At 38.3% G+C, this 72,089-nt stretch overlaps 2 protein-coding genes and 1 pseudogene across 3 annotated transcripts in view; 2 read left to right on the top strand and 1 right to left on the bottom strand.

Annotated features, from left to right (window-relative positions):
- The window catches only part of LOC113359330 (probable inactive receptor kinase At4g23740), a 14,827-nt gene extending 4,563 nt beyond the window's left edge, over nucleotides 1-10,264 (top strand). The window contains exon 2 of the mRNA XM_026602984.1: nucleotides 9,660-10,264. Within this exon, the coding sequence (XP_026458769.1) occupies nucleotides 9,660-10,264 (605 nt within the window). The remainder of the gene's footprint in view (nucleotides 1-9,659) is intronic.
- A 30,384-nt stretch (nucleotides 10,265-40,648) lies between these two features.
- LOC113362451 lies at nucleotides 40,649-40,748 on the bottom strand (annotated as a pseudogene).
- A 12,804-nt stretch (nucleotides 40,749-53,552) lies between these two features.
- Nucleotides 53,553-57,704, top strand: LOC113355934. Of its 2 annotated transcripts, none has more exons than XM_026598921.1 (5): nucleotides 53,553-54,157; nucleotides 56,001-56,048; nucleotides 56,383-56,445; nucleotides 56,568-56,636; nucleotides 57,180-57,704. In XM_026598921.1, exons 1-5 carry the CDS (start codon nucleotides 53,675-53,677, stop codon nucleotides 57,468-57,470), a joined length of 954 nt encoding a protein of 317 aa, XP_026454706.1. In that variant the 5' UTR covers nucleotides 53,553-53,674; the 3' UTR covers nucleotides 57,471-57,704. The 2 variants fall into 2 exon arrangements, with proteins under 2 accessions (XP_026454706.1, XP_026454705.1); XM_026598920.1 differs by having other exon boundaries at nucleotides 57,174-57,704.
- The last annotated feature ends 14,385 nt before the right edge of the window (nucleotides 57,705-72,089 follow it).

The raw sequence follows: 72,089 nt of genomic DNA, 5'->3' as shown, positions 1-72,089 counted from the left end.
CGCAGCAGCGTGCGCTGGAGGTAAATTTTCGTACATACTTCTACGTGACGATCAGACGCTTCGGTGAAATAATGTTTTGTCATCTTGATGTGTAGATGATGAGGAGCGAGCATTGTAACCACGTGCTGTATCAGTTCTTCAAAGCGAAATCTCTGAAGCTCGAGGCTAAGCTTCGTCACCGAGAAAAGGAATTATCTGCGGCTGAGGTGGAAATAGAAGAGCTGAAGAAAAGCCTTAAGGAGAAAGAAAAGCTGGGTGAAGCAGAGGCTGATCTTCGTTCAGAACTTGTTGCAGTGCGCGCTGAGTTAGAGCAAACTCGTAGCCAAGTTTCCACTTTCACAGGTTTGGTGCTTTTCCCTCGCCGTATGTCGTCATTCTTTTATCTCTTAGTTGTTCTGTCTGAGTCTCCCCACCCTATCTCCAGTGGGTGGCGTCCCCGAGCTGATATGGCTTCAAAACGAAAGAGTTCGGCAAAAATCTCGTATTAGAGATTTGGTTGAGAAAATTAAGAGTGAAGCTAAGAAATGGGATGCTCGGGCTGAGGTATGGCGCGCGCGGCATGTTCAGATGGTCGACATGCAAAATCTGTACAACCATGATCGTGCTTTATTTAATGGCACACTGCTGTGGACCCGTGATAATCTGCGGGAAGCCCGTGAGCGCACTTCCTTGTTGGAATCTAGGATTCAGCGGTTGGAAGAAGAATTACAGACGGCTCGATCCATTCCTCTTTCAGGGGTCCAGGATAATATGCTCTGTCTTGCCAGAGAAAGAGATGATGCTCGTGCTGAAGTCTACGCTCTCAGCAATGCTCTTTCCGCGTCTCGTGCCGACGTAGCTCGTCATGCTGAGTCTGAGAGGAATCTCGAAGTGTGCATGTACAGACTCAGCAAAGGGGTCTCAGAGATAAATAAAGAGGTCGACCACCTTCGTCATATGGACTCGATGAAGCAGGTAGAATTAGATGCCTGTCAATTTACTCTCACCAACCTTCAACTAGACTATAAGAAATTATCCGCGGAATATGATCATCTTGATGAAGCGCGAGATGCGGTTGTTAATGAGTATGAAGAGGCTTCGGCTTGTGTCGAAGGTATAATCCCATTTCATCGAGTGTGACCTTGTTTTTTTTCTACGCTAACTCCTTGGTGTTGTGTTTTTCAGAGCTCGAGGGACGCCTTCGCGTCACAAATGAAAAACTTGAAAAGGCTCAATCTTCCTTAGCGCAGCAGGAAGAACAGACCAATCACTTCAAGAATTTAGCAGCAACCCGCGAGGAGGCCGTTGGTGCTGCTTCTAGAGAAGTGAATCGGCTATCTTCGTTATTATCCCAAGCCCAACAGCGGACAACAGTTATTAAACACAAGGCTCGTTGTCAATTGGCTGAGGAGACGAACAAGATGCTGGAGAGGATAGAACTTGGCCTAAGGAATGAACATGGTCTCGTGAAGAACTATCCTCGTCGTCCCGTTCCTTCTGCCTTGCCCAGCTCCTCGGGCCCCTCTTCTGGTGGGAGCGTCCCATCAAGTCTTCAGAATAATCCTGCCGATGGGGCCGCCACTCAGGTAGAGATCGCAGCGTTTTGTAGGATCCGCGGCATCATTATACTTTTTGTAATCATGTAACAAGGATATTTTTTGCTGATGATCCTGTAAAAGGAATATTTTTTGATTGTGTATCCTTGACTTTGGCCTTTCACTTCTTGTAATCACCCTTTATGAAATGAATCCTCTTCTTGATATACCTACAATGTTGTTTTGTTTTTATTTTAAGTATTTGTGAAAAATCAAACAAAAGTTTTTAAGTGTTTTTGAGTGCGATACTGAAGGAAGGTACCTTCGTGATCGTCTTGAGACCTGTCACCCCGCTGGCGAATCCTGGGCCAGAGGATTCCCAGACGGTGGGGGCCGAGGAAACGTTCTAGGATATGGGATTAAAATATTTACGCACCCATTCCGTCGACCCGTTGCCTTAAGATTGGTTGGGTATCTCTTTCTGCTGGGTGCCTTCCCCCTGGTCCTACACTTATGGACACTGATGGGGGAGCCCTGAGAGATTGTAGATTAACTACTTTCCCCAATATTGTAGGTAGATTCCACTGACTTGATAATTTGAAAGCTTGTTTGATTGATAAGTTGAGGTCTGCAATTCCTCTTCCAGAGATAGAAACATGTGGAGCGGTCAGGCTCCCTTCTTCTTCTGGTACACTCCAAGCAGATTCAAATCTGCGTTGCTTCTATGGGAAGTATGGTTTGAGCCATTTAGCATTCCAAGGATGCCGGAGGACCTCGCCTTTTAGATTACGAAGGTAGTAGGAACCGTTACCCGCAATGTCGTGGATCATAAAAGGTCCTCCCCATGTAGGTGCTAACTTTCCCCATTTCTTTTCTTGCTGATACCGTGGGATTGTTCTCAACACATACTGTCCCTCTACAAAATTCTGTAGCTTTACCTTTTTGTTGTACTCCCTTTCTAGTCTTCGTTGATAATTTTCCATCTTTTGCAATGCTACTTCCCTTCTTCCTTCCAAGTCGTCCAACCTTTCTAACATCATATCTGTTGTGAGGTTTTTCTCCCAAGCTTCGGTCTTCGTGGTTGGCATGAGGATTTCCGTAGGTATGACTGCTTCAGCTCCATAAGTTAGAAGAAACGGGGATTCCCCGGTAGCGGATCTTCGTGTTGTCCTGTATGCCCATAAGACATTGTGCAGTTGTTCACACCATCTTCCCTTATGCTCGTCTAATTTTTTTTTTGAGTATAAGGGCGAGGGTCTTGTTGGTAGCTTCCGCTTGTCCGTTGCTTTGAGGGTATATGGGGGTGGACTTGTTCTTTCTTATTTTGAAAGTGTCGAAGAGCATGTCTATATTTTTTCCCTGTAATTGCTTGCCGTTATCAGATACAATTTCAGCAGGTATACCAAATCTGCAAATGATGTTCTGGAATATGAAAGTGAACACATCCGCGTCTCTGATCCTGGCCAAGGCCTTAGCCTCCACCCATTTACTGAAGTAGTCCGTGGCTACTATCAAAAATCGTCTCTTCCCTGATCCTTCGATGAAAGGCCCGACGATGTCTACGCCCCATTTTGCAAATGGCCACGGGCTATCGACAGAGTTTAACATTGTTGCCGGCGCGTGTATCTTTTTGGCGAAACGCTGACATTCTTCACATCGTCGGGACATTCTTGCGGCATCCTGTATCATCGTGGGCCAGTAATATCCTTGCGTTTTGGCTTTGTCGGCTAGTGATCTCATACCGCTATGATTCCCTGCGTCCCCATAATGGATGTCATTTAGAATTCGGTGCCCCTCTTTTCGAGATAAGCAACGTAATAACGGTCCGAGGAAGGATTTCTTGTACAGGACCCCATCCCGAAGATCATATCTTCCTGCTTTGGAGAGTATTTTCCTAGCATGTTTATGGTCCGCGGGTAAACTTTCCTTTTCGAGAAACGCATGGATCACCGTTCTCCAGTCATCTTCGTTGCTGAAGTATTCGTCTTGATTTGCTCTTGACAGGATATCTTCTTCGTCAAAATCATTATGGATGTCTTCTCCTACCTGGTCTTCGATATTTTCTTCCATCACATCTTGATTGGTAGCGAAGGAGAATTGAGATGCAATCGAAGGCTCGTATACCCTTGCTATTTTAATACCTTCGGCATTTTTATCCCTCAGCATGGATGATATATATGCTAGGGCATCCGCGTGCCTGAGGTCCCTTCTGCATAAGTGCCGGAACTTAATGTTCGGGATTTGTGATGCCAATGTTTGGACCAAGGCCATGTAAGCTGAAAGGGTGTCATCGTACACATTATACTCAAGCCCTATTTACCGTATGACAAGCTGCGAATCACTTTTCAGCCTTACATCGGTTACCCCCATCTCTATTATTATACGTAGGGCATGTACGACAGCTTCGTATTCAACAATGTTGTTGGTATGCTCTTTGAATTCCAATCTAAGTGCCTGTATAATCCTTTCTCCAGTTGGGGTGATAATGACAATACCTATTCCTGCTCCTTCCTTATTTTTAGATCCGTCGACAAAGACTTCCCATTGTCTATGACTCGCAGGTTCGAGGATATCCATTGGATCCTTGATTTCTTCCTCGGCTTCTGGTATTCCCTTAATCTCTTCGTCGTTGTCAAGGGGGAGGTCTGCTAAGAAATCTGCCAGCACTTGGGACTTCTGAGAATGTTGAATTTCATGAATGATGTTGAATTGGTCCAGATGGGTGTTCCATTTGGCTATTCGGCCCACTTTTCCCGTGCTTTTGAGGACTGCTTCCAATGGTGCTTTGCATGGTACCCTGACGAGGTGAGTTAGGAAGTAGGTTCTCAGTTTTTGGGTAGCCCATACCAGTGCGAGGATGAGTTGTTCAATCTTAGTATAATTTCTTTCCGCGGAATTGAGTGTCTTGCTGACGTAATAGATAGGATGTTCCACCTTTGTATTGGTTTTGACTAATACCGCGCTGACTGCGTCCTCCGTTGCTGCTATGTACAATGCCAAAACTTCATCAGGGTCTGGCTTCTGCAGGATCGGGATTGAAGCTAGATGTTCTTTGATTTTTTGGAATTCTTCCTCGCATTCGGCGGTCCATTCGAACCTGCTCCCTTTTTTAAGAATATTGAAGAAATGTTTGCATTTGTCCGAAGACCGTGCAATAAATCTGCCCAACGCTGCTATGGACCCATTGAGCTTCTGCACTTCCTTCAGATTCTTTGGGGACGACATCTCTACTATGGCTTGAATCTTCGCTGGGTCTACCTCGATGCCCCTTTTCGTCACCAGATACCCGAGGAACTTCCCCGAGGTGACACCGAAAGTAAATTTATCCGGATTCACTTTCATGTGATGCTGTCTCATTGCTTCGAAGATATTCCTCAGGTCCTGGTGGTGATTTTTACGCAGCTTGCTTTTGACGAGCATGTCGTCCACGTAGACTTCTAGGGTTCCTCCAATCCATGGCTTGAAGATAGCATCGACCATCCTTTGGTATGTTGCCCCTGCGTTTCGGAGCCCGAAAGGCATTCTGGTATAGCAATAAAGGCCATGTGGGGTATAGAACGTTGTGTGTGGCTGATCTTCTTCTGCCAGGGCTACTTGGTTGTAACCAGAATATCCGTCCATGAACGACAGCTCTTCGTACCCTTCAACTGCTTCAACCAGTTGATCTATGCTCGGCAGGGGATAGCTGTCCTTTGGACATGCCTTGTTGAGATTAGTAAAGTCGATGCATATTCTAACCCCTCCATTTTTCTTAGGAACAATGACCATGTTGGAGATCCAGGTAGGGTACTTGACTTCCTTGATAAATCCTGCATCTAGTAGCTTCCGAAGTTCTGTTTCTACCGCCTCATGATATTCTGGAGCCACTTTTCGTATTTTCTGCCTGAACGGGGGCGTGCCCGGTTTGATGCGTAGTTCATGTTGGATTACTTTTGGGTCAATCCCCGGCATATCTCCCAACTTCCAGGCGAACACATCTGCATATTCCTTAAGTAATTTGGTTAAGGAATGTTCTCTTCCTTCGTCCATGATGGTCCCAATTTTGACCATCTTCGGGTCTTCTTCCGTTCCTATGTTGATTTCCTTTACGGGTTCTACTGGTGTGAACACAGGCTTCGGGTTTCCGAGGACTGGGGCGCTCTTTAATTGCTATTTAGCGTGTTTCTGCTCTTCGATGGTTGTTGAGGTACTTGTTTCCGAGCCTTGGACATTACCATCTTTCGTCAAGCCTTTTCCTGTAGTTTCCTTAAGGAATAGGTCTACGGCTTTCTCTTTCGCGGTTTCTTGATTTCTTACTCTTCGGATTTTTCGCTGCTCTTCTTGCTCATTGTTGATATGATCCTGAGTGGCCTGGCACTCTCGCGTAGCGATTCGATCTCCCTTGATCTCCATTATTCCCTCAGGTGTTGGAAATCTGAGGTATTGGTGGTATGTTGCCGCAACTCCTTTGAGCTTGTGTACCCATTGTCGTCCAATAATGGAGTTGTAGGGGGACGGGGTGTCCACCACACTGAATCGGGTATCCAGTTTCATGGGCCCTGCGTTAACCTGTAACACGATGTCTCCCAAGGGCTTCGTGGCTGCTCCATTGAATCCGTAGATGGTGTGATAAGAGGTCATCAACTGTTCATCATGGAGCTTCATCCGTTTGAATGCATCATAGAATAGGACATTTACAGAGCTTCCCACGTCTATGAGGATCTTTTTGAGGTTACATCCAGCTACTGGTAATGTTAGGACCAAGGGATCGTTATGGTCTTCCATATCTTCTTCGATATCCTCGGCATCGAAGATGATATGAGATTCCATCCATTCTTCGTGTTCGTCTACCGCTACCCCATCGACCTTATATAACTCGCAGCGGTCTTCGAATTGCTTCCGTAACCTTTTTCCAATCTGCGCTGTGAGTGAGGATCCTGTGGCTTCGGAACACGAGATGGTGTTGATTGTTCGGTTTTCTTCCGGAAGTTGGACTGGTTTGGTTCGTTTAGATCTGTCCTCGGTAACCTCCTTTCGTATGTAATGTTTGAGCTCTCCCGCATCAATTAATTTTTGGATCATTATTTGAAGGTTCTTGCATTTTTCGGTCTGGTGTCCGTTGAAACAGTGATACTCACAGTAATCTTTAGACTTCTCGGATCTCGGGGGCTGCTTTCCCTTAGACCATGGCCACTCTAAGTTTTCCCTCCCTTTGATCTCTCGTAGGATACGAGCATAGCTAGTGTTGAGTTTCGTGTAAACTTGATCTTCGAATTTTCGGTCGCCTGTTCTTCGTTCATCCCTCCGTTCCTTCCTATCTTCGTGAGGTCTCTCATCTGAGCAACCCCTTTTGGCCCCATTGGTTTGTTCCGCTGAATTGGTGCGGTGAGACCTCTGCGGGTATGCCCTCGGGTTTTCCCGTTGAATTTCTTCAAGTCGAGCGTGCTTCTCGATAATTATTCGGAGATCTCCTTCTGTCTTGGGCACGCTCCCGTGAATTTCAACAAATAGGGGACTCATTCGGTCTAAGCCCCATTTGTAGCAGTTGATGCTTACCACTGGGTCCACGCTCCCTATGGCTTGGAAGATCTTATGCCATCTGTTTGTGTACTCCCTCGTGGTTTCCTTGTAGCCAATTGCTAGTGAAAAGAGCTTATCCATCCCGGTGTTTACAGTCTTGTTGTACATGTATGTTCTTAAGAATTTCTCTGCGAGTTGGTCGTATGAGTGGATGGAGTTTGGTGGGAGATTATCAAACCATGATAACGCCGATCCATTCAAGTTTGAAGGGAAGTATCTACAGAGTACGGCGTCGTTCTGACCCCATCTAGCTAAGACACGGTTGTAGTACCGAACATGTGCAGCAGGGTCGCTGGATCCATCATAGCATTCGAACGTCGGGATAGGGCATTTCAGTGGAATAGGGGTGTTGGCCAAGCGATGCGTTAAGGGCGTGGAGTTAGCTTCTCTCATGACCTCTTCTAACCTTCCCCCACCTTGTTTATTTTTTAATTGCCTGATCTCTGCCATCATCTCATCTCGTAGTTCCTCCATTGCGCGTTGGTGCTCTAAATTCTTCAGCTCATTACCGTCTGACTCTCCATCGTCATAATCCGGGTCGGATACGCTACGTCTCCTTGTCGCGTCTTCATTAGCCGCTAGGACGACTCTACAGTCTTGGTTTGGCTCTGGTGCTTTGGAGCTTGCTTCATCAAGTTGTTGGCTGGTCTTCGTGCTTAGAGCAATCCGCTCCTTTAAATCTTGATTTTCTCTGGCCAACAGAGCTACAACTTCTGCGTAAACCTGCTGGTTCTTCCTCAGTTCCTCAAGCTCAGCCATTAGTCGGTGTGATTGGTTGGACCCCTGATTGGGAGTCCCAGCGCGTGCCGCTACAGCCGTGGTGCCGCCCTCCTCCATGGTCTGTACTAAAGGTGGCAGGGGTTCAGCTTCGGTTGCTGGTGTTTCCAAATTGGAGTGAGCGCCCCTCTGCGGTGCCAGAGCCGCCGGTATGGTTTGATTCTGATTATTTGTTAGCGGCATTCCAAAGGTTAGAAGGTGCGCGGGTTGGAATATTCTGGATTCATCCACCCTTTCTCTTGGTTGATTAAGTTGACTCATGGCGAAGGTATTGCTAGCCTCCGCAGCCTTCGGGACTACCGCAGCCTCCCCGTACTTTATCGTTGCTGCTCTGAGAGCCGCCGCTGCAACTGAATTAGCGTTCATGGGTGAAGTGATTTCTGCCGTATCTTGCCTTCGATTGGTCATTTTAGCTTTATCTCCTTTCTGCTTGCTTCGGGTGATGATCGGGGTTGTCCTGGGTGTTTCTTTTGACAAAGCTTTGGATTTTTCTGCTTCCTGCGTCTTTTCCATCACGTGCCCTTTTGTTGATAATGAAATCTCGCGTAAACTTGCCTTCTTTACTCACAACACGTTCTCTCTGCATAAGTTATTTCAAACAACAGAAACGGGAATATCCGCGTGAAGCGGGTTAGTTGGCGAAATACAATTTTTCAAGAGGAAATTAATACCCGCAGGCTATAAAATACGGGTTAGAGTTTTATTAAAGGGGATCCTTAGTATAAAAACTACGAAAATTTTAAATCCGATGGATTAGAACAATAACCCGCTTAGAACAATAACTCTTATCGAAGACCAAAGGTGGGTTTTTGAACATAATACAATTAACGAATGATCTATACGGTCCGAGCTGATAAAATCAGAGCAATCATATGCCAAATAAAAATGAAATCACAGGACAAGATAAATCTTTTACCGGGACGAAGTCCCTGTTTCTAGCGCCAAATTGTGAGCACACGAACCACGCGGGGGTCTGAACGCTCACAATCAATCATTATCATCTAAAGAGATTATGATGATGGTACCCTGGTGTTGATTCATTGGCTCAAAACCTTCGGGTTTATCATGGCCTCATCCAACAACTCCATGCGTGGCGTTTGTGCATGGGATATAAGTATTAAGGAAAACAAAACATATAAGCAAACATGCACGGAGCTAAATGAATATAAAGTGCTGAAATGTAAATAAGACCAAGGTTTACGTGGTTCAGCACTAAGGCCTACATCCACGGGGTTTGTTGTTTTACTATGTTCTTCACGGTTACACGAATAGTTGAATGACTTTACATGTTTCTCTCCTCTAAGGGATTAACTTACCCTTACTATTTCTCTCTCTCTCTCTCTCCTTCCCTTCCTCATATTTTTTTCCCCCACTCCCTCTTGGTGGAGATTGGGTATTTATAAGGTTAGAACGTGGGACCCATCTCTGAAGACCGTTGGAACCTTATCTTCTTGTGTCCTTGCGTCCATCACGCGGAGGTCTGCGTTTGCCCCTTGATCCCGCAGAGGCATCCTCGCTCGTTCCACAGGTTGGTCGACACGTACACTGCTCAGAGTGTTTAATGTGGGTAGTTGAGGGGTCTGCTCGTGTCAGACAAGTGTCTTCTGCCCCTGTCAGTCCGTGTCAGCTAACTTTCTCTCCACCGTTGATCTTAGCTCCTCTTTTGGGGATGAGATAAAGTAACTCCTCGGGGTTTATTCGGTGTTTCATGACGCATCATGTTTTGATGTTTTGGCCTGCATGCTTTCCACGTACCTTTTTATATACACGTGTCTGATAATGAGATATATGTGTACACAACCCCTCTAGACTGGGAGGCTAGAGTGAAGATAGCAATTGGTGTAGCAAAAGGCATTGCATGTATACACTCACAAAATAACGGAAAACTGGTACACGGGAACATCAAATCCTCAAATATCTTCCTCAATGCAGAAAACTATGGTTGCATTTCGGACCTCGGCCAGTGTTCATGGTTCACACCGATGTTTAAGGTTAATCATGAGGCACATGGACACATAGCCCCAGAAATGGATTTCTACCCAAATCTCAGCAGCCAACCAGCGGATATATATAGCTACGGATGTTTTCTTGCTGAACTAGTTTCTGGAGAACTCGGAAGTCCTACTTTGGTTAATTTACTTAGAAAAAAATACGTAAATACATTGGAAGATCGTCTGGAGAGACAATTTATAGGAAAAAAGGCACAATGGAAAGAAATGTTGCGGATAGCTTCCGATTGCACTTCAAATAGCCCGCAAAAAAGACCAAGAATACACGAGGTATTGATAAGAGTGAAGGGCATAACAGAAAAGTATCCACAGAAAAGGCCGCAGATACAAGATGCACCCATGAGGGTGAAATGCATACGATTTTTTGGAACTAAAGATTATCTAGGAACAGCGAAATCAGCTTAGGAAGTTTGTGTTGAACTAAAGCATCTAGCCACCTTTAGGAGAATCTCCATAATTAATCTTAAATTAGCTAACTACTGCATATATCCTCGACTGGGATTGTTATTCAGATAGAGCAGCCCTTTCTTGTGTTCTTTTTTACTTTTCTTTGTCCTTTCACTATTCTCATCATCTTGGTGGTGTATTTTTTTTCTTTCTTTTTTGCAAGTATTTGTTGGTGGTGCTATTGATGTTCCTTTTTGTTGATGAATATTTGTTGTCTTTTTAAATGTCGTTTTTTACTTAGTGAAATGATATCTGGTTTTGTTATTTGGTGATGAAAGGCCAGTCTACAGGTTCCATAAAACTGACCGGTTTCTTCCTTTTTCATGCAAAAGACGCAACCAGTAGACGCTGGAAACGAACATCGGCTTAAGAAAACAATTTCCAGGAAAGTAGTGTGGGGATATTTCTAGCAGTGAACTAGTCTGTTACTCTATCTAATATATTGGAATCGTATACCCATGGTTTGCGCTTCCTCTGTAATGTTTCACGATTTGTATTCCATGTAGGAATGAAATATCACACATTCATTATTTGCGAAGTAAAGGTCATGCAATATGAGCAAAGATCATCGCACATAGTAAAATGGAGATGACGTATTTGATGATGTCAGCATAATCACGAGTAAAGTGTGAAGATCTGTGCGAAGTGTAGAGTGTGCGAATCTGAGTTAATGTACATCAACGATTGTAACGCACAGTGATTCCGAAAATAAAGGATCTATTAGCTGTATCCACTATGTAAGTATCCTATATAAAGGGAAGAGCTGTCATATGATGGGAGATCTCAGTGAGTGTGTTAGATAAGAAATTAGGAGAGAGAAAGTTTATTTGGAGAGCAAGTAAAACCTTTGTATTATCTTGTATCCAATTTAAGATTTGAATGAGTAAATATATGATTTTCACCATGATTTCTTAATACATTGCTCAGATAGTTATACAAGTGTGGTTGTAGGATTTCCTGCAACTACATCTGGCGCTAGAAACAGGGATTGGTGATAAATCATGTTAGTTAGTTTATAGAATCTTGGAAATTTAGATCTAGAAATTTTGGAGAAAACAAAGATGAAGAGTGGAGAATCTATAGGGAAAGCAAGAACCATGACGATACGAAGAAGAGGAAGGAGTATACAGTGTAATTCTATAACAAAAACGTCAATCTCTGATGCGGATTTCCAAGCAGGAATAACAGGAAGAATACACAAACGAGATTACAACGGAAAGAAGGTGACAACAGTAGAAAAGGAATCCCCATTAAAGGAATGGGAGAAGACGCAGATAACTTTTGCAGCAGATGAAATTCCGGAAGAAAATTTAAAACAGACAGATATGTTAGTGATCACAGTAACAGCTGAGCGAAGCAAGAATGATAAAAATACGAAAGAATCAGAAGAATGGGCGATTAATAGAACGTTGGTGGACACAGGAAGTGCTGTTGATATCTTATTTTATCATGCGTTCAAAGCCATGGGATACAAAGATGTGAAAATGACATATCCAACTTACAATATACATGGATTTAATAAAACAGTGACAAAAGCAAAAGGTGAGATAACAATACGAATACTGTTGGGAGAGATACAAACAAAGATAGCATTATGTGTGGTTGATATAGAATCACCATACAACATGTTATTGGGGAGACCATGGGTGCACGCGATAAAGGCTGTAGCATCAACATTACATCAATGCATTAGGTTCCCAATTCCAAGTGGAATAGGAGAAATTAAAGGAGATGTTACGAGTGCGAAGATCTGCTATCAAGTAGATGTAAAAAATTACGAAGGACGTGCAAAGAAGCGAAAGGATCGCTGGAGAAAAATGAAGGAATTGAAGAATGAAGAAGAATTTCGGATATACATGATTAGAGAGAAGGAAGGAAAAGGAATACCATGCGAGATACCTTAAAAAGGAGAACCAAGAGCGAATTTCACTGCAGCAGAACCAACAAAAGAAATAAATGTCGGAACGGAAGAAGAACCAAAAATATTAAAAATAGAAACCACAATGGATAAAGAAGAAGAAGAAAGAACAATAAATATTTTACGCGAGTATAATGGCATATTCGCATGGAGTATGGAAGAGATGCCAAGAATAGATCCGACTGTCGCATGTCACAAGTTGGATATTAAAAAGAATGCAAAGCCATTTAAGCAAAGAATAAAGAAGATCGCAACAACATATCATCCTCAAATAGAAGCAGAGTTACAAAAAATGTTGGAGGCAGGGATTATAAGACCGGCAAAATATCCAGAATGGATAGCAAACATGGTAGTAGTACCAAAGAAGAATAAGGGGATCAGGATTTGTATAGACTTCAGTGACTTAAACAAAGCGTGCCCGAAAGACAGTTTTCCTTTGCCAGACATCCCGCAGATGGTGGAATCAGCATCAGGAAATGACAGACTCTCGTTGTTGGATGGATATAAAGGTTATAATCAAATTCCTTTGGCCAAAGAAGATCAAGAACATACTTCCTTTTTCTCACCAAGAGGATTATAGTTATACGAAAATGCCATTTGGATTGAAAAATGCGGGTGCGACATATCAGAGAATGGTAGAGAAAGTGCTTTCGAAGTGGATCCATACAACATTGGAAGTCTATGCAGATGATATGCTAATAAAAAGTAAAGAAGCAGAGGATCATGTAGATAACATGAAGGAAATATTCGAACAAATGCGAAAATTCAATATAAAGGTAAACCCAGAAAAATGTGTTTTCGGAGTGTCGTCGGGAAATCTTTTGGGATACATAGTATCGAAGGAAGGAATTGAAGTTGATCCTGAAAAGGTAAAAGCAGTGCAAGATATGCCACCACCTGCGACAGTAAAAGATGTTCAGAAATTAAACGGTTTGATAGCTTCGCTGGGGAGATTTATTTCACGTTCTTCTGATAAGTGCAAACACTTTTTCAATATATTAAAGAAAGGAACAAAATTTGAATGGACAGATGAATGCGATAAAGCTTTACAGCATATAAAAAATTACTTGATGAACCTATACATTATGCAGAGCCAGGAGAGGATCTGTTGCTATATTTGGCATCAACACCGTATGCATTAAGTGATGTTTTGTTACGATCGGACCAAGGAGTAGAAAATCCCATATATTATATAAGCAAAACGTTCAACTCTGTAGAGAAAAACAATTCCAATATTGAAAAACTAACTCTCGCGCTGGTTTATGCATCCTTCAAACTTTGCATATACTTCCAGGCTCATAAGATTAAGGTATTCACGAAGGTACCAATTGATCCTGCAATGAAGAATTCAAAAAGATCAGGGAGAATTGAAAGATGGAATGCTCAAGTGGGGAATTCTGAGATTAGTTATGAGGTTTTATCTTCACCTAAGTCACAGGTTATTGCAGAGATTCTAGCAGAATTTCCATTGGAAGAAGATGAACATGTAGAAGATATGATGGATGTGGATGAAGAACATGGGAATCTTCAAGATCTATTAACATACCATAATTCAGAAATACGGGAAATACTAGTAGACGGGTCGTCTAACGGAGAATGAAATGGAATTGGAATTGTCTTTATTTCACCAACAGGAGCGCGAATGGCTTACTCATTTAGGTTGGAGTTCGCGTTCACAAATAATGAAAGTGAGTATGAGGCAGTTGTACATGCATTAAAGTTAGCTGTCGAAATAGAGATAAAGGATGCGCAAGTAACTAGTGACTCACAGTTGATAATTCGTCAGATAGAAGGTAAATATAGTACAAATGAACCATCTTTGCAAAAATACAAAAAGTTGGTCATGGAGTTAGCAGAGAAAATTCCAAAAATAAGTTGGAGGCACATAGGTAGAAAAGACAACAGATTCGCAGATGCATTGGCTTTCATACCTTCCATGTTAGTGGATCCCATAACGAGAGACATAAAGATACAAACACTCTTTTTACCATCTGTAAAGAAAGGAGAAGAAATAGAAGCAGATGTAATGATAGTAGAAGACAAGGAAGAAGAGAAAATGAACGAAGACAAAGATTGGAGAACTGAACTTCATTTATATCTGGAAAAGGGAGAGGTACCAAGAAAAAGGTTAGAAACACACAAGTTGAAAAGTCGTGGGACAAATTATGAATTAAGGAATGGAATTATGTATAGAAGATCATTTCTTGGGCCTTCGCTTAGATGCCTCACGTGAAAAGAAGGAATGGAAATTCTAAAAGCATTACACTATAGGGATGCTGAGAATGATAGCGGAGGAAGATCACTCGCATACATAGCGAAGATACAAGGATATTATTGGCCATATATGCATGAAGATGCAAAACAAGTATCAAGGAGATGCGAAGAATGTCAACGTCATGGAAAAAAGATACACGCACCCGGAGCAATGTTAAACACGTGAGCGAATGCATGGCCATTTGGAAAATGGGGGATTGATATTATTGGTCCGTTTATACCAGGTACAGCACAAAGAAGATATCTAATCGTCGCAACAGATTATTTCACAAAGTGGGCAGAAGTAAAAGCAGTTCAGCATATTCGTGATAAAGATATATTCACGTTTATTTTTGAGAATATCATATGCAGATTTGGCATACCCGCACAGTTAGCCTCTGATAATGGAAAGCAATTTGAAGGTGAGAATATAGAGATGTTACTTAATGCATTTAAAATCCAAAGTGAGAAGTCTACCCCTCTATATCCGCAGAGTAATGGACAGGTAGAGGCAACTAACAAAACAATCGCAGATATACTGAAGAAGAAGTTGGAATGACATAATAAAGGGTGGTGCGAACAAGTACATAATGTAGTATGGGAAAACAGAACAACGAGGAGAGAAACCACAGGAATGTCGCCTTTCTGTTTGACATATGGGGTAGAAGCAGTGTTACCAGTAGAGGTCATTATCTCTACAACAAAGAAAGAAGCTTGGGAGAAGAATCTAAGTGTGGATTTAATTTTAACAAAACTTGATGATCTGGAAGAAGTTAGGGAGGTCGCTCTACAACATAGGGAAAATTATCAAAGAAGATTAGCTCGAGAATACAACAAACGAGTTAAGATAAGAGATTTCCAGCCAGGAGAATTGGTGCTGCGAGAAATACCAATTTATCAAAAAGGAGGAGATGGGAAACTAGAAAAAAAGTGGGACGGACCATATATAATCAAAAGAATAGTTGGTAATGCAGCTTATGAGTTAAAGGACCCTGAATTAAGAGATGTAGGACGCAAATTAGATCGTCCTTGGAATAGGTTACATTTGAAGAAGTATTATCCATAAATACTTGCAATAAAAATCGCATAGGCGAAAACGATGCGAAGTTACACATACGAGTTCATATTTTTAACATGGATGTAAAATTCAATTCAACGAAAAAGTTTGAAGTCTTCGCACACTTCCAAGAAATTCCTTCATAAGAAAAAGGCAAATGTAAGACCTTGAAGTAAGACATTAATTGAAGGCAATAGAAATAAAAACTCTAATTAGGGAGGCTAGGCATCCGAATGTGGCGTGCAACCTAGTTTGCATAAATGCAAGAGGCAAAAAGTAAGACCTATCGCACGTCATAGTTGGGGAAAACCTGGTAAAGCATGACTCAAGGGAAAGCTAGATCGACCCTGGAACTTGAGTCATGGAGATTTGTGGTGAGAAAAACGAAAATGCCCATCCAGGAAAGGCACCTAAATCGAAATATTGGGGTAATAAGATCTTTCCTAAGGAGTGCAGAAACTCGATCAGGGCGCCGAGGTACACGGTTGAGTCAAGAGTGCCTGGGGCGTCTGGAGCGTACCTTGCCACTCTTGACAAGTCCTGATTATGATGCACTCGGTCCGAAGATACCCCACTTAGGGTGCAGTCTCGTAACCATAAATCCCATCGGTGGAGGGATAAGAGACTGCGAAATCAACTGGTTGTTTTATTATCGGATGAGAGGAGCCAACCTTAACCCGGTAGAGGTAAGCCTCCTTGAAGGAGTAACCAGGGGGAAGATAAGGACGACACCCTCCATTAGGGAGCTGAATTGTGTCAAAATACGTAAATGTCATGAGGCTTTTTACTCACGGGAGTATTAAGGCTTATCATATTTACGCACATAAGAAACCTGAAGAGGTGATAATACAAGAATATGATAAGGCGAGATCAATGGGTCTTTACATTTAGGTGTAATGACCGCCTGCGATCTCGTCGCACAGAAATAAAAGATACATTCAGGAAAAATAAGACCTTTACTTAGGAAGGTAAAATAAGACATCAAGAGAAAAGTTATATATATCCTAATGTTGTTTTGCAGGGATCAAAGACTTCGAAGAAAAAATAATTTCGCACACTTGTTTCTTACAAGAAAGATAATAAGAGGCAAGTATGGGAATTAAAACAAGGTGATATTATCCTTCTTGATCAAGAAACAAGTTCAAAGTATGTCAAAATAAAGAAAGGGAATTCAGATAGTTAAAAGATAAAAAGACTAAACATTGCCAGAAGGTAAATTTTGTTCAACCAGAGACTTTTCGGCATCAATCTTGCTTGGATTCAAATCTTTAAATTCAGCACCAGCCTTATCAACAGAATCCACATTACCAAATTTGTTCTTCTCAAGTTGATCTTCTTCATCCATATCATCTTCATGATATTTTTCATCATCGCTTACAAATTCATAGTCACTATCTGTTTCAGGATATTTATCATCTTCGCTTACAGTAAGTGGAGGGACAGTTACTGGAGAGAAAGAGTTGCTCAGAAGTATCTGGTTAACTAGAGTTTGAGCCTTATCATGAGCATTGCAGAGAACTTCTTTCTCAATATTTCTGGCATTAATTTCCATGAAATTTTGAAGATATGGAATCTTCTTCGCGCCCGGTCCCGCGAAGCAGTGAGAGAAACTTCCAGATTTGTATAAGATATCTCCAGGTTCGCACGATCTTTACGAACTTTAGCTAAGTCATCCCTCAACTTGGAAATAGTAGATTGATTTGACTTTTCGGAGCTTGCAAAAAGTAATATGGGACCATGATTTAGAAGTAAGATTCTTATTAATAAAGTATAAGGTAATAAACAAAGAAGACAGGCAAAATAAGGCAGTCAACCTTAGATGACTACCTTCGCATAGTTTAGAAAAGGCAAGAGTGTTATTCTTCATACTTTCCACAACTCTATCAAAATCATCAACTAAGTCATTGAGACGGGATCGAATCTTGTTTTCATCAGCAGAGAGGGAATTATTCTTTTTTTTAAGGACATTATGAGAATGCTTCAATTGATCATACTGTTTTTATAGCTGGTTCATCTTCACAGTTAAATTTATCTTACTCTGGATGATTTTTTTCGTTCTAGGTATTTAATTCTTTAAATGAAGCCTCGTGTTGTACCTCTAGTGTGTGAAAAGCTTGTTCTTGATCTTCATTTATTTTCTGAAGAATTGAGTACCGACGCGAAAACATGACTTCCTTCTTTAGAAAGGAACGTTTCTCCATCGAAAGAATATGGTTTTCTTCTGAAAGTTTGATATCTTAAATCAGCACTATACAATAATTTAGATAAGTGGGAAATCTGAGCGTTTAATATTTCAATCTCTCGAGTAAGATGACTATTTTCATGAGTTAGATTGTTAATCTGGTCAAGCGAGTACAAATTTGGTTATCTAATTGATTTAATTGGATCTGCAACTTCTCATTATTCGCACGGGTATCTTCAGCAAGAAATTGAAAAGTGAATCTCTCTGCAACTCGCTTCTGGTCTAAATCTTAATAAATACATGAATAAGTTTAAAGAAATGAATAAGCGAAGACATGCACTATAAGATGCAGTAAATAAAGAGAAAAATACCTCTAAGTTTTTGGTTTTCATTGCGAAGACCTTCGGAACCAAGATTGAAACTTGGAGTTCTCCTTTTAGTCTACTGATTTCCTTTTGCAGAAGAGTGTTCTGATGCGAAAGTTCTAACTAGGAGCAGCTAGATTCAAAACGTCCTTCAACTAAAATCATTCTACGATGAGATTTCTTAAGAAGAATTGAGATAAGGATAAGTGATATAGATGATACGATCAAGAAAACATATAGAAGAGGCACTTACCAAGACATCTAAAGCAGTTTGAAAGCTTGGATCAATTTGAGAATGAATCTCATCCCTAGTAGCTTTGTCCGAAGGAAACCCGCATAGCAATTTACTCAAGGCGGAGCAAATGCGAAGTTGGTGAGGATCATTAGTAGACGATTGAGCGGAATTGATGATGCCAAGTAATGTTTGAGAAGCAAACCTTACACTATCCAAAGCTTTCTTATCAAAAGAAAGAGGTTCCAATTAAAAAGAGGAATATGAAGAAGGGGAAGCAGAAATAGAAGGAGAAGGAATAGTGAAGTTCGCAGGGTTAGGAATATTTATAAAAGGTTCAGTGTTTGAGAGCAAATGAGTGTTCGCAAAGGTTGAAATAGTTTGAACAACGTCCGCAGAAATCGCAGAGGCGGGAGTATGGGTATCCTTTATTCCTTGATCATCACCCTTTGGAGTAGGGATATTCTTTGTTCCTTGATCAACAACTTTCTCTTCGGAAGGAAAGATTTCTTCGAGAGTGACGGACAAATTCGCATCAGTAGGATGAGTATTGGCTTGAGTTGTCTTTTCTGCGCGAATAGGAGAGGAGACGTTCGCAACACCAATCTCAGGAATAGCAATATTTGATTTAAGAGCTGTAGGCTTGCGAATTCTCTTAAGCTTTGGTCCTTTTCCACCACCCATCTCACAATCGGAATCCTGCGAGAACAACGAAGATAAGAAATAGAGCAACAATATTGTTTGATAAAAATTAAGATACTTCTTACTCCTTTGTTATGCGAAGTTTTCCTCTTGAGAGACTCTTTGTCTTTGGTATTTGAAGAAGATTTAGGGTTGGGAACAATTACTTTGAAGCCATCTGAGGATGAGTTTTTCCTGCAAACAGTATGGGAATAAAGTTAATCATAAGATCAACAATTATGATCAATAATTGTGATTATCAGAAGAACAATAGATTGATTTTGATAAAATATGCAAACCTTGAGTCGAGATCCATGAAGATGATAATAAAAGAACAGCAGCAGCAACAACAACAACAATGAATCAGAGAAGCAGTAGCAGAAAGATAAAAATCTCGAAGAAGTTGGAAAGAAAAAACGAAACCAGAAAAGAAGAAGAAGCTATTTCTCCAGGCTAAATCAATAAATAGGTAAAAGAGATGACCGATTAGAAACTGAGTATATCGGTAAAAAGGAGAAGAATTGACACGTGCAGGTAAATAGACTGAAATTACGGAAAAATGTCGGTAAAGCAGAATATGAAAAGTTGAACATGTGCGATATTTTAGGATGGAGATTTCTCATACCGTTCACTCTATAAAGAGAACGAAATGAGAAGAGCCAGAATGTAGGAGTGAAATATCGCACATTCATTATTTATGCGAAGTAGCAATATGAGCGAAGATCATCACACATAGTAAAATGGAGATGATGTATTTGATGATGTCAGCATAATCACGAGTAAAGTGTGAAGATCTACGCAAAGTTTAGAGTATGCGAATCTGAGTGAATGTACATGAGCGATTGTAACGCACAATGATTCCGAAAATAAAGGATCTATTAGCTGTCATCCACTATGTAAGTATCCTATATAAAGGAAAGGGCTGTCATGTAATGGGGGATCTCAGTGAGTGTGTTAGATAAGAAATTAGGAGAGAGAAAGTTTATTTGGAGAGCAAGTAAAACCTTTGTATTATCTTGTATCCAATTTAAGATTTGAATGAGTAAATATATGATTTTCATCATGATTTCTTAATACATTGCTCAGATAGTTATACAAGTGTGTATTATCTTGTATCCAATTTAAGATTTGAACGAGTAAATATATGATTTTCACCATGATTTCTTAATACATTGCTCAGATAGTTATACAAGTGTGGTTGTAGGATTTCCTGCAACTACATTCCCAAAAGTCCAGAAATATGATGTGGTGAAAAACTTGGACTTTGTTCAAGCTCCCATTGACATAATAATTTCTTGAAGAGCTTAATATTAGTCTATATCTACGATGAAAAATGCAGATTAACCAATTAAGCTGGAACCCTCAAATCTATCAACATAAGTACTTATTCAAACTACTTAGTGGTGACTGGTGAGTGTGTGAGGTGTTTGTAAAGTCTGAGTGTGTGAAAGCACGAGTGACGAGTGGTCCTATACTCCTATCTTTACTATATAAAGTCCTGTAAGTCTGCATCTCTGTTAATTAGAAAGAAGAATTTATAATGTAGAACTGAAATTCCATTGTGGTATTGATGTTGTTTCCCTGTTGTTTTGCACATATAAAACTTAACAAGATTTTAATAAACAAAAGCAAAATTCAGAGTATATCTTTATTTGTACCTCAGAGCACCCATGGTTGGAAATTGTGCCACTCATTTCTTCTTCAAGAAAAGCAACAGAGTTGAGAAACTTAAGCACTTGACTCCTGCAGTCCTACTAGCACAATGCCAGTTGAAGCAGGTAAATACTGCATTTGAAGAAAAATTAGAGACATTCAAATACAGCTGACTTTATCATTATCATGATCATACCAACCTTCTCCATACAAATGAAAAAAAAAAACATACGAACTGTAATCTTCATGGCAAAGAATAATGAGAAACTTCGTGCAAATATGCAATTGATTGGACCATTTCTAGAACCATCTGACATACAACCTTAGGGTTGACAATAATGACAGGAAGGCTCCCAGCAGCATCAGTCATAACCCAGGGTTGACAATAATGACAGTAGGAGAACTGAGAAACTCGATTAAAGAGCTGATAAAGACATTAACTAGTAATAGTTACTTGTAAGGTTTAAACTATCCCATTAGTAACGATCATCAGAACCCTGTGAAATCTTCCATTAACGAATTCACAGATCATTAAAGGCTTCATCGGCAAGTGTAATTGTCCTTTGAGAATATTTTCATTTACATACTTTGTAATACTGATATTTAAGAGTGTGACATTGACACAGGACAGAATATGAGTCTATCTAAACCTGCACTTTGTGAGGCTCGTAAATCATCATCCTTTTAGAAACAAGAAAGATACAATTCGAGAGTCGCGTCAGCATTGAAATTGTTCAGACGTATAACTACATTAGTTGGATCAAAAATCAGATTGCACGGTTTATAACAAACATCATCCTGCTACAGTGCGATAGGCGGTGCCTTTCTGTTTAAAATTAAAAGGTGCAATCACAATGTCTTAAAATCATTGGTTCGGCATATTTAATTGCAGTTGACCGATCCTACCCATAACGTAAATTCAAATAAAAATGATAGTCAAAGTTTCTTGGTTTACAAGGCGACACATGAACTAAAGGGACATGGAAAGCATTCAAGTATTCAAACATTGGCTAAATTTGGTGTTGGAAAAAATTGGGTTTCACAAAGGATGAATGAATCAGAGAAGAAAGTGTTGCACTCCAAAACTTTCAAGGCTTGTATAAATTTCTTTTAGACAAATATTTCTACCCTCCCAATAACAATTGGCGATTACAACAGGTATGCGAAATATTGCCTTCAGGATACAATGAAAGCCCTGCAACGAAAACTGAATTCAAGGTTTGTACCCCTTGATTCAATCAAGAACACACAAAGAGATTTCTGATTTCTGATGATGCTTTTTGAAACAGAGAAAACAGATTGATTTTTCTTATATGTTAAACGAAACTGGGAGAAGCTATTTATAAAGGGTTTTGCACCTGTTGGGAATAGGTTTTTATTCGCCAACAGGTTTCTATTCACGAAACGTCAGGTTCCTTCATCAACAGACATCAATGATGTCTTTTGGATTCGAAATTTTCGAACAGGCTTTTATCGGCCAAATAAAACCGTCAGTTCAAAAAATTCTTCCGGGGACGTTGCCCCCTTGAAACCCCCACCAGGGGCGGTCTCCCCTGGACCCCCACGACCTGACCTGTCAGGTCGGCCACAGCCTGGGGGGCGATGCCCCCCAGGACCCCCCTTTGGTTAGCGGCGTTGAAAATATTCCAACATTTGGGAAACTTAAAAACGAAACTGCATATTTATGGGAATTGAGATGGACATCTTCACGGGAAGAATTCAGCTTTTGCTACTTCTATCTACCATAACCTTCAATAAATTGGGAACGTTTAACTGGAAAACTATCTTGTTTGCCATAAACAGTTAAATCTTGCTTACCTTTTTCATCCAAAGCGAACTCTCAGGAGCCATTAGAAAAGTAAAGAGGAAAGCAGGAAGAGGGGGATTAAAAAGATAACATCCCAACATAATGAAAAAGATCCCTAAAACATTTGCAATTAGAATGACATGACCTATCAGAAGATGCAGATTAGAATGTAAATGACATAAAGCTCCAAGTGTGAGAATTCAATATTGTACCCTTAAAACTGCACCCTCAAATAGCCGATACACCAGCACAAGCATTGCCTTCTCTATACATGTCAGAAGACATAAAATGGAAGTCCTCTGATGATCGCAGACAATTTCCCTTCTGACATGAACGGACCATCAAACCAGAATTTCTTGTCCAGAGCCATCAAAACTTCTAATCCAGTCAAATTTTCGATCGCGCTATCTTTTAATTAAAAGGTGTGTGAACGCGCTGATCTCTTTGTCAGAGGGTGGTGTAGCCTATATGAGTGTTTTCATGCAAGTCTCAATACTGGTACTTCGGGAGATTTATGCTACTCCGCTGCGAGTGAACATTAATCGTCATGTCTTGCCAATATTGAGAGTTCAGCTGAGAACATAGCATAGGAAAACACTAGGCAGGTGAATGCATTAATGAATAATGCAATAGGTAAAAGTTTGCAGAATATCAGGGGTTATTGCTTGACGCACCATTATGAATAAACTTCATAAATATGTTGAATTGCTCAATATATATGTAAATAAAGAGGTATGGACACTCATTACTTTTAAATGGCCTTTATTCCTCTGCAGGATGACAGCGTATTAAATACAGGATTTTATAATTTTGACCCTGAACTAAAAACCACCATCAACATTAAGTCCCCTGCTTAACATGTAACAGTGACATTGTTGCGGGGTAAGCAATAGATGGTGACGTACAAGATAGGATAGAGACGAGGAGAATAGTATTACCAGGAGAAGTCGACCTATGGCGTTGTGCAGGGCGGCGTTGCCACGGCCCTGGGGCAGTGGGCCCGACGTCCCTTCCCGTGTTCGAAACAAAGAAGGTTTCCTTCTTTCGTTAGAACTCCGCCAAACTTTCATGTATAAAAGGACGCCGATCCCCCCTTTTATTTTGTTCTTTTCGTTTGCTCCAACTCCCGTCCTTTGCATTCATTGCTTCCCTTGCCGCCGCCGTTAGCTGTCTCGTCGTCGCGCGTCCGCTAGCACCAAAGTACGTGTTTCCTCTCCTTTTCGTTCCCAATTCTCTTTTTTTTGTGGATATAAACCCTAGTCGTAGCTTTCATGAATTTAGGAAATTCATCCCCATATGAATGACATCTCTTCATTAGCAATATTGTAGTGAACTTTAAAAGTAGTAGCGATAACAACATTACTAGAATCATGAGCAAAGAATCATAGATGGATGCTGCCAATTGTTTTTTTTTTCTTTTCAAAAACCTAGTTTTATATTTCGACCATGGATGTCATACCCACGATGAAATTTTGTTCCAAGGGTGTAAGTGCCTGTTCGACCAGCCATGTGTGCAACTCGGCCGTGGGCACATATCCCGCGGCTAAAGCAGGATTCGTGCGTGGCTTCTCCTCTCTTCCTTGCTAGTTCGTTATCCACATAATTCCCATCTTTGAGATTCGGCTATTAGTGATTGCATCAAAATTCGACAAGAAGTTATGTGTATGATTCCTTTTATAGCATGAAGTAGTGACTCTTTTCCGTTTTGCTTCATTGTAGTTATTTGAAAGTGAACGTAAGGAATTGTCGTTAAGACGTCACCTGGAAATACTTCTACCGCCAATCCAGGATGTTCCAGCAATGCCAAAGATACGCCAAATATAGAAGATAATCTCTTCGTCATGCCTTATCCGAACGTTAAGACTCATCCTGGTCATAAAATAACCCTCCTCATAGGTTCAGAGAATGAAGAGGCTACTCCGTCAGTTTCTCCGGTGCGTGTTATGAGGTTCTGTCTCCAAAAGAAAGAGTATCCAGCTTCTCCTATTGATTTCAAAATTTGTCACACTCCACTGCTCTCTTATAAAGGATGTATGAGGCATATGCTTAGCAATGAACGCATCAAGAATAACTTGACTAAAGCGCAAGTTATTGAAGCTGTCATGGCGTCTGCAAATGTGCTAATTAGGAAAGATGTTGTGGGTTTAATCACTTTCATTTCTCGATGGTGTCCTTCCACGCACACGACCATATGCATACGGGGGGAGATGCCCATCTCTTTAGAAAGCGTAACCACTTTGTTGAGTCTTCCAGTTGCGGGAAATCTTCACTTTGAGTTTTCCGCTGAAGAAAAGGTGATGTTCGTCGCTCTAGTTAAGAAGGTGGAGGGATATAATCAGAAGGAATGTGGTGAAAAATGTTTTTATACTTGGTGGGTGTCTGAATGATTTTGGATGATGTACTCAGTTTTGCCACGTTTTTATTCATGTGGCTGTCTAGAGACGTTTTTTATGATGGCTCTCGTAAGAAGACTATAAGAGAGAAACTCATCATGTTTGCTATTAAGCTGGCGCAGGGCGTAGTCCTTCCCCTAGGTAGCTTGTTCCTTGGGTCTTTGTATTCTCATCTGGATTCCCTGGCAGCGGACATGTACGCTTCCAACGGATATATGAAGGTGGAGTCACATATTCACATTGCTTTTCTCCAGGCATGCTTATGAGAGCACTTGAAAGGTTATGCTCATGTTCCTGCGGCTTCGTTTTACAGTTTATATGGAGGTTCCAGAATACTCCGTTGGCAGAAGAGGCGTCCAAAGCCTGGGTTGAAGCTCATCGATTTTTTCGACAATGTGCACGCCATAAATTTTCGCCCGTGAGCACCGGTTAATTCTTCTGTGGTTCAGCCAAAAATCTTTGTCTTCGTCCCTGATACGGTGTTGCACACTGAAGAGAGTATGAGTCTTGGAGAGATTATATTTATGTGAAGCTGCATGCCAGGATATGTTCCATCTTTCTTAAATGAATCCCTTATTGTAGTTCCATATAATATCGAAAGGTCCGCTCTTCACATGGTATTTGATCAGGTATTCTATTTTGTCGTCCGCCCATGCCTCCAGTGGAGATTTTGCTGCCTGTTTTTGATACTAACCTCTTTTCCGCAAAGAAGAGACTCCCATTCTTGCTCCCAGATTGGAAACCAGTGGCAACTAGAAAGTATAATGATTTCTGGAAAGAAGAGCTCCTAGCTTTTCAAAAGTTCGCTGAAGAAGTTGTGACAGTCCCTCGTGACATGCCTTCCTCTGAGATCTTGAAACGACATAAGTTGTTGAAGCAGCTTCCCTCGGGTAAACGAACCCGCAGTTCTAGGCAAGGTGAGCGTAGTCCCCGGGTGAAAGAGGCGAGGTCGAAGGGACGCGCAGGTGGTTCTCGAACGACTCCGACTTCTCCAATAATTTTCAACTCTTCCAATATGTAGGTGCGTGATGTGTTTTCAAAGTTGTTGTAGTAATAAGATTCGTTCAAGACTTGTGAAAGCAGATTTTAGACTTAATTTTAAATAAAAATTATAGAAAACTTAAATAAAAGTGATATGAAAAATATGGAGAAGACTGGGGCTATGGATTCCACTAATTACCAATATCAAAGTGATTTATATTCTCTAATTATAATTATGCAAATCCTTCATTCAAATTGATTCTTAATATTGCAAAAGTTGATTTTTTAGAAATAACAATTGTAAATCGAAAGTATGGGACATCAAAACCCTAGGCTAGCATGCTCCATCAATTGAAATAACAATTGTTTAACAAAAACCATTTTATCTATTTATTTATCAAGAAAAATAATCATATAATAATTTCATAAATTAAATAAAATAGAGATTACCACATTTCATTGGCGAAATAGCTTCCTCCGTCGCCCCAGAGGATGGGTTTAGCTCATCATTGTATAAACTTGCTCAAAATATTGATTCATGCTCAAAATTTGTTTACAAAGATGAAATGAAGAGAAACTAATGAAAATCGGGTGTTTGGAATGTTTATAATTGTTGCAAAACACTGTTACAAAGAATGATAAAAAAGAACTGTTGATGTTGTATCTCCGCGACCCTCGTGTGGCTGTCGTTGTCACTGTTGATAAACGAATGCCTCTGGTGGTCTTTTGTTCTTCGTGTTCTTGGTGCAGCAGCAGAAACAGAGTTCTGAAAACTTTTGATTCACACCTCCTGAGCTCTCCTCTCGACCCCAAACTCTCCATCCCCCTTCTATGTGATACCAGAAGCCTATATATACCCACAGAGGCCTTCGAATATCACCCCATTACTCCAAATAATCCTCATAACTCCGGCAGCAAAGAAAATATTCTCGGGAATATTTTCTTCCCTTTTTCTTCGCCTGCACGCGTCTGGATACGTCTTTCTTTCCATCTATACCTTCTTCACGCTCCAGAATATCGATCAACTCTTCCAAGCACGTGCAATACACGTTTAAATTCCTCACAACTCGTGCAAGCTCATGTTTTTCCTCCAACTCCCTGTTTGGATTAAACCAAGTTATCCAGCCAAATTTTATCGAAACAAACACCCATACCAGCTCTGTTAGGACATATCACAACTACCCATGAAGTTTCAACGATTGAATCACACAAAAACTCCTCCAAAATCCGATCGAAAAATCTGCCTGTGAATGGAAATGTTTTCCCGCCATTTTTATTTTTGAAATGTTGAAGATGAAGTGCCCCTATCCTTTTCTGGGGTGCGAATAGCAGATGGGTGTTGAGGAAAAATTTGGGTGTTGAGGATGAATTTGGGCTACGTATAACCTTGGGTGTCCCTTAGCCAAATCTGGGGTCTGTATAACAAATGTCCTCCAGGGGTCCAAATAGCACTTTTGAGCAAATTTTTCCACACAAGTGTATTTCTCCAAAAACACATACACAAACATAAAAACACCATAATAAGTACAAAATCAAGCACTAGTAATAGAGACACTAAGGAAAATTCAGACACAAAAATGTGTCTATCAGTGCGTACGTGCCTTTCCCCGAATATTCCGAATTTTTGTTTTTGAGGAAATCTTACCGACTGTCTTCTTTCTTTGGAATCAGGGTTTTTGGAACGTGAACGCCTTTGCTAGACTCGCTCGTAGCCACGATATGGTATCTCCAAAGGATAAGTCCGGAGATAGCAGATCTGAGGTTGAAGATGAAGAAGACTCAGAATCCGACAGCGATGGAGGAAGCACCTCTAAACGTGGTAGGGAATCCAATTGTCTCAGCGAGCCGGAAGATGAATTGGTATGTCTTCTACACACTTTTCTTTCGAAGATGATTCGCTCTTCCATGAAAATAAACATTAACTAGTGACATTTCAGGGTGAAGCCATAACAAATAATAATCTTAAGGTAGAGGTGGTTGATAGTGCAGAGAAAATTTCTTCCCCTCTTGATGAGAGCGGAGACACGAGGTTCATGGCTGTAGACGTGGTTTTCCCAAAGAAACTCTCGGAAATGCTACGGCATTAGTTGTGCATTCTGTCATTGGAGCCATTTTTAACCCCCCCCCCCCCCCCCCCCCCCTTACATAGACCATGTGCTGGTTGGAGGATTTAACGTGCCGGCTAAGTACGCAGAGTTGTACACCAAAATATGGAAGAAACACAGTCACATTGCTACTTTCAAGAAGATTAAGAGTTGCTTTTCATTGGTTAAGCGTGTTGAAGAATCCCTATCTTCCATTTATGAGATGTGCAGGGTGACTGGACGCACCGTTTCTGAGGAGGTAGTTCAAAGCTGGGAATTCCATCGAGTCGTGCTTGTAAAGTTTGAGTTTAACGCCTCCTGGTTATGTGAAGGGTTTTCTAAATTCCAAGAGCTTCAAGGCGAAATAGATGATGTTCCCTCCATGGACTTCATTACTTAGCAAGAAGCAGAAATCGAGAAATTGTCCCAGGATTTGAAGCTGAAGCAGACTGCTCTCCAAAACATGAAAGACGCCTTTGCCAATAAGGACGAGTTGTTGCTGGACGATTTCCCTTGAATAATTTATGTTTTTCCTTTATTTTTAGGTGTCTTTGAATGACGTGAGGAATTCCTTTCATGGTTTGATTTTGGTTTTGAGTTAGCAAGTGATTGCTTTTTATGAAAATATTTGAATTTGTTTTTTGGATAATTCATGAGTAGTTTTTCTGAAAGGAATTGTGCTTGGGTCGACTACTCAGAAGGAAATTATAATTTTTGAATGCAAGTAATGTAACCTAGAGAAATTGTGCATGTCGCATAAAAATTGCAAACATTGCACGGAAAAGGAAACATGTAGAGGAATATATAAAACAGGGATTGAGAACGACATTAACTTCATTCTCAAAATGGAACGTGTGCGTCGAGTCCCCAGCAACTTTCCAAAAGATCTTTCGCATAAATAATCATTTTAACGAGACTTGGTTGTTGACGAGGTTGTAACGAACGAAATTGGGCTCTCCTAGATAATTGCTTAAAATCCAAGTTGCAAACCCAGTTGTTGTAACACGCCTCTGATAATGAAAAGTCCCCAGTTGTTTCGATCTCTTCCGTGAAACTACACATGTTGACTTGTGGAGAAAAAGGGAAGATTCCTAGTTCATAGAAGCAACTCCCCTGAATTAATTTTCTCCTGGAAAATGTGTTTCAGGCCGTTGCATTCACTGGTAGGGTGATGGATGAACATGTGGTAATGGCAATATCTCGGATCGGTCATTTCCTGATCAGTTGGTGGACGCCATACAGGAGGTAGTTGAATTGCTCCGTCTTGCACCCAAACCTCTAGCAGCTCCAGAACCTTCCTCATTGGAAATGGAAATTGGGGGTACCTTGAGTCTTTTTTTCTTGTGCTAGTAGTTGTTGTCGTGGGAACTCTTGCGAGCTTTGATATGAGGCTCGTGTCAAGACTGGGGTTGATACGCGGGCGTGTGTTATCATGGACGCAGATCTCTTAACTTGGCGGATTTGTTGAGGTGTAACTTCTCTCGAGGGCCCTGCATTGATGGAAACAGTGCCTCGATGCGGCTGAACTGAGTAACTTCCGTTAGTGAAGCTCTTGTCTTCATGGAGGCTTTCGTAAATTTCCCTTTCTTCAAGCGTTTCTCTGATCGGCAAAGTCGGAGCGGTCGTGGCTGTGGATTGTTGAACAACTCTCTGAACTTCTGCAAGGGTCTTGAGGTATAGACTCCCCAGCAGAGATTCATAAGCCGGTTCTCTGTTCCTATTCTGCAGGTATTGCGACACTCCTGGCAAGTCCCTTTCCCTGTGAAACTGTTTCGGCTCTTTGTTGCCGGCTGGATTTTGTATTATGTCTGCACCACTGTTGGTGGAAGCACAGAATTCTGATAAAGATACGATGTCGTCTTTATCGTCGATGGTGTTCTTCGGGAAAATGTTTGCTGACTCCTTCCACAACCGGTTTACTATACTCCTTAAAAGACATAGCGTCTCGTTTTGCCGTTTGGCGATATCAGCCTGGTTTTCGAGGATATCTTCTAATACCCTAGCTACGCCTTCCATGGTGATTGTGCTTCGATCACTTACCTTTTTCAGAGAGTTTGGATGGTGGGGATACATCATAGAGTGGAAATTGAAATTGGTAATTGAAATGAAAGTCGGTTTAACGAATGTGTTCAGACCTAAGATTCACCATTTTAAATTCGAGAAAATTGAGATGAAATTGAAAATTGATCTTGTAACCGAGAGATTAATCTCCCATTGTGGTCGCCAGTTGTTTTGGGGTAAAAATTGATTCTGCTGTTTTTTTGTAAATTTGGGTGTGTTGATGAGAAACGAATTCAAACCCTAAACAAATGCACTGCACGGGAGTACTTTTAGATTTGGGAGATCAATCTGTAAAACTCTGGCCTAACTAAGAAATAGTCGTTCGAGATTCAATTCAGTCACAAGGTGAAGGAGAATGGTTGATCTTATGGAGGGAAGCGAAGAAGGTGTTTGAGATCAGAATGTTGAGTTATGAAGGTATGGCTATTTTATGACTTGTATCAGAAAATGGTTTCTATCAACTTGTGTTGATAACACTTGTGTTCCTTTTTGAATAGGTTGAAAACCTATTTATTCAAGCCATTGAGCGCACCCTGATCTCATAGGAAGTGGAGGAAATTGAGTAGTGGAGAAGTGGAATTGTGCAGAAAGTGGTGATCACCGTGTTTCCGTTATGAGGAACGACTGGTCACACTTTCACCCACTACTCTCATTATTGTTAATCGTCCGTCTTTCCTGACATTTTCTCGTAATGGGCACGTTGCACGCCACACGCTGTAAACTGCCAGACTAATATCCCGGTGAGCATCCCCCAGTTTGTGACATGTTTGATGTCTTGAGTGAATGGGTCAAGTCATGCGACTTGCCGCTAAAATCAGCACATAATGCTTTTAGATTAAATGATAAGTTATTCGTGAAATCAATATTTGTATAGGGTTGCTTATAATCGATGTATATAAAGCATTGCTTTCAAATAAGCAGCTGAAAAATAATCGAGGTGCTAGAAGCATCGTTGTTTTAGAGCTCGATCGAATCAGTCATGAATTGAGCGTCTTAAAAGTAGCATGGCCGGCCATCTTTGGGTGATCGTTTGAGGACCCTATGGGCGAGCTGTCACTTGATTGATCGCTCCCTGTGGAGGAGGGGTGGCCAGTTATCACAATGCTACTTTGTTAGTTTTCCGAAAATAAATCTACACCATCCAAATACGCTTGCGAAGTTGGATGGATGAGATGATCTGCGGCAGTTGTTTATTTTCATTAATGTAATTTTAGGGTTTGGAAACCGTGCGGCCATCCCTGTTTTGTCTGATTGATTGAAAGCGTTGGGTGCTGATTCGAACAGGCTGATTTGCCATGTTTAAAGACGAGCCGATGGTGTGCACGCTGACATCTCTTGGGCCGTTTAAAGTTAGACCTAAGCAAATCAAATCGGCTGGCGAAGATGGGTGGTCATGATCGATTTGCGACAGTAACATACTGCCGCAAGCATCAATTAGGGTTTTGAAGCAGCCGCGTCCGCCCTAGTTCGATCGAATGGTTTGATGCGTTATTTACTGTCTATGAGCAAGTCGATCGACTTGGGAAGAAAGTTGAGCCACCGATGAACACATTGGAACCTCTTTGATCGTTCGAGATGCGATCTACGCCGTCCAACTAGGCCGGCTAAGTTGGACGGATGCGATGGATTTTGAGATCGTTTTTCCCGGTCTTAGCTCGTTTTGCCAACAACGCGATCACCCACATTAGGGTCGAGTGTTCGAAGCGTTGCGGATGTACTAGATGAGATTTTCTCGGTCGGGATACTGGTGGGCCCGCCGGTGGTCATCGTGATGATTGCCTAATTCTGTTAGGAGTAGGCTAGGCTTGTTGAATTGCGTGGCCAAATTGTGTGGCCGTGATCGTTTCTTAAGACCGATATGGACAATCTAGATTCCCTTTAAGGAATTTAAACGCATTCGATCGCGCTATCTTTTAATTAAAAGGTGTGCGAACGCGCTGATCTCTTTGTTAGATGGTGGTGTAGCCTATATGAATGTTTTCATGCAAGTCTCAATACTGGCACTTCGGGAGATTTATGCTACTCCGCTGCGAGTGAACATTAATTGTCATGTCATTCCAATATTGAGAGTTCAGATGAGAACATAGCATAGGAAAACACTAGGAAGGTGAATGCATTAATGAATAATACAATAGGTTAAAGTTTGCAGAATATCAGGGGTTATTGCTTCACGCACCATTCTAAATAAACTTCATAAATATGTTGAATTTCTCAATACATATTTAAGTAAAGAGGTCTGGACACTCATTACTTTTAAATGACCTTTATTCCTCTGCAGGATGACATCGCATTAAATACAGGATTTTATAATTTTGACCCTGAACTAAAAACCACTGTCAACACCACCATTAACTAATATTGAGAACTGACCACCTGTAACACACGAATGTATCCAAGAAATCCACTTATCACTAAAGCCATTTTTTCTCAAAATAGAGAAGAGTGAAAGGCAATTGACATTGTCAAAAGATTTTTCCATATCTATCTTACATAAAATGCCAGGTTTCTTTTGTCTCAGTCTAGTATTAATGCATTTATTGGCAATAAGAATACCAGATTTTTCTAATATCTGTTTATTCTTGATGAAATCTCCTTGTGCATTAAAAATCAAACTTGGCATTACCACCTTTAATCTTTCAGTGAGTAACTTAGAAATCATCTTATAGAAACTGCTTATGAGGCTTAAAGGTCTGAAGTCTTTTGGAGTTGCAGAATCCTCCTCTTTTGGTATTAATTTCAAGAAAGACATATTTAGTCTCCAATCCTGTGAAATATTTTGTATTTTTATCACACTCATGAAAACCTTTAACTTTAGCCTTCTGATGCGCCATTGTACCCTATTAATCTTTACCTCATTGAGCTTCACTAATAAATCAGCTCTTTCATCTTTATGAGTGCTAGATAAAGCAGCGGTTTCTTCAGCTTTAAAAGTTTAAATTTTATGTGTCAACTCAGTTTCTTGTCTTTTGACATGACCAAAAACTTCCTTACTCTAGGCTTTAATAAAGAATTTAAGATTCTGCAGTTTCCTATAAAGAACATAACCAGGAGTACCTCCAAAATATAGAGAGTTCCACCATATATCTACTTAACTATCATTCACTACCAGTTGGCTTCTAAGCGGGATCTCCCCACTTGAGGAGGACTGTGTAGTCGCAAAACAAAAGGCATCTTAACAAAATCTGGATGCTTCAACCAGTGGTTCTAAATTTTAAAGCTAACATGTTAACAAATACTTGGAGACAATGCCAGTAACAGAGCATTATGGTCAGAAAAAGTTCGAACCAATGCAGTTTGGATTGCATTCGAAAATTTAGAATCAAAAGCAGTACAAACCAAAACTTTATCCAATCTGCAGGAAGTGGGTAGTCATGCTTATTACTCCAAGTAAACGTGCTATAGTTTCAAGTCAAATCAATTATTTCCTGAAATGCGATGAAATCATTGAGAAAAAACGTATTTCATAAATCTCCCCTGGCTTGTTTCTTTTAGCATCGCTTCTTACAGCATTGAAAATTTCCATCAAGCACCAAGCTTCAGAAGACCAATTTCTTACTTGCGGCAAGTCATTCTAGAAGATATCTCTCATGGTAAAATCACAAGGAGAATAGACATTAGTGATAATAAATTTGAAATCATAGCTTCTGAAACGAAAAAGAAGAGAGATGGCGTTGACTCCCAATCTCTTATCCAGTAGCTCCAAATTTGTATTGTCCCAAATTGAAATAAGACCTCCACTATTATCATTGATACCCTGAGAAAGAATACACTCACTGAAAAAACGGGGGTCTAACAACCACACCCAATATTTCACTTAGCAATCTGTATGGACTAACTCCAATATACTTTCAAGAGAATCAACTAGACAGTCAGACTCAATCTTAAGAAAAGTATATCAAAGAGTTATATCAATATTTCTCAATTCAATCCGCAATCAAACAAATAGGAATTTGCGAACCCAATTGAATATAAGAAATAACTTGGACGGTATCAAAAACCAATATCCAAGTGTCAATCAATTTAATCAACAACCAAAGGTTGGATTCACAATTGATTGAATTTACGCACAACATGTGATATTTCAATTATATAAAAAAATATAATGCGGAAAAGAAATAACAAAGAAACCAGAAGTTTTGTTAACGAGGAAACCGCAAATGCAGAAAAACCCCGGGAACTAGTCCAGATTTGAACACCACACTGTATTAAGACGCTACAGACACTAACCTACTCCAGTTAACTTCAGACTAGAATGTAGTTGAGACCTAACCACTGTCACACTGATCAAGGTACAATGGCGTTCCTTACACCTCTTGAACCACGTCGGATTCTGCGCACTTGATTCCCTTAGCTGATCTCACCCACAACTAAGAGTTGCTACGACCCAAATTCGAAGACTTAATAAACCAATCTCTCTCACATAGAAAAGTCTATTGAATAGATAAATTTGTCTCCTACAGATAAACCTATGAGTTTTGTTCCGTCTTTTGATAAATCAAGGTGAATAGGAACCAATTGATATACCAGACTTATATTCCCGAAGAACAGGCTAGAAATATCAATCACCTCACAATAATCTTAATCGTATGGTAGCGAAATAAGATATTGTGGAATCACAAATGATGAGACGAAGATGTTTGTGGCTGCTTTTTATCTTGCCTATCGGAGATTAAATCTCGAGCAAATCTCAGAGAAGATAGTACCCAATGACGATACAAAACAACAAGATCAGAACACGCAACTACATAGAAAATAGTTGGGTTTGGCTTCACAATCCCAATGAAGTCTTCAAGTCGTTATGTTAGAGCACTGCTCGGTTGAACCCACTAGCGTTGGCATGTCAAGTTAGTTGTCAATTTTAGTTGCCAAAATGCATTCTTGATTTAGCATACTAAAGATAGTTTCGGACTAGATTAGGTCTAAGAAGTTGAATCGAAGCTATCCTTAAAGGATGAAGATTGAAGATTGAAGACTACAAGAAGAATCAACAAGTACTTCGTCAACAAAGGTATGTAATTGATTTCATTTGGATTCTTGTTCAATTCTACCTTTCTAATCTATCAAGATATATGCTCACTCTATGGAACAATTCCGATGACGGTAAATGTACATATGTATATATACTTGAGGTTATTTGATTCATGAACTTGGAGACAATAACCTTTATTCTTGTAAAGAATCTCATGTTATAGTGAATGAGCTTATGAATCCAACGAGCCAAGAATCACTCAATTCCTAGTTATAACGATGAAGTTATGAGTGATTTATTAAAGTTCGTTAGTAGGAAACAATCCATGGGCTGTTTGTAGTAGTTCATGGACTTGGGCCCAATTCGTGACTAAAAGCTATTTTTGTTCAAGTTGGTGATGTTTCCTTGTCTAGGCAAGATGGATATTATTCTAAACATATTTGATTACCATATTAAAGTGTTTGAGATAACTTTTAATTCATGCCTAAGTTAGAATGTGATTTATTCGCATAAATAAATATTTGCTATTTAATTATTTAATTAATTATTTATGCGTAATATTTGTAACTTAGGAAGACTCCCATAATTAGGAGAGTCTTGAAAAAGGAAAATAGTCAAAAACCTAGCTTTGTTTTCAAGCAAACTTTTCACTATAAATAAAGGGTTCGTGAGTTTACACAGTTTTCATCCCCTTTGGAAAATTGGCGTAAGCTTTGCAGGTTGTTTCCTTGTCTTCTGTTCTTCATGAACAAGAGTGAAATAAAATTATTTGTATTGGGGATCACAAAGCCAAGTTGGATTTAATCTTCGTGATTGATCATACAACTTGTAGTCTAGGTTTTTCACCTCTTGTCTATTCTTAGGTTTTCTCTTCTGATATAAAACCATTCAAGAGTTATTGATCATAATCCCTAAGTTTTGATAGATTTCAGTTTTCGATCGTATACCAACATTTGTTAGTCGAAATCGGAGACTAGAAAGAAAAACTTCTATTGAGGAATCTCGTAAAATCCTTGAGAAGTTTTAAACAAGATATCTCTAGTTGTATTCTAGTTGTTCTTGTTGTAGAGTTATTAGGTTTCTCTTCCTATTTTTGAAGAGTATAATAATCCCTAATCTACAAGTTTGTTGTGATATTACTTTTACCTAGTAATTGTTTTTATCAAAATAAATACAAGATTTCCAAAACCTTGATTCATATCTAAAGGGAAATCAAACCGGTGTTTTGTGTAAGCAAAATATCGAATCGTATCAATCGTGTTGTGGTATTTTCTAAAGAGAGCCTCGGGTTCTGATAGAAGATTTGTGTGAAGAATTTCTAAAGAGAATCGGTATTCTGCTAGGAGTTCTACAAGTGCTGAAGAAGGTATTACATCTAGTCCGAATAGGTAGTAGGAAATTGGTGCAACCGTTTTTAATCAGTGTGTGTTTATTCTGGACTAGGTCCCGGGGTTTTTCTGCATTTGCGGCTTCCTCGTTAACAAAATTCTGGTGTCTGTGTTATTTCTTTTCCGCATTATATTTTATTTATATAATAGAAATATCACAGGTTGTACGTTAAGATCAATCAATTCTTGTATGCGGCCTTAGGGTTGTTGAGTGCATTGATTGACACTTGAACATTGGTCTTTGGTACCGTTCAAGTTAACCCTCTTATATTCAATCGGGCTCGCAAATCCCTATTTGCTGATTGCAGATTGAATCAAGAGATAGAGATATAAAACTCTTTAAAATACTTTTTATAGATTGAGTCTAACTGTCTAGTTGATTCTCTTGAAAGTATATTGGAGTTTGTCTATTCAGATTGCCAAACGAAATTTTGGGTGTGGTTGTTAGACCCCCGCTTTTTCACGTTAACCTACAGGGTTTCGTGAAAAACCTAAGATTAAATTAGAATCGACTCTAGTCGCAACTAGTATCACACAGGAGGTGTGGGGATTAGGTTTCCCAATTGCTAGAGTTCTCCATTATATAGTCTTCAAATCAGGGTTTTCAATCAATGCTACCTTGGTAACAAAGCATTCAATATTCACCGTTAGATGAAAACCTGATTAAACTCAAGCTAATATCTTTCAACCATTAAATCGAACTTAGCTTGTTACACACAAATGAAAAGTGACTTCATTTAGATATGAGTAACCGTACCTAAACGTGTACACCTCTGTTGGCTCAACAATAGTTAACCGAACTTAGCCATATGAACAATTTCATATCAACCATATTCATCTTAACTATAACTATTTCAAATGACTCAAATGAAACTAGTTCTAGAGTTGTTCAATTGTTTATATTCTCATAGAAGTATACAAGACACAATTGAAGCAAAGTCGATTTTGATTTACTTGAATCAAGTCATGAACATTATAACCACGATTTGCAAAAGATTGCATTCCTTATATATATATAAACGTATTAGTTCATGAACAAACCGATTTTATAACATAACCTACTCAAATATGCAAACGGGTACGCATACCTAAGTAGCCGGATGATAGACACATTTTTGTGTCTAAATTATCCTCATTTATCTGTATTGTTGGTACTCGATTTTGTACTTATTATGGTGTTTTGTGTGTTTATAGGTATTTTTGGGAAATAAATATTTTTGGAAAAAACCGGCTCGAAAAATTACGTGGAGCACCCCCGGAGGACATTTGATATTCAGACTCCCACAATTTGGATAAGGGGCACCCTCAGGACACCCCTCAAGGCACCTACTATTTGCACCCCACCTCTGGATAGAGGACAGCCCCTTCTTCTTCACGGTTACACAGATTTTGGCGGGAAATATGGTTTTGAAAATGCAGTTAACTCGTTATTCCCTGTTTCGATTTTTGACGAGTTCTGTTGAGAATTTTTAGGAGGAATGAGTTGGAATAATCCTGTTTAGTCAAAACAGGATTAGTATGAGGCTTAGAAGCGTGAAAAAAAGGGGTTGTGTACGTGGACTTTGCAAAACAGGGGAAGAATATTTACTCGGGGATATCACGGGATTTCTGGTTATGTTTGGGAAGAGTTCTTGTGGCCTGAGCGTGTTTGATACATGCTGGGATGTGTGGAAGAGTGTTTGGATGGAGGTTGACTACAACAGACGCATGAAGAAGACAAGAATGGGAAGAAAACTTCTAGGGAATATTTTCATTGACTGCCGAGTAATGAGAAGATTTCTTGGATTAATGAGGACTTATTCTTGGTCCAAATGGGTATAAATAGGTTGTTGGGGTAGAGCAGAAGGGGGGCGGAGAGTTTGGGGAGATTACATAGCATCACAGAGTTGAGAAAATCAAGTTGCAGAAATCACCATTTCTGCTGCTGTGAAGAACACGAAGAACTTTAGACGCACAAAGACAGTCTTTTATCAACAGTGACAACGACAGAGGGGTGAGGGTCGTATGCTACATCATCAGTGACAGTTCATATATATCATTCTCTGTAACAGTTCGGTTTGTAACACTTATAACTGTTACAAACCCGGTTTTTAATAATTTTTCTCAATTTCATCTTTGTTAACACCCTTTGAGCAATAAAAATGAATTTTGAGTGTGTTTCCAACATGATATGAGCTAATTCTCCCAAAACCAAGGCAATGAGGAAGCTATTCACGCATGAATAATTGGTAACTATTTTATTCTCTCTAATTTATAATTTATAATTCACTCAATCACTGCTTTGCAGAGTTTTAAATTGTTTGCATGATTTTCTCAATTACTTGTGATTCAATTTGATAAGTTATACTTTGTTTAGATAATCTATGCTTAGGGAATACAATTAATGTTTGAGAATATGCCTGATTATTTGTGAATTAAGAAATAATGGACTTAGAAGATAATTAGAGTTTTGAATTATTTACCATAACTTATTCATGTGTGATAGTGGAATCAGTGTCTTGGTTATTTTTAATATATTTAAATCAATTTTGCAATAAGTTTTCTATTTTCAAGTTTTGTAAGTCTAAAATCTTTTGCCTTCACAAGTCTCAACGAACCTATTACTACAACAACTTGAAATCACATCAATTTTTGGCGCCGCCGATGCGGACTTGTCTTTAGGCTAGAGTGTTTATATTTTTATTTTTTTTAGGTTTTTATTTGTTCTTCTTTACGTTTTGGGTTTTTATCTTTTCCTTATAGATTTTGGAATTTGGAGCGAAGGAAAAATTTGCCAACGCTTTTGGTGAATACTTAAAGATTTGGAGTAAAAGCAAAGCGAAAGGAGCGAAAGAAAAGAAGAAGAAAAATTAATTAAAAAAAAAAAGAAAAAAGAGAGAGACATTTTATTTTGTTTTTATTCTTTAGAGTTTTTATTTATTTTTTTAGACTTTCCTTTTCTTTTACACTATATTTTTGGATTGTGGACTTTGGGACTTTATTTTTTATTCTTTAAACCCTACGGAAGGGTAGTTTAAATATCAATTTTTTTGCAGAGAAGGACGACGATTACGATATCGCCTCGGCCCTTCGGGTTCGTACATGACATAGGAGTCGTGGCCCGAGTCGACTACAACGGTTCATCCCCCGTCTGGTACGGGAGGTAAGTTTGTCGAAACACTCGTGAATCCCCTGTCAGTGAGTTACTGTATTCCTTCGTTTTCATATATGCTGAGGATTTGAAAACGGCTGCTTTAATTTCCTAGTAAAGGGCAAGGATTGTCTATACAAGATAAGGGTTCGGATTTCATCACCATTCCCTTCTTGCCCGCCTTAGGAAAACGAAACCAAACGCAAACCTAAGCCTAAAATTTGACTAGAACGAGACCTATAGGGTAACGAGCTTAATAGGAAAGTCATTCGAAAAATATTGGTTACTCTTTTAAGCATGCTTCAAAGTTCATGATGGTTTCTGTGAGTTGAATACACCTCCTTGTAACGCCGGTGAGGCCTTGGGTATCAAAGCTCCACTGAGCTTCCCTCGTCTCGATTTAACTTACTTTAACTCGGATTGATTCCAGAGGGGTTTGCTTAAATTTTAACGAATTCCCTTTCGAAGGATTAGAAGTTGGTCTGGAAACAATCTAAGTGGAGCCATCATGATTTTTGTTTGCTAGAAATCAGTAGGTTTGTTGTGGTCCAGTCAGCCTTGTTTGTGTTCGCAAAGAACTTCTCTTCCTTTTAGGATTTATTTCTTTTTATTTTTTTTTCTAGTGTATGCCCGAGGTTATTAGACAGCGGGCTTGGAAAAGAAACACTCTAGGTCGTTTGCTTAGAGATAAACCTAGTAGTTCTTCTTGTGAAGGCGGGGAGCTCGAAGACTCTTCTTTTGAGAGACCTGTCTTTGGAAATTTCAGCTTTGAAAACTTGACAATTAGTGAAGAAAGTACTCCTAGTCCTTTGGTAGTGCCAGAAATGGAAACTTTGAAAGCTTTATTAAACCCAACTAGGACCTCTCGTCCGTCTTGTATCAAGTTAGTTGAAACCGAGGCAAATTATGAACTCAAACCTGGGACTTTACAGATGCTCCCAATCTTTTTAGGAAAAGAGAATGAGAACCCCTATTTTCATGTTAGGGAATTTGAGGAAGTTTGTAGTACTCTGAAAATTAAAAACCTTAGTGATGATGCGTTGAAACTTAGGTTATTACCTTTTTCCTTAAAAGATAAATCCAAATCTTGGATGTATAGTTTGGATTCTGAGTCAATTGAAACCTATGACCAACTTACATCTTCCTTTATACATAAGTTTTTCCCAAGGCACAAAACATCGTCTATTAGGACACAAATCTGTACTTTTGCTCAACAAAAGGGAGAATCTTTATATAGGTATTTAGAAAGGTTCAATGACTTAATATCTCAATGTCCTCATCATGGTTTAGAGATGGTTAGGTTAGTTCAGATCCTCTACGAGGGTTTATATTATTCAACAACAACCATGGTTGAGTCCTTATGCACAGGTGGGTTTGAGAATAAACTGTTGATGAGACGATGACATTTTTGAATGAAATCACCGATAAGACCCAACAATAGGAAAATATTAGGGAACCCCAGAAACAATTCTTCTAAGTAGAGGAAATGTCAATAGGGTAGAAGGATCTTATGAGTCAGATGCTAAAATAGCAGTCATAGCCAAATGGTTAGAAGCCTTAGAATTAGGTCATTCTAGTGGTACTAGTGGTAGAATAGAGCCTTTTTGGGAAGGCCATACTGTTGAGGAGCAAGTCAATGCTCTTTATAACAACACTAGATTCGATAACCGTCAGAACTTTGACCCATATTCAGAAACCTATAACCCTGGATGGAGAAACCATCCCAACCTTTCTTGGTCTAAGGGCCAGAATCAAGGTCAGTCTAGTAACTCTCAGGTTCCCCCAGGTTTTGGCTATACTAAGAATCCTTCAGCTCCGGCACAGTTTCAGAACCCTTCGGATAAGAAGATTATGAGTTTAGAAGAGTCTCTTGCTTTGTTAACTCGTAACACTGTGCAGTTTCAGCAATCTGTTGCTCAAGGTTTAGAAGAAAATAAGAGAATAGGTCAGGCTAACTCTCAGGCTATTTCCGAGTTGAAAACCCAGGTTAGTCAGATAAATGAGTCTTTAAGAGAAAGAGGTAAGTTTCCTAGTCAAACTCAACCCAACCCTAGAGGAATTAATGAAATAGGTGAAAGACCATCCGATCATGTAAATGTTATTAAAACCCTTAGGAGTGGTAGAGTGACAGACAACAAGGTTTCCATGCCTGATAGTGAACATGTTGTAGTTCACCCTTCTGAACCAGAAACTGAGGAGACTGATAGAGTCTCTAAAGATACCAATGAGGGTCATATTGAGCCATGCTTTATTCCTAGAGCCCCATTCCCACAGCTGCTAGTTCCAACTAAGAGGGAGTCCACCTTTAATGATATATTGGAGGTTTTTAAGCAGGTAACTATCAACCTTCCATTATTAGATGCAATTAAGCAGATTCCCGCTTATGCCAAGTTCCTTAAGGATATGTGTACGCGAAAGCGAAAGCTTAGCGTCCAGAAGAAAGCCTTTCTAGTTAGTCACGTGAGTTCCGTTATTCAGAATACCACCACTCCTAAGTATAAAGACCCAGGGTCCCCTACCATTTCTTGCACAATAGGTAAATACCGTGTTGAGAAATCATTGCTTGACTTAGGAGCCAGTGTGAACTTACTTCCATGCCATGTGTACCTTAAGCTAGGACTTGGTGAGATGAAACCTACCCAGATAATACTTCAGTTAGATGATAGGTCCGTTAAAATTCCTCGTGGTGTGATCGAGGATGTTCTTATAGAGGTCGACAAGTTTATATATCCAGTGGATTTTGTTATCCTAGATACCCAACCCGTCCCCGACCCAGAGAACCAAATACCAGTAATTTTAGGTCGCCCATTTTTAGCTACATCCAATGCGATCATTAACTGTCGAAATAATATTATGAATTTGTCTTTTGGTAATATGACTATTGATCTTAACATTTTTAATATTAGTAAGCTACTCTGTGAACTAGATGACTCGAGCATAGAAGAGGTGAACATGATAGGAACATTAGTCGAGGAGTCATTACCAAACACTTTGTTAGAAGATCCATTAGAGAAATTCCTAGCCCACTTTGGGATTGATTTTGATGATGACGATGTGATTAATGAGGTGAATTCTTTGTTAGATTCAACCCCTTTGATAGACACTAGTAATGGCTGGATACCTAAGTTCGAACCTCTACCCGTTTCTAGATTTACCCTAGTTCCTTCGTTAGAAAAGCCTCCTAAGTTGGACCTTAAACCATTACCAGATACCCTGAAGTATGTGTTTTTAGGCCCATCTGAAACTTTACCTGTGATTATAGCATCCGACTTGGATAGTGATCAGGAAAGTAGGCTAGTAACCGTCCTTCAGAACAACAAGGAAGCTTTAGGGTAGACCATAGTAGACATTAAGGGTATAAGTCCCACTGTTTGTATGCATCGGATCTATTTAAAGAGTGACACCAAACATTCTAGGGAGATGCAACGTCGACTGAACCCTAATATGAAAGAAGTAGTTTGAACCAAGGTTCTTAAGATGTTATATGCAGTCATTATCTACCCCATTTCAGACAATAAGTGGGTCAGGCCCGTTCAGGTTGTTCCCAAGAAATCCGGTATTACTGTAGTCCAGAATGATAACAATGAGTTAATCCCTACCCGGGTGACCACGGGTTGGCGTGTCTGTATTGACTATAGGAAATTGAACAATGTCACTAGGAAGGACCACTTTCCCCTTCCCTTCATCGACCAAATGCTAGAGAGATTAGATGGACGTAGCCATTATTGCTTTTTAGATGGATACTTCGGTTATAATCAGGTTTTCATAGCCCCAGAAGACCAAGATAAAACCACTTTTACCTGTCCCTTTGGTACCTTTGCATATAGACGCATGCCTTTCGGACTTTGTGATGCCCCTGCGACTTTTCAGCGTTGCATGATGAGCATATTTTCTGACATGGTTGAACGGTTCTTAGAGGTCTTTATGGATGATTTTTCAGTATTTGTTTCGTCCTTCGATGAGTGCTTGCATCATTTGTCATTAGTGTTGACTAGGTGTAAGGAAAAGAATTTAGTGCTTAATTGGGAGAAATGTCACTTCATGGTTCGTTCAGGAATTATTCTAGGGAATATCGTATCTTCGAAGGGTATAGTGGTAGATAGAGTTGATCTTATTAAAACTTTACAGGTCCCAAAAACCGTAATAGATATTAGGTCATTCTTAGGGCATGCAGGTTTTTATCGTCGATTCATTAAGGATTTTAGCTTGATTTCTAGACCTCTTCGCAAATTGCTTGCAAAATATGTTAAGTTTGTCTTTGATGATGCTTGTTTAGAGGCTTTTGAGAAGCTTAAGAATTTACTCACTACCGCCCCCATAGTCCAGGCACCCAACTGGAACCTACCCTTTGAGATCATGTGTGATGCTTCAGATTATGCTATTGGTGTTGTGCTAGGTCAGCGATAAAACAAATTACTTCATGTGATTTACTATGCTAGAAAAACTCTGAATGATGCCCAGTTGAACTATACCACTACCGAGAAGGAACTGTTAGCCATTGTGTTTGCCTTAAACAAGTTTAGACCATATCTCTTAGGTTCTAAGATCGTAATATATACTGATCATGCTGCTTTGAAATATCTTCTGTCTAAAAATGATACAAAACCTAGATTGATTAGGTGGATCCTTTTGTTGCAAGAGTTTTCTCCAGAAATTAGAAACAAAAAGGGTGCCGAGAATGTAGTAGCAGACCACTTGTCTAGGCTAGTTGTTGATTCCCTTCCTATAAGGGATGGCTTTCCTGATGAACAATTGTTCTTTGTTACCCAATTACCTTGGTATGCAAATATAGTGAACTATCTTGTTACTGGTCGAATGCCCCAATATTGGGGTAAACAAGATTGTTCTAGGTTTTTAGCCAAGGTGAAGCACTTCTTTTGGGATGATCCTTATTTGTTTAAATATTGTCCAGAACAGATTATTAGGAGATGTATACCTGAGAGTGACCAGTCCAGTATTATTTCCTTTTGTCATGATCATGCTTGTGGGGGTCACTTTAGTGCTAAGAAGACTGCTGCTAAGATATTTCAGTGTGGATTCTATTGGTCTTTGTTGTTTAAAGACTCCCATAGTCACTGTGCTACTTGTGAGCGTTGCCAGAAATTAGGAACCATTTCCCGTAGGAACATGATGCCCTTGAACCCGATTTTAATTGTTGAGGTATTTGATGTATGGGGTATTGACTTTATGGGTCCGTTTCCTAATTCTTTTGGTAAATTATACATCCTTGTCGGCGTAGACTATGTATCTAATTGGATTGAGGCGGTTGCATGTAAGACTAATGACCATAGGGTTGTGATTGAGTTCTTGAAAGATAATATACTTACACATTTTGGTACACCGCGAGCTATAATTAGTGATGTAGGGTAGCACTTTTGTAATGGGCATTTTAGGCTTTTGATGAAAAAATATGGTATTACACATAAAATAGTTACCCCGTATCAGCCACAGACTAATGGTCAAGTAGAGGTTTCCAATAGGTAGATAAAACGTATATTAGAGAAAACAGTTAATCCTAATCGGAAAGGTTGGTCATCTAGGCTTACTGATGCCATATGGGCCTACCGTACTGCGTTTAAGACCCCCATTGGAATGCCACCTTATCCACTTTTGTATGGCAAGGCATGTCACTTACCTGTTGAGTTAGAACATAGAGCATATTGGGCTGTTAAGCAGCTAAATTTTTCACTCGACAAGGCAGGAGCCCATAGGAAACTCCATCTCAATGAGTTGGAAGAAATTCGTAGAGATGCATACGGTAGTGCTAAGGAGTATAAGAACAAAATGAAACTTGTGCATGATAAGAATATTTTAAGAAAGTCATTTTCTCCAGGTCAAAAGGTTCTTCTGTATGATACCCGCTTGCATCTTTTCCCTGGGAAGTTACTTTCTCGGTGGACGGGTCCTTTTATTGTTCGCACTGTCTTTCCTCATGGAGCTGTTGAGATCGAGACACCGGATGGTAGTAGTTCTTCGAAGGTTAACGGTCAGAGATTGAAACCCCTTTTAGAGCCCTTTCCTGCAGGTGATGTTGAGTAGGTACCTATGGAGGACCCTGTTTACCCTTGATTGACCATCGAGGCGATTGTATGTTGTATATTAGTTTTTGATTTCTCTCTTCACCCAGGTACTATCTTTCCGACTTCTCTCTTTACTGATTCCTCATGCTACTTTACTTTTTGGTATTGATCTTTCATTAGAAACATTGAGGACAATGTTAGATTTAAGTTTGGGGGTGGGGAAGAAACTTTTCGTTAGCTTTTAATTGCAATAAATAAACTCCAGAGCCTAGAAACTTATGCTTATTAAGGTTGGCATTAACCAATCTAAGTGGATGGGAACATCTTGGTTGTAGGAGTTGAGGAACTAATTTGATTAGATGGAAACATCTAAAGAGTATATTCATAAAAGCACAGAGCTCAGGTGTTAGAATTAAAAAAAAACGTGGTAGTTTCGCCATATCTCGTTGAATACTAATCCCTTCTGTTTTTATTTCTTAAGTGATTTGGTGGGGCACACGATTCAAGTTGTTACCACTGCTAGGTGAAATAGAGTGAATGAGATACAAAAAAAAAAAATTGAGACCAGACCATCAGACCAACCGGAATAAATTCAATAAAGTCGACCACTGGTGCCCTTGTATATGCCAATTGTGTTGATATTAGTCAGACCGGTATCTCAGTCCATTAGGATAGGTTCATCTTGGCATAGGCCTTCAGACAGATATGTGAAACACCATTCACTTTAAACCATCGATTTTTTTCTCTTTATCCATCTTCTTAATCTTTCCATGTGATTGTTTGACTCCGGTTATGATGTCCAGAAACTATCTGAGTAGAGCTCTGTCACTTATATATGAATTTTAGTATGCTGAGTTCAAACTAGTGTACAACAATTGGAATTTCGCATCAGGGTACTTCCTCCTGTAGTCAATGAGAGTATGCCAACCATGGAGATTCTTTAGTGCCTTCCAAGGTTCTGTGTAGATAGCTAGGGTCTGGAGTAAAGGTTTTGTGGGTACACCTCTGGTAAACCCTCCGGAGACAACACTCCGCCGCTAGGGCCACCTAGCGGTTTAACGGCTTGCTGCACGTGATAAGTGTAGTCATTTTATTTTCTAGATTATTTTTGCTCGAGGACTAGCAAATAATAAGTTTTGGGGTATTTGATAGACATATTTTTGTGTCTAAATTGTCATCATTTATTTGTATTGTTGGTACTCGATTTTGTACTTATTATGGTGTTTTGTGTGTTTATAGGTATTTTTGGGAAATCAATATTTTTGGAAAAAATCGGCTCGAAAAATTACGTGGAGCACCCCTAGAGGACATTTGATATTCGGACTCCCACAGTTTGGATAAGGGGCACCCTCAGAACACCCCTCAAGGCACCTACTATTCGCACCCCACCTCTGGATAGAGGACAACCCCTTCTTCTTCACGGTTACACAGATTTTGCCGGGAAATATGGTTTTGAAAATGCAGTTAACTCGTTATTCCCTGTTTCGATTTTTGACGAGTTCTGTTGAGAATTTTTAGGAGGAATGAGTTGGAATAATCCTGTTTAGTCAAAACAGGATTTGTATGAGGCTTAGAAGCGTGAAAAAAAGAGGATGTGTACGTGGACTTTGCAAAACAGGGGAATAATATTTACTCGGGGATATCACGGGATTTCTGGTTATGTTTGGGAAGAGTTCTTGTGTCATGAGCGTGTTTGATACATGCTGGGATGTGTGGAAGAGTGTTTGGATGGAGGTTGACTGATGTAATTTTGAAAGATCAAGCCAGTAATCATGGAGTTGAGATAAGATCACTACATAATCTTTCACAATAATGTTTTTTGGCTTCCAAAGATCAAGCCAGTAATCATGAATAATCTCCATATTTTCATTTTGTTCATCAATAATATCCATATCTATAGAAGATTCCCATTAGACCTGATTTCTAGTCTCACTCGCCCCTTTTCCATCGAACGAATCCATCGACATGAACTGAACCCATAAACCTCTGATTATGCATCGTCTTTTTAGGTAAAGATACTTCAAAATGTGAATTAGAAGGTAAAACCGGTCTGATCTTCCTTTGCAAGTTATTAACCTGCAACATATTTCTGATTTCCTTGCAAAGAACAGCCTAATTGTAGCAGCTACTTCCACTTGGTATGCTAAACACATAAGACCTATCTTCATCTCCTCTTCTTACTCGAGAAACTCTCAAGTATCTTCCTCGTTCGTTCTCCTTATCCTCACACAAAAAAGATGCTTCACTTTCTCTCCTTGGCCATTTCTTCCTGGTTCCTTCTCCCTCCCTTGCTTTATCCAAAACATCACTCAACCAAAACGCGATTTATGTTGAAAAATGAATTCATGATCTGAATATCATTGATCTGATTCCTTGAACATTATCCAAAGTTTCCATTGATAATGCAAAGATTTTTCTCTCAAGATAGAGTGTTCCCGAGTTTCTCGCTCGTTCTCTGTCCATTTCTAAATAAACAAGAGTATAAATTGACCTGATGTTTTCAAAACATTTTAGTTGGTATAAATGTAACACCTAGCTTTCTTCTTGATGTTGGAATAAGCATCACATAGAATATTGTAATTCTTTTTGATGCGGCATAGAACATTACATAGAGTCTATTATAATTCTTTTTGATGCGGCATAGAGCATTACATAGAATCTATTGTAAGCTTTTACCGGTCTTTCTTATAAAAAATTTTCTTTCGTTTATAACATACTGCACCATGCTCTTTATATCATTTTTGCAACCGATAAAGTCCATGCCTCATTTTTGTCTTTTTTGGTGCCGGACAGTCCGGACATCATTTCCCACCTAGATGTAGTGATTGGTTCATCTTCTAATAACGGGTATAAATTCTTTTGTTAATACCGGTCAAAATCCATACAGGCTGCACTCACTCGGTCGCATGTATCATATTTGGCCAACTCACGATTTCAAAAGAAACTTTGAGGAAAATTTCCCCCTTTCCCGTGTAAAATTGACAACTCCACGAAAAACATAAGAAAACTGAAAAGGTTCACACTTCATAAAAACTCGAAAACAAAATCGAAATCATGGAGAAAAAAAATCAGAAAATGTTGCCTTTCGGATTATATCGTGTAGGGTATAATCCAACTATTCCTCGGTATGTATTGTGCTTTTAGATTGTAGCAGCAGCTGTGGCGCGCAGTGACAACACGCAATATCCATGCCTTTAAGACAATATATAAACCAGTGGCAACAAAACACGTTTCTACCTAGTGTCGCGGCCCCACAATCTCAGCTGCGACATCCACTTCGAAATCTTTCCCTTCTCTTGCGTAAAACAAACTCCTCAACCGCTCCTGTTTAAACGTCTATTATCTTTTCGGATATTCCCTTTTCCTTGTATATTAAACTGTAGTGGACGGCCGTCAGTTAGGACGGCAATGAGTATCTGATGGTTTTGTCAATAAGCCGTAAAACAACAAAAGATTGTGGGAGTCTATGGAATCATTCTGTGTACTTTTTTCTATCCATCTACTTACTATTACTAAATCACATCAGATCTCATCATCAGATTGAAGTGAAGAGAGTCAGAGGACACACTTCGGGCTTGCTTGCTTTTTCAAACCTTGCTTTGCCACGCAGGTTAATGGGTCTTAATCACGCCACGCGTAGCATTAGATCGCACGTATGAGATTGGTCTTACGTGGAGTAACGCACGTGCGGCATGGAGAGAGACGTAAATACACAGGTGATGGTGGCAGGGAGCTCACGCTCTTTCCACAACTCCTTGGATTTTATTTTTTTTGTTTGAAAAGCCCTAGGAAAATGAAGTACAAAAGTAACGTGGGTTATGAACTCTCAAACGGAATTAGAAAGAGGAATTTTCAAAGGTGGGTGTGTGCGGGTCTAAACACTTGTATATGGAGTGTAGTAGACAGGTCAACCTACGTTTGCAAATGTTCTATCATTTGCGGTTAATAGAAAATCTTTTTGCTAAAGAATCGAATGTAATTGTCCGGGGCTTTGCTTTTAATAGAAAATCATAAGTGATTACTGAGAAATTTTCAAAATTTAATTTGGATTTAAATAACATATCTTAAGGAATAAAATTGTTACAAATAACTTTCATTAATAAATTCAAAATTTCGACAAGGTTACTACCTTTAAAAACCATATAAACACTCTTTTCAAGTGGAATGGTAAATTCCACATGGAAAAAATGTAAAAAGAAATAAAAATAATTAAAAATCTATAAGAATTTTTTTGCAGGAAATGGGCTATATAGTCAAAAACACAAGTTTTCTAGGTCATATGGACTGGTAGAAGTTTCGTCTGGGTCAAATGGACAGTTCAACTTTTTAATTGAAACTGACCCAATTACCCTTTTGTAACTGCACGTTCTCCGTCTCCTCAACAAAACCACGTTCTCCTTCTCTCTTCAGATGAAAACCGCCAACATCCTTCTTCTTCATCTTCTCACAAACTAGAAGAGGAACAAATTCGTCCACTGTTTCCCTACACCAAAAACCATCAGAAATCGATTTCCTCCACCGTCTCCTAACCATCAATAGTAGCAGATTCATCAGAAACCATCCAAAAATAACTGCATGACCTGTTATGCATTGTTTAGAGTATCTGCATAACTTGTTATGCATATAAGAAGTGTTATTGTTTTTGTTAAGCATTCCCTGCGTCACTTATTGTTTTAATGCTTAACATCTTATGCAGATCCAACATTGACAGCATGACAAGTTATGCATTGTTTAGGTTATCTGCATAAGTAGTTATGCATATAAAAGGGTTTTTACGCCTTCCCTGCGTCACTTATTGTTTTAATGCATAACATCTAAAAAACACTATGAAGCCAAAATAAATAATGCATGAATCATTATGCACATATATAAAAATTAACTGCATGATTTGTTATGCATTGTTTTGAGTATCTGCATAACTTGTTATGCATAACTGGTTATGCAGTAAAAACAGCTATGCATAACTGCTTATGCAGTAAGAGCATCTATGCATAACTGCGTAACTTGTTATGCATAACTGCGTAACTTGTTATGCATAACTGGTTATGCAGTAAAAGCAACTATGCATAACTGCGTAGCTTATCATGCATAACTGCTTATGCAGTAAAAGCAACTATGCTGAACTGCGTAGCTTATTATGCATAACTGGTTATGCAGTAAAAGCAAACATGGTGAACTGCATAACTTATTATGCATAACTGCTTATGCAGTTAAAATACAAACATTGTTTAACTGCATAACATCTTATGCAGATCCAAAAATAACTGCATGACCTTTTATGCATTATTTAGAGTATCTGCATAACTTGTTATGCATATAAAAAGCCTTATTATATTGGTTAAGCATACCCTGCATCACACATTGTTTAACTGCATAATATCTTATGCAGATCCAACATTGACTGCATGACAAGTTATGCATTGTTTAGAGTATCTGCATAACCTGTTATGCATATAAAGTTATGCCTTCCCTGATGAGTGTTATTAAATCATGTTGCAGTTTTAGGAGAACTTTATAGATGAGTACAGTGCAATGGAGTTGGAACTCTGTGAAATCGAAACTAAAAGATTGAATCGAAAAGATCTGCATTGATCGTAAATTCAAAAACAAGCTTAAAATATCTAAAAATCCATTCGAAAACCTAAATTAAACTCTGTAACTTAAAATAATAGATCATAATCTTAAAGAAACTAAAACCTAGAATCGAATCAGATTAAACAAGATCAGAATCAAAGTTAAACAAGATCAGAATCAAAGATAAAACGAACGAACATGAGCTTGAATTTCAGATTATCTTTGCTGAGTAAATTGAATCTCTCAATCAGCTCCTTCGCAATGTGATAAAGTGCATAACAAGTTATGCAGTACAAAAATATGCAAAAAAAAAAATGCATAACTAGTTATGCAGTACAAAGAAAATGTGCATAACAAGTTATGCAGTACAAAAAAAATGTGCATAACTAGTTATGCAGTACAAAGAAAATGTGCATAACTAGTTAGCAGTACATAGCTGAGATATCATCATCAGACATTGTCAAGGTCAATCCCAATGCTACACCAAGAGCTGCAAGGTGGGACTTTGCAGCAATGAAGAAAGCAATGCTCAAGAAGCATATTTCAAGCTTAGTGGTACTTGTTTTATGAACCTTAAGAATGAATGTATATTTCAAGCATATGAAAGCAAACATGCAGAACTGCATAACTTATTATGCATAACTTGATTAACTGCATAAAATAAGAACATTGTTTAACTGCATAACATCTTATGCAGATCCAAAAATAACTGCATGACCTGTTATGCATTGTTTAGAGTATCTGCATAACTTGTTATGCATATAAGAAGTGTTATTGTTTTTGTTAAGCATTCCCTGCGTCACTTATTGTTTTAATGCATAACATCTTATGCAGATCCAACATTGACAACATGACAAGTTATGCATTGTTTAGGTTATCTGCTTAAGTAGTTATGCATAAGTAGTTATGCAGTTAAAATGCAAACATTCAAATTTTACAGTGAAAAACTGAAGGGAATGTACAATTAAACAATCAACATAAGACTAAAAGATATATACTATAAAAATGAAGAGAAATACTTGAAAAAATAATTCCATAAGATATATTTTTATGAACAAAAGAAATAATCCAAGATAAATACTAGTTGCGAAAATATAATTCAAGGTAAATGAATACTTCGATTCAACAAACTATTCAACAATCATTAATCACCATGATTGATCAACCAGATCTGAAAAAGACACGAGCTCTGAAACTTTGATCGAATTCTGCAGGTGAGGAATAAACGAGCTCTGCCGGGACGGGGAGGTTTTGAAAAGAGAAATAAATTCTCTTTGAAAAGAAGAGTTTAGAAGGTTAGGGGTATTTTAGGTAAGACATATTTTTTTATTTTAATTTTCCTGGGCCAAATATCCAAATTGGCTATATAAACAGTATATTTCTGATGTTTGGCTATATAAACAGTATCAAAAGCTAAGAATCTATTTCACCCAGGAATTTTGTGTATTGGTCTTTTTGACCAATTTTGTGAATTTTTTGTTCCTTCTTTTTTTTTCTTTTTTTTTTTTTCTCTTGATGTAATTTTTCTATTCTAAAACTCAATTGATGTAATTTCTCTATTCTAAGACTCAATCATGAGCATTTTGTTAAGGCAATTCACAATGATACTCGGTTATAGCACATGTTATAAGCAAGGCTGCTAATGGGAGGTGTCTATATAGAAACCTGTTTTGTCTTATCTTGATTTTGGTATTATAATCTAGTACCTCCTATTAGCAATCTTGGTTATAAGTAATCAGAGCCAATCTAAAATTGAGTTCCACGTGAATTGGGGATGAGCTCTTCTCATGATCCTTTTTCTTTTTACTGGTAAAGGATATTGTGCTGATGAGTTTTGGGCCTAGATCACGTTTCACCGTCCTTTTCATTGGTAGTAGGATACCAAACTCCTTAAATGGATGCTAATATCGATCTTTTATGATGCCGACCTGATTAAATTTGTCATTTTAGCCGCTGTGAGCTCATTTCTTGGATAGCATGGTATTCTTTAACAGATGTTACTGCACATATTTAATGATACCGACCCGATTAATATTGTCATTTTAACCGCTGCGAGCACTCATGTAGCTGTTAAAATGACTACTACGGGTTTATACCATGTCATATATAGCTTTCACAATGCACCATCATTATTGTTTGCGAACCATTGGAAGTGTTGATGCAGTTGACTAATGAAAGTCTACTCCACGCCAAGGGTATAAAAATAAGATTGGTGTTGTTCACGTACGTTGTAAAGCGAATCATTAAATGACCGGAAAATACGTAAACGTGGAGTGTGGGACCCAGAGAAATGACAACAGTATATTTAGTTAGCATTAACAGAAGGCCTAAAATATAAATCCAGAGAGTCCAGCAGTAGAAGTAGAAGAAGATGATGTGATGAGGAGGGTTGGCATCTACTCCAACCCCACATAAAACCAGAAAACCAAAATTTTTATAATATTAATTAAATAATCCCGTACTAGTAAAAATAAATAAAATAAAAATTTCCGATATATATATACATAATTACAATCCCATAACACCAACAACTGGTTTTATTCGCCACTATTGCTCTCTCTCTTTCTCTCATTTCTCATTTCATTCTCTCTCCTTGTGTGACGGAAGAAAAAAAGTGTGAATGATGATGATGATGGTGGAGGAAGATGGTGGCGGAGATTGGGTGAAAGAAGCCATGAAAGACGAATTCATAGTAGCAGAGTTATTGACACGGTTGAAGATGAAGAAACACGACGATTCTGGATCATCCCCATCATCATCATCAGGGATGAAGATGATGACGTCATTAGAGTGGGGTATACGTCAACCGAGGTCTAGACAGGTAATGATACGATGTAGTGGTGGTAGTAATAACACCAGCAATCAAAATCAGACTACCAGTACCGCCACTGCGGTTCAGATTAAGAAAGAAGGTGGTGGTGGTGGTGGCGAGTCAACTCGGGCGAGTCCAACTACTCCTCTTTCTTGGAGTACTGGTGGTTGTGGTAGTGGTGGAGGTGGCGGTGGTGGTGGCGTGTCTATTTGTGGTGGTGATGGTTACGAGGATTCGAGTAAACTTGTTAGACAACGACCGACCTCAGCCGCATCCTTAAGATCTATCAAGGTTAGTTAGATTTGCTTTTTTTTTTTTTTTGGTATCTTCTGCTTGACGCTTGATATATTTGCCGGTGTCACGTTTCCGACGACTGTGTGCTTTAAAGGTGGACTATTTAATTGTTTGACGAAAATACCCTCCTTTCCTTTTTGTTTTTTTACTTTTCCTCTCAAGTGGTTGAGTTTTTTCTGGTTAGTTGGTTGGTTGGTGTACAGTGTCTAGCTTTTTCGATGGACTTCTCTGTGGATTCATTGGATTTTTATTTTCTCCATCGTTATCATCATCAGCATCATCTGATTCCGGTTTTTTGTTTTGACAAAATTGCACATCTCCTTTGACTTTCTCTTGACTTGGTCCAACCTCAAACTTTTCAGATCACTATAGTCATAATCATAATCTTTGATTTAAGTCTGAAGATATTCTCAAAGGGGCATTTTTGTAATGTAAAGACTGTTTCCTTCTCTTCATCTTCTTGGAACACTTCATATTGTCAGCATTTCGTATACTGACCAAAATACCCCTCTTACTATTTTCTGGTGAAATAGATAGAGTCAGCATTCTTTTCCAGGAAAAGAAAAAGAAAATGAGAAAATGATTTTATTCATTCACGTTTGATACCGCGTATCTGTTGTTCACCTGTCATTCTTGTTTGTTTCTTTTTCAAAATAACTAAAATAAAAATAAAGACACCCCAAAAATGAATATTTTGTCATAAAATACCAAAAACAGTATTATATCCACATTCCAAGGTTAATAGTGTCAATTCCACCCACCAATGGATTTCTTGTCATTTTGAAGTTCATTATCGAGTAGAAGATAGAAAGTGTTCCAAAAATTCTTGGTCGGATCCCATCTTCTTCTTCTCTTTTCTAGGGTTGTGATGTCTATCCATTATTACCATAATACCCTTTGACCTTTTTTGGTCAAAAGTCTCACACTTTTTCTGACTCTAAGAAGGTGGAGGAGATGAGGAGATGGTGGGTTTTCTTAATGGATGTTTCCTATGGGCATTACTGGGCCCCACTGGATTAAGTTTGGTATTTAGGTTTTAAAATGTATTTTCTGGAGTAGTTAAAGTGTTGTTAGTATTGGTTGCTAGTGTGTGGTGGCAAATTTTGGGGTGTTGTAGAATTGTTTGTTGCAGCATCTAATCTTCTCTAGCTATATTGGCTGTTGCCCACTCTCTTGTCAGATTGTGTCTGTCTTTGCTAGTCCTAAATTACTCCCAACTCTTCTTTGTAAAATGGGTGGAAAGATCCGGCATGTTGACTGCTAAGTAAGAAAGAATATTAAGTAGTATAATCTTGGTATAAACTAATCTTAAATGCGCAAATCTCAAGGAGGAGACACTTATTATTTGTGGGTTGTTGTTTTACAACATTCACGCATTCCTCTCTTTTTCCTGGGAGGAATAGGAATAGGAATAGGATACTAGAAAGATATAAAGACTTTATTTTTATCACGTGAGTTTTCTTTGGGTTTGGTGGAGAAAGTAACACAAATGTCGGCATTCCTTTTCCCTTTCGTATTTTCAACGGTTCGTATTTATTTTTGTAAATGAATCTAGTGGCTCTAAATTGAATTCGTCATTGATGGTACTCTCTTTATGATTTTAAAATGGGAGAGTTCACCTTATAATGCTGATCCGAATTGTATATTCTGATGAGGTGAGGTCTTGTTTTTCAAAATGGCTGAAAACACGCTTGTTTGCTCGGTGATGATGACGTGGCTTGTTTTCTAACTATTTGTTCCTCTAGTATTGGCATGTAGTGTGTGCATCAAAAGGGGCTTGCATTCTGGTTAACTTTGGGTGTCTTTTGGATTATGAAACTGTGTCATGTCTGTATTGCAGGTCAATGGTACAAGTGAACCTAACAATAGGAGAGCAAGAAAAAAGAAGGTAAACTTTTACAAGTACATATGCATAAGAGTAAAGTCTTACATGTGTATTATCAAGGACAGAATTAAAGTACCCATCTGCAAGAATCTAAGTACATAACTAACTATTTTCATGGGTCCCTACATGGGACAACATCTTGTGATTGCTTTTGTGGATCATATGAGAAAACAAATTGGATGAAGTTGTATCGGTTCCATATTAAGATTGTTAATAAAGATGGATTCTAGATTTGGAGTTAATCTTGTAGTAGCTATTTTTAGTCGATAACGATTTTTGTAGAAAAAAGAATGTTAATTGTGCACATGCACTGAACATGTTTTTCGCTGTTCTCTAGACATTTGCTGAGCTTAAAGAGGAAGAGAGTTTGATGTTAAAAGAAAGGTTTCATTTAAAGAAGGTACAACAACTTGGTTATACCTTTTGTTTTTGTTGCTTTGTACTTGCCAATTTTCTCTATGGATTTAGCTATTGTTTGGATCATAACTAACCATTCTGGTTTTCAACTTGTATGTTTAATAGGAACTGGCAACATTAAGAAGGAGTTGGGAGGAAGAAAAGGCTAGGAACAATCAACTCAAGAGAATTAAGGTGAATGACTAACCATATTATTTGAATATAACAAAAATTTATTTCCTTCTAGGTAAGGTAATATACGATGAGTTTCCATTTGGCATGCGTGTAATTCAGTTTAGTATCGTTACTATAATGTATGGACTTCTGAACGGCTGCCATTGTTATGCCATTTCAGCGCATAAATCATACCAAGGACAACCACTTGTTAAGTAGATGCATCTTTATGTATGTATACAATATAGATGGTAACTAAACCATAGAGAAGTAGAATGAGTGATGGTCAGAAATGTGATAGATAACATGAGGTGTACGAAAAACATTTTAGTAATTTATCCATCACATGTGGGATATGGAAGTTCGAATTTAAACCTCTTTGGATTAACATATAGATAAAGAGTAAATGAATGGTGATTTGTTTTCGATTTTAGACCATGTTTTGAACACACAGACTTTGACTCAAGGAAGTGGGTAAAGTCTCCTTCTACATAGTTTCTGTTTCGTTTCATTATATTCAGTTAAAAGAATGTGGCTCTAAGTATGTTTTTCTCGTAGATGCAGGTTGATTTGCAACATATATCATCAAACCAAAGAGTTACAACTGTTATATCTCAGGAAGTGATCTACAGTCAATCATGCAATAACGGAGGAATTGATCAGACGTTGATGTTGCCTATGGTGTTGATTGGTGCCCGTCATGACGTGGGTATGTCAGTAGTACCCCCAGCAACACTAACTCTATCTAATGAACCAAAGGAGAATGAAGCTCGGAAAAGCCTATTTGATCTACCGGACTTAAACGAGCCTTTTGGAGAAGATTCTGGTCCTGAGGTCCTGTATGGAATGAGCTGACTGTAACTGTAATTGTAAATATAAATACCTTTTACTCTTCCATCGGGACATTAGGTAGGTTAATCGTTATAATATACTGCCTTGCTAATTATTCTCAAAAAAGCAAAGGGTATACAGGTAAAACTTGTAACTATTTTTTCGAGGATTTCGGATTTTTAATCTAATGACATTTATTTTGAACCTCATCTGTATGAATTATTTGAAAATCTAATACGACTCTCATTTTTGTTCTTACATGATTTGTGTAGATAAAATGTCATCTGTAAATAATTTATATTTAACACTTAACAGTCAATATTGAAGCTAGAGGACACTTGTTTGAACACCATTCAGGTAAACAGTAACCGGGATTGATCCCAGCAGCAAACGACTAATATGAAACCTCTTTCACAATCTCCTCGCTCTGAAAGAAAACCAATTTATCAAGAACAAGGTCAATTCCACTTCAGTAACCTGTTTTCACATAAGTATACCTTGTGAATCCTGAGATGCACTCTGTGTGTCGCAGAACATCTGTATTAAGTAACGGAATCTTTGGTATGTATGTATCATGTATGCGGCAAGAGAGACTCGAAAGCTGCACAATATCCTTACCTCAGTCTCACTTGAATTTGCTTTGTTGTTCCAGAGATTTTATTTGGGCTGGGTTTTTCTTAGATAAAAGTGTCATGAAGGCCATATTTGTCACATGATAGACTTTGGGCCACAATGGCTAATTTCGGACTTTGGATTTTGATCGTGCTAAAGACAATTTCCAATGTGGATAAGCTATATTCATATTTCATGGTATAAATTTTTGCATCACTAAATATATTTGGGGTCACTTGACATATTTTAAGCAACAATAACAAGTATTGTGTCATGGGTACTGTAACAAAGATTAATTTTTGCTAACAATATACATGGAATGTCACATAACAATTTTGGGTCACCATAACAAATTTTGGCTCACAGTGTAAATTTTAAACCCCATTGCAGGTTTCATATCATGGATTTAAGTTTGGGATAAACTTGGGGGAATATTAGGATCATCAGTTAGGGGATGATGGTAATAGAGGTCAACTTTAATAAAGATGAATAATTTAGATTTTTTGTTCTCGATTTTCTTCTCAATTTCTTGATTTCTTAATCTTTGATTTTTTTTATTTTTTTTTTGGGAGTTTGCTTTGTTCTTGATCTTTATTTCCTTCTTGGATATGTTCTATTCTTCCTCCTCTGCTTTGATTTCTCTGTATCGCCTATGATGTGTCTGGATTATTATCACCTCTTCTCAAGCTTCTTTTCTTCTGGCTAGATCTACATTTTTTCTAATGTTTTTCTCTTTATCTGTTAAGTGTTTTATTTTGAATAGACCTATCTTTCTGTAATCAGTGTGGTTTGATCTTATATTCTCTTCTTTTTTTTAGGTCTTTCTCTCTTTTTTTTTTTCTATCAATCTTTGCTGGTCTGATTTATTTCATATGCTTTTTGCTTGGTCTACTCTGATATGAATCTAAAACTTAAAATAAAAGACAATCTCTCAGAAATGTTGAAGCAAAAATTTAACTAACTATGCTAAAAGCTTTTGAAGGAAAAACTCTTGTCTCCCTCTTCTCTGGACATTTCTTTCATTTTAAAAAGGAATTTCAAAATGGTTTTAGATTGGACCATCAAGATTCTTACTTCCCGTTTACAGATCCACAAAAAGTTTGTCTTCCTTTCTTCCGGCTCTTCTGATTTTTCAAACTTTCCTTTTTAATTGATCAATTATTGTTTCCTCTCTTGGATCTTTCTGTTTTTAATAATGGAAAAAACAAAAATCCAAAAAAAACAAAAATTCCTGGGTTTGGCTTTTCATTTAGGGAGGTAGACCTTTTGCTTCCTAAAATCTTCTTGGTGAGTCGTGTTTGTGGAATTCTTAGAAGTTGTTTCTCTATCTCTTTATCCTCTCTAATTATCAGTGGCTTTCTTTTCTTCTTAAGTGATCATGTTTAAAATTTTGCTGAGAACAGGGATGGGGATTGTTTATTTTGTCTAGTCCTTTTTTGGATTTGTCTTCACTAAAGGACTTGAATTATAAAGCTTTGTTACGTTTTTTTAAGGAATGGATCCAATTTTGTTGTCCTAATTTAAAGTTGTTGTGTTTGTTGGTCTGTTAGTTCATTTCTGTCTTCCTGTTAGGTTTTTTGGAATTGGTCTCAACGATTTTTTCTCGATTGAATAGGTATTTTGTTTTAGCTTTTACGTGTAGTTGAGTTTTTCGCTTAGATTCTCTCTGAATTCCTCTTTGTGGCTCAGGGGAGCAATTTTTTTTTCCCTAGACCCTGACCCTAACTCCGCTGATCCTAAAACAAACCCTAGGAAAGTCCTAATTTAGTACCCTCTTTACTTTTAACCCTATTTTTTTTCGCTCATACTCTTTTTTTTGACATCAAAGTCATCTTTCTCGCCAGGTCTCGTGGCAGTTTCGTGAATCAATTTTAGCTTAGGGGATTGCATCTGGAAGACTTTGTATGTATAGGATATCTCTGCAAGAAACAAGTGTCCGGGTATTATAGTTGGTTTGGTTTGGCTATACATGGCCCTTTTCTTTCACTCTTAACCTTTTGTTTTATTTCCATTTCAAATGTTAATCTCTTGTCCTCTGTTGTATTATTAAGATGCATATTGTTCGGGTTCACTAGTTTCTGAAACTTCTTAGAACCCATTAAATTCTTTAGTTTTAATAAACTCTAAAGTATTAGTTGACTCCAGTTTTTACGCTCTGTGATTATTTTGACTGCTCATTCCTTTAATCTGCTTGAGGTTATCCACAACATTATTACCGGAATAATTGAGACTAGACAGTAATCTAGGCTTCTTAATTTGCTCTCATCTTGTACAATTGTATTATCTTTTTAGTTTCAGTAATATTTAAATGAGTTACTTTAGTTTTCAATTGGTGTTAGTTACAACTTGGATTATTTTCTATTTACTAGCTTTCCCTTTTAATATGTATTGTGTCTGTGTAAGGTTGGTGTGTAATTTAGCCTTCTTTTGTGCTTCTTCTTGCAATAGGAAATTGATGGCTCCTGTGAAACAACACGATGCTGAAATCAATACTGCCTATCTTCTATATGGTTGCATTTTTTCGAAGATGCTGCCCCCACCATCAAAATCTTCGATTGTGGAAAAGTCTATAGCGTCATCCTCAATCATTAAGAAGATATCTCTTTCCTGTACGAGCAGTTGTGGCACTTTTATCAGACTTGTTCGTGATAAAGATACTCAATTTTCACAACTTGTTTGTGAATCCTTACACATTGCCAGTATTAGAAGACTACTCATTGGGTACTGATGGAGAATGCATGTTTCTTACTCTTCTGAAGAATTACAAAGGTTTTGGTTATCTTTGCATATTTAGTTCTAGGACCTTCTTTAAGACTTATCGCTTTGTGCTCTTTTTCTTCATCAAAGGTTTTACTCCTTTGGTTATGGGTTTTCCTTATCAAGGTTTTTAACGAGGAAACATATGTGTGTCCAACACCTTTTGGTGGTTTTATCATTTACTTTCCACCGTCTGCTTTTAAATTTTTATGTAATACCTTTAAATTTTCATGTAATACTTCTGTTGTAACCTCAGATGGTAACGCCTTAAGTTAGTTCCTTTAATGAATTCCTAATTTACAAAAAAAAAGATCATAAATTTAATTTTTAGCCACAGACTAAATGTTTTTGTCATAGTGAAAATTTTGAATCCCACGGCAAATTCAAGATTTTGGTTAGAGGGAGAGCAAAAAGAAATTCGAGGAGAGAAAAAATTGTAGTTGATCCGTAACTAGGATCGATTTAGTATAAATGAACGAATCAGACAAAATTACCCTTTATAATCACACAACTTTTTCACACATGTTTAACATTCACTGAAACTTAACCTTCTAATCGTCTTCTCCCAACCTTACCTCCTCCAAACTCTAAGAATACACAAAATAAAAATGAAAATCTATCTATTATTGTCAAATTTTGCGGGCATCCAACTCATAACCAGTTGGCAATGAGTGGCCTTCCCATATTATATTTTAAGTTTAAAGTTAATTAAGGGGATATTAGCAATGTGAGACTATTGTCCTTTCACATGCCCCCTCACGTGTAAGGCCAGTAACTCGTCCTAACACGTGGACCTACGTACGTAATTACCAAAGTCGGTCATGGGTGCACAAGTGAATAAATTGGCCAAAATTGGGCGTACACCCCGCGTACGGGCCTAGCTCTGATACCATGTTAAAGTCTGCGGGCATCCAACTCAAAACCAATTGGCAATGAGTGGAGTGTCCCTTCCATATCATATTTAAGTTAATTCAAGGGATATTAGTGTTAGAGCACTGCTCGGCCGAACTCGCAAGCGTTGCTATTCCAAGCTTGTTTGTAAAGTTTAGTTTCCAAAACTATAAGTCTTGATTTCTAGTTTACTTATAGCTATGTCTCGGATTAGGATAGAATGTGGAGTGAGATTTAGACTTTACGACGCTCATCGATTGAAGACGAAGAACTACTAAGGAGATCTTTTGGAACTTCATCAACAAAAGCTATGTGGAGACTTGAACTCATCTATCACTCAGAAGTCTATTTCTATTCTATCTTCTATTGAGTCAAAAGTCGCAAATATATATAGACTTTATTTTATAAACATTTGATATTTCGAGCTGAGTTTAACTTGCTTACATATTTCTCGAAATATGTGTTGGCAAGCTTTCGCTTTAACCAAGTTCATATTTTCTTCTTGAAGAAAGTCAAAAGATGATCATGTGAAAATCTCCTGGTAATATCTTACATGATTTGTGTGAGACAGTCATTCGATGTAGACTCTGAATGTTTCGTATTGATATATTAATCACTTGAAAATTTCTTTGAAGCTAATAGTTTGTGTGAGATAGCTATTCCGATCATCTAAGAATGTTGCAATGATTAAACTGGACTTTAGAACAACTAACCATTGATTGGACATAGCACAATATGGGTACTTGTATACTAATTGTTGCATGTTACTCCAAGTCTGGGAACCATGGTATGCATACCCGTATGCGTAATGGTTAACAGTTGAAGTACGGGAACTTAGTATGCATACATGTATGCGTACTGGCTTAATAGCTCAAATCTGGGAATTTAGTATGCGTACCCGTTTGCATACTAATTCAATTGAGTTCGGTCATGAACGACGGTATGTGTACCCATTCACATATTGGCGGACGGACCAAGTCCGGAACTCTAAGTATGCGTACTTGTTTGCATACTTGAGTGGGTTAAGTTCTAAAATCGGTTTATTCGTGAACAAATACATTTATATAATAAGGAATACAATCTTTTGAAAACTGTGGTTATAATGTTCATGAATTGATTTGAGTGAATCAAAATCGATTTTGCTTCACTTGTGTCTTGTATACTTCTATGGGAATAAAAACAATTGAATAACTCTATAACTAGTTTCATTTGAGTCGTTTGAATTAGTTGTGTTAAACATGAACAAGGTTGATATGAAAGTGTTTGTATGGCCAACTTCAGTTAACTATTGTTGAGCCAACTAGGTCTACACGTTTAGGTACAATTACCCATATCTGAATATAGGTACATTTCATTTGGGTGTAACAAGCTAAGTTCTATCTAACGGTTGAAAGATATTAGCTTGAATCTAATCAGGTTTTCATCTAAAGGTGAATATTGAAATGCTTTGTTACCAAGGTAGCATTCATTGCAAACCCTGGTTTGAAGACTATATAAGGGAGAACTCTAGCAACTGGGAAACCTAATCCCACACCTCATGTGTGATAGTAGTTGCGACAAGAGTCGATTCTCCTTTAACCCAAGTTTTTCTAAAACCATTATAGGTTAACGACTTAAAGACTTCATTGGGATTCTGAAGCCAGACCCAATTATTTTCTATGAACTTGCGTGTTCTGATCTTACTTTGTTCTATTGTATTAAGTATTATATTTTATAAGATTTTCTCGAGATTCAATCTCCAATAGGTAAGATAAAAAGTAGTCACAAACATCTTCGTCACATCGTTTGTGATTCCACAATATCTTGTTTCGCTACCATACGATTAAGATAATTGTGAGGTGATTGATATTACTAGGATGTTCTTCGGGAATATAAGTCCGGTGTGTCAATTGGTTCCTGTTCACCTTGATTTATTAAAATACGGAACAAAAACTCGTAGGTATTTCTGTGGGAGACAAATTTATCTATTCAATAGACTTTTCTGTGGGAGACAGATTTTTTTATCAAGTCTTCGACTTTGGGTCATAGCAACCCTTAGTTATGGGTGAGATCAGCTAAGGGATTCAGAGGCGTAAGGAACGCGACTGTACCTTAATTAGTGTGAGATTGGTTAGGGATCAACTACATTCTAGTCTGAAGTTAACTTGTAGTAGGCTAGAGTCTATAGCGGCTTAATACAGTGTGGTGTTTAAATCTGGACTAGGTCTCGGGGTTTTTCTGCGTTTGCGTTTTCCTCGCTAACAAAATTTCAGGTGTCTGTGTTATTTTTTTTCCGCATTATATTTTTTACGTAATTGAAATATCACAGATTTTAATTGCGTAGTTCAATCAATTGATGAATCCAACCTTTGATTGTTGATTGAAATTTATTGACTCTTGGGTATTGGTCTTTGGTACCATCCAAGTTATTTCTCATATTAATCCAGCTCACAGATTTCTATCTGTTCTATTGAAGATTTATTTGATAAATTGAGATATAACTCTTGGATGTATTTTCCTTGATTGAGTCTGACTGTCTAGTTGATTCTCTTGGAAATATATTGGATTTAGTCCATACAGATTGCCTAAACGAAATATTGGGTGTGGTTGTTAGACCCCCGCTTTTTCAATTGGTATCAGAGCAGGCAAACACGTTTAATACCTCATAAGTCTGTGTTTGTAGCAATCTGACTCTATGGTTAGTAAAGTCTCTATAAATGCTTCACCAAAATTAGATCTACTCAACTCCGAGTGTGTTCTAGAAACCATCGATGAGGTTGAGTGCTTTGATCTAGAAAAAATCATCAAAATCTTTGTCGATAAAAACAATGAGTGATAAGGAAAATTGATGGTCATCATTGCGAAATTTATATCAAAAACTCTGATCTTCGAGAACGTTCTGAAGAGCTAGTTAATCTCCAGAAGAAGATGGATAAAAAAATCCGGATCAATTCTGATCTTGTTGCAGATATTACAAATTATAAGGATTTGAAGTCTGTCAAAGTTACTTCTATGAATACGAATAACTCCTTTAATTCTTCCATGAAGAATTGTCGAAAGTCAGGAGATAAGCGAGGTCTAGTGTTTGTGAAACCTGATGCGACTCATAACCTCTCAGATGAGTTTAAAGTTGTTGGTTTATGTATGTTTTGTGGTTCTCATAATCATTTTCAACATACGTATATATCTTTCAAGAAAAGTTTAAAGGTTGCTAGTGATCTTCACAAGAAAGCTGAACAACTGTTTTGTTCTCTCAAAAGGTGTACAAATCTAACAAGAAAACCCAATCGGGTTAGTAGTGTTAGTATGGAAGCTTTTGCTCTAAAATAAACATCACCCTTTCAATAGTTCCTTGATAATGGATGTAGCAGACATATTATTGGAGATATTTCGTGGTTTGTGAACTCAAACGACTTTGAGGAGGACCAGTATCATTCGGAGATGGGAGTTTTTTCTACATAAGAAAGAAGGGAACGATCAAACTACCTGGGGTTCCTGAAATTCATGATGTAGTATACGTTAAAGGTGTGACTGCTAATCTTCTTTCTGTTAGTCAAATTTGTGACAAAGGCCATAAAGATGTATTCAATGCGAATGGATGTGAGACTGTAGACAAAACTGGAAAAATAATTTTTCAGGGAACTCGTGGTAAAAATAACTGTTATCTTTTAGATACTTAGTTTAGTAATTGTTGCAATTTGACTAAGGTGGAACCTACTCTTCTTTGGCATGAAAATTTTGGCCGCATCAATTATCACCTTCTAACTAAGATCATCAACAAGGAACTTGTTAGAGGTGTTCCCAAAATCAATGCTAAGTTTGAGGGTGTCTGTGGTGCCTGTCAAAAGGGTAAACAAACGAAAGTTCCACATAAATCATCTCGAGATATTCTCACTAAAGCTCCACTTGACTTAATTCAAATAGATCTCTTGTCCCTATTCAACAACCTACTGTTGCTGGAAAGAAGTATGCTTTAGTTATGGTAGATGATTACACCAGATTCACTTGGGTGGCTTTTTTAGCTCATAAGAATGAAACCCTTGATGAATTCAAGATTAATATAATCCAGAACGAACAAGGTCGCAAGCTAAAAAAAAATTAGAAGTGACCATGGAACTGAATTCAAAGACACTAAAGTGTTTGAATTTTGTGACAAACTGGGGATTATTCAACAATACTCACCACCCATTACTCCAAAAGCAAATGGAGTTGTATAAAGGAAGAATAAAAACATTCATGAAATTGCAAGGGTAATGCTCCGTAACAAAACTTACCGTTGAAGTTTTGGGGAGAAGTTGTTTTCACAGCATGCTATTTGATCAACCGTGTCTACCTACGGTCAAAAACGCTAAATACTCCTTATGAGTTGTGGTACGGTAAGAAACCCAACCTATACACTATCTCAGAGTGTTTGGAAGTAAGTGCTACATTCTGAAAGATCGAGAACAGAAAGGGAAATTTGATTCTAAAAGCAATGAAGGTATCTTTCTTCGTTATGCATCTGATAGTCGCGGTTTTCAAGTTTTTAATCTAAGAACCCAAGTTATATGATGGAATCTGCAAATGTCAGCATCGAAGATCTGAGCAATTTTCGTCATGATAGCTCTCTTGCTGAATAGCCTCCAACTGAGACAATTGAGAAAGTCAAGAAAATTCCAGAATCAGTAGAAGTTGTTCCAATAATTACTGATCCTGACATCTCTAGTGACGAGGAGAAAATCTCTAACCAAGCCATTCATGTTGAACAAGAACGTGCTCCTCCTCGGCACCTCTGGGTTCAAAGGAATCATGATACTAATAATATTATTGGAGGAAAGGATTCTACATCTAAGACAATAGGACAACTTTAAAATATTTGCAATTTTGGTTGTATCTATCACAAGTGGAACCGAAAAATATTGATGAAGCTCTTAGTGATCCCTTTTGGGGTGAATGCAATGCATGAAAAGTTAAATCAATTTCAAAGAAAAGATGTATGGGAGCTTGTACCTTGTCCCTCCAATATCAATATTGTTGGTACTAAATGGATATTCAAGAACAAGTCTGATGAATATGGCACCATTGTCAGAAACAAAGACATACTTGTCTCTCAGAGATATTCATAGATTGAAGGTATTGACTTTGATGAAACCTTTGCCCCTGTGGTATGTCTTGAGTCCATTCGTTTGTTATTAGCTCATGCTTGTTTTCTTAAGGTTAAGCTGTTTCAAATGGACATAAAATGCGCATTCCTGAACGGAAATTTAAAGGAAGAGGTCTATGTCGCTCAACCTAATGGATTTGAAAATCCCGAATTCCCAGATCATGTCCTTAAGCTCAAAAAGGCATTATATGGGTTAAAACAAGCACCTCGTGCCTGGTTCGGAAAACTAACTACTTCTCTTCTTAGGAAAGGTTTTTCGAGAGGTGGAGCTGATAAAATATTGTTTACCAAATGGAGTGGGAAAGATGTTATCATTTCTCAAGTTTATGTAGATGATATCATCTACGGATCAATATCTAAGAAAGTTGCAAAAGATTTTCAAGTCTCTCTTGGTAAGGAGTTTGAAATGAGCAATGTTGGTGAATTAAAGTTCTTTTTAGGATTACAGATTCAACAACATAAGGATGGAATTTACTTATCTCAAGAAAAATATGCTAAGGATCTTGTGACAAGGTTCGGTCTTGATAAGTCAACTCCACAACTGTCTCCTATACCCACCACTAGTAAATTACATCGAGATGAGAAATGAGTAAATGTGGATCAAAAACTTTATCGATCTATCATTGGAAGCCTTTTATATCTCACATCTACTAGACCTGATATTGCTTTTAGTGTTGGTTGTTGTAATAGATTTCATGTTAATCCAAAGGAGTCTCATCTTGCAGCTTCGAAAAGGGTCATGCGATATATTCAACACACTATCGGGTATGGTCTATCTTATACTTTTGATATTAACACTGATCTTACTGCCTATTCAGATGCTGATTGGGCAGGATGTGTGGAAGACAGAAAGAGTACATCTGGAGGATTCTACTATGTAGGATTGAATCTTGTGTCTTGGCATAGAAAGAAACAATATTCATAATCTCTCTCAACATGTGAAGCAGAATACGTTGCTGCAGGATCATGTTGTACTCAACTTCTATGAATGAAACAAATGCTTGCTGATTATGAAATTGACATTGGATTAATACAAATATTTTGTGATAACTCTAGCGCAATTCGCATCACTGAGAATCCTGTTGAGCACTCAAGAACTAAACACATCGACATCAGGTATCATTTTATTAGAGATCTCTATGGTATCATTAATATAGAATTTGTGCCTTCTGAACAACAATTGGTCTGATATTCTCACCAAATCTTTAGATACTGCTACGTTTCAACACTTACGGCAGTCTATTAGATTTCTCGCTGTTTTATTTCCCCTGGATCTGTCAATATCTTTTGGGAAATAAAAGCTTGACGTTTCAGTGAAGTGTTGTTTCAATTCCTCATTTGTTTCTAGTAGAAGTAGTTTGTTTTTGTTTAGTATCAAAGTGTCAAAGAAATCCTTATTTTCTTGCAAAAGTAAGGTAACTCTTGTTGTTCTTTCAGAAATGACATTTTATGGGGGAGAGTTCTTAATTGAACTTGTGCTTAATTACCAAATCTTTGTGGGGATTGCGGCTGTGGAATATCGTAGGAGTTTTATTGTATATTTATAAACTCTTTGATGAATACAATAAGTTCCAACTATGTGAAATTATTGAAACAAAGTTGATATGTTCCCTTTTAGTCATGAAGTATCTCTATGAGAATTTCATTGTGATCCCTCTAGTTTTCGTACCTTTGCCAATTTATATTGACAAAAAAGGGGAGAATTATTGTGTAGTTTACAATACAAATACATATGGTTTACGAATAATTATGTAAGAGGGAGTGGTTTTCATTGTGAGATGAAGTATTGACTAAGGGGGAGTGATACATATCACCATAGTATTATTGTCAAAGTTGTAGTACAATTGAACTTTGATGCTGTGTAATAATACTATGACACTGTATAACAATAATTGAGAACAATGGTTTTCTTATTGTTATGGCTACGGATCTTCAACAACTATGATGCTGCGTTGAACACGTCTAGAATCACTAGGGTACTTTGAAGTGACAAATATTTCGAGTAATATTGAAGAACCAAGGAAATAAAGTATTTGGATGAGAAGCTACAAAGTTTATTTATTTGTAATCTATATGTATTGATAGTTCTGTCACTAAAATTGACAAAGGGGGAGATTGTTAGAGCACTGCTCGGTCGAAATCGCAAGCGTTGCTATCTCAAGATTTTTTGTCAAGTTTAGTTGCAAAAATATAAGTCTTGATTTCTAGTCTACTTGTAGCTATGTCTCGGATTAGGATAGAATGTGTAGTTGAGCTTTAGACTTCACAGCATTCATCGATTGATGAAGAACTACTAAGGGGAGCTTGTGGAACTTCATTAACAAAAGGTATGTGGAGACTTGAACTCATCTATCACTTGGAAGTCTATTTCTATTCTGTCTCCTATTGAGACAAAAGTCGCAAAGCTATATAGACTTTGTTTTATACATATTTGATATTTTAACCTGAGTTTAACTTGCTTACATATTTCTCGAAATATGTGTTGGTAAGATTTCTCTTTACCCAAGTTCATCTTTTCTTCTTGGTGAAAGTCAAAAGATGATCATGTGAAAATCACCTGGTAACATCTTACATGATTTGTGTGAGACAATCATTTGATGTAGACTCGGAATGTTTCGTATTGATATATTGATCACTTGAAAATTTATTTGAAGCTAATAGTTTGTGTGAGACAGCTATTCCAATCTTCTAAGAATGTTGCAATGATTAAAATGGACTTTAAAACAACTAACCATTGATTGGACATATCACAGTATGGGTACTTGTATGATAATTGTTGCATGTTACTCCAAGTACAGGAACCATAGTATGCATACCCGTATACGTACTGGTTTAACAGTTGAAGTCCGGGAACTTAGTATGCATACCCGTATACGTACTGGCTTAACAGCTCAAGTCCGGGAATTTAGTATGCGTACCCGTTCGCATACTGGCAGACAGACCAAGTCCGAGACTCTAAGTATGCGTACCCGTTTGCATACTTGAGTAAGTTAAGTTCTAAAATCGATTTATTCGTGAACAAATATATTTATATAATAAGGATTGCAATCTTTTGCAAACCGTGGATATAATGTTCATGAATTGATTCGAGTGAATCAAAATCGATTTTGCTTCAATCGTGTCTTGTATACTTCTATGAGAATATAAACAATTGAACAACTCTATAACTAGTTTCATTCGAGTCATTTGAATTAGTTGTGTTAAAGATGAACAAGGTTGATATGAAAGTGTTCATATGGCTAACTTCGGTTAACTATTGTTGAGCCAACTAAGTGTACACGTTTAGGTATAATTACCTATATCTAAATATAGATACATTTTATTTGTGTGTAACAATCTAAGTTCAATCTAACGGTTGAAATATATTATCTTGAATCTAATCAGGTTTTCATCTAAAGGTGAATATTGAATGCTTTGTTACCAAGGTTGCATTGTGTCATGTAACTTGTAACACTTGAACCTAGTTAGTGGGTCTTTAGCCTTTGGGATTCGTTTTTAAGCACACAATCCCATGTTTGGGTACTCCCTTGTATTCAGTTTATTTCCTTAGTTAGGGTTACTCATTGGATGTTTACACCCGTTGGGTGATTGGTTAGAAAGAAGTCGGATATTCATTGGTCGTGCTTGCTGTAAGAGAAACCAATGAGAAATTTAATGAAATTCAGGCTTTATCCTTAAGTTAGGAAGAGAAGATATTGTTGTTAGTGAATCAGCAATTCTGTTTCATGATAATTGGTATCAGCCATTAAAGGTCCTGATCGCCTGAAGTTATGACTGAAGGTGTTGATAAAGCTACTACAATAAAAGAGGCTGCAACTCAGTTGCAGAGTCATTCAGATAGGTTACTAACATTGGAGGAGGCTGTTAAAAACATCTCTTATGAGGTTCATTCCTTGTCTAATGATATCATTCCTGTCAAAGAATCTCTCACGACGATCGTCTTACTATGTCAACGGTTGGGTATTCCTACTGATCCAGTTCAGCCGGAAAATCCAGAGCAACCTGCTATAGCTTGAAATCATGAGTTGATTCATCAATCTGGTAAATATTCTCGACACCCTAAAATCGATTTTCTAAGATCCGATGGTTCTAATCCTAGAGGTTGGATTCGTAAGTGTAATCAATACTTTCAGTTAGACTTTATTTTTTTTAAAACCCTACAGAAGGGTGGTTTAAATATAAACTGTTTGCAGAGAAGGACGGCGATTGTGATATCGCCTCGGCCCCTCGGGTTCGTACATGACATAGGAGTCGTGGCCCGAGTCGACTTCAGCGGTTCATCCCCCGTCTGGTATGAGAGGTAAGTTTGTCGAAACACTCGTCAGTCCCCTGTCAGCGAGTTGCTGTATTCCTTCGTTTGCATATATGATGAGGATTTGAAAACGGCTGATTTAATTTCCTAGTAAAGGGCAAGGACTGGCCATACAAGATAAGGGTTCGGATTTCATCACCGTTCCCTTCTTGCCCGCCTTAGGAAAACGAAACCAAACGCGAACCTAAGCCTAAAATTTGACTAGAACGAGACCTATAGGGTAACAAGCTTAATAGGAAAGTCATTCGAAAAATATTGGTTACTCTTTTAAGCATGCTTCAAAGTTCATGATTGTTTTTGTGAATTGAATACGCCGCCTTGTAATGCCGGTGAGGCCTTGGGTATCAAAGCTCCAGTGAGCTTCCCTCGTCTCGATTCAACTTACTTAAACTCAGATTGATTACAGAGGGGTTTGCTTAAATTATAACGAATTCCGTTTCGAAGGATTAGAAGCTGGTCTAGAAACAATCTAAGTGGAGACATCATGCTTTTTGTTTGCTAGAAATCAGTAGGTTTGCTGTGGTGGAGTCATCCTTGTTTGTGTTTGCATAGAACTTCCCTTCCTTTTACTGATGAACTTCATAAAGTAGATCTAGCTTCGATTCATTTGATGGTAAAGCAGATTCATGGTTTTTAGATTATCAAGAGGGTAAACCTTTCATAGCTTGGCCTTAATTTTCATCTGATGTGTGATGTCGCTTTGAAGACGTATCTTATGATAATTATGTAGGCAGTTTTAACAAATTAGCTGAAATTATTACCGTTGAAGAATATTTTGAACGTTATGAGTCTTTGAAGGCTTTAATGAAATCTCGTAATCCCAGTTTATCCTAAGATTACTATACTATGAGCTTTGTCAGTGGGTTAAAGGAGGAAATTCGTAATGTCGTTCAGATGTTCAAGCCTACTTCAGATACTGATGCCTTCTACCTTGCTAGAATGCGACATG

This window comes from Papaver somniferum, chromosome 3 (genome assembly GCF_003573695.1).
Source record: "Papaver somniferum cultivar HN1 chromosome 3, ASM357369v1, whole genome shotgun sequence".
In the NCBI taxonomy this organism is placed as follows: domain Eukaryota; kingdom Viridiplantae; phylum Streptophyta; class Magnoliopsida; order Ranunculales; family Papaveraceae; genus Papaver; species Papaver somniferum.
The sequence above is the reverse complement of the archived record's forward strand: the minus strand, read 5'-3'. Positions and strand labels throughout refer to the sequence as shown.

Bases quoted from the DNA above. Each gene is read 5' to 3' on its own strand.
- LOC113355934 (XM_026598920.1), top strand. From the start codon at position 53,675: ATGATGATGATGATGGTGGAGGAAGATGGTGGCGGAGATTGGGTGAAA. The intron at 56,446-56,567 runs GTACAACAACTT...TATGTTTAATAG, and splicing joins AAAGGTTTCATTTAAAGAAG to GAACTGGCAACATTAAGAAG. The intron at 56,637-57,173 runs GTGAATGACTAA...TTTTTCTCGTAG, and splicing joins ATCAACTCAAGAGAATTAAG to ATGCAGGTTGATTTGCAACA.